This window comes from Saccostrea echinata, unplaced genomic scaffold (assembly GCF_033153115.1).
Source record: "Saccostrea echinata isolate AGI-Se365-2 ecotype Australia unplaced genomic scaffold, CSIRO_AGI_Sech_v1 ptg000002l, whole genome shotgun sequence".
Taxonomy (NCBI): Eukaryota; Metazoa; Mollusca; class Bivalvia; order Ostreida; family Ostreidae; genus Saccostrea; species Saccostrea echinata.
The window spans coordinates 32300649-32372737 of record NW_026889751.1 but is presented as its reverse complement, the minus strand read 5'-3'; the positions used below and the strand labels follow the sequence as shown (position 1 = coordinate 32372737).

The 72089-nt window shown below is 32.1% G+C and overlaps 4 protein-coding genes across 4 annotated transcripts in view; 2 read left to right on the top strand and 2 right to left on the bottom strand.

The window, feature by feature from the left end:
* The window catches only part of LOC133202773 (uncharacterized), a 7181-nt gene extending 6568 nt beyond the window's left edge, over positions 1–613 (top strand). The window contains exon 3 of the mRNA XM_061338654.1: positions 1–613. This exon is cut by the window's left edge and continues 491 nt beyond it. Within this exon, the coding sequence (XP_061194638.1) occupies positions 1–468 (468 nt within the window). The 3' untranslated portion in view covers positions 469–613.
* Positions 614–17572: 16959 nt separating this feature from the next.
* On the bottom strand, positions 17573–35943 carry LOC133202764 (calmodulin-lysine N-methyltransferase-like). The gene is made up of 11 exons (XM_061338646.1): positions 35809–35943; positions 34259–34425; positions 33548–33609; positions 33363–33423; positions 32489–32543; positions 32048–32111; positions 31744–31810; positions 27894–27968; positions 27397–27460; positions 26031–26159; positions 17573–17812 (listed from the first exon to the last, which is right to left on the bottom strand). The coding sequence occupies exons 1-11, from the start codon at positions 35884–35886 to the stop codon at positions 17735–17737; spliced, it is 900 nt and encodes a 299-aa protein (XP_061194630.1). The 5' UTR covers positions 35887–35943; the 3' UTR covers positions 17573–17734.
* Positions 35944–36160: 217 nt separating this feature from the next.
* On the top strand, positions 36161–48969 carry LOC133177755 (3-hydroxybutyryl-CoA dehydrogenase-like). Its single transcript, XM_061312660.1, has 7 exons — positions 36161–36265; positions 37007–37143; positions 38454–38559; positions 39958–40052; positions 42841–42937; positions 43492–43590; positions 44219–48969. Exons 1-7 carry the CDS (start codon positions 36217–36219, stop codon positions 44509–44511), a joined length of 876 nt encoding a protein of 291 aa, XP_061168644.1. The 5' UTR covers positions 36161–36216; the 3' UTR covers positions 44512–48969.
* A 10491-nt stretch (positions 48970–59460) lies between these two features.
* LOC133178290 (uncharacterized) lies at positions 59461–60945 on the bottom strand. The gene has a single exon (XM_061313026.1). It carries the CDS (start codon positions 60943–60945, stop codon positions 59755–59757), a length of 1191 nt encoding a protein of 396 aa, XP_061169010.1. The 3' UTR covers positions 59461–59754.
* Between the last annotated feature and the right edge of the window lie 11144 nt (positions 60946–72089).

Below are 72089 nucleotides of genomic sequence, written 5' to 3'. Positions count from 1 at the left end.
GAATCCAGAATAACGGGTGATACAAGCAGTGATAAAAGTCGTTTTGTGCCTTCCCGAGATAGTCCCATGTATGCAATTGGAGATTCTTATGTGTTTCCTGTGTTTGAAAGTAAAACAAGACATAAACAAGTAACCACAATCAGACCTATGTTGGCTGAGAACAAAGTCACAACTACTGAGGAAGTTTGTAATGTGAAATCTCCCAAATTCCATTGTGAAGGTAAAGGTCAATATAGGGACACCAAAGGAATTAAAGAGTGGTGCCTGATAAACTGCCAGAAAAACAATTGTGTTGATTTCATGTGCAACTGTGGATGTCATAAACCTGTTAAGAAACGACAATGTACTGCAAATGGTCCCTTCCAGATGCTACATAACATGAACGAATGGTGTAAAAGCATGTGTGAGGCAGGCAGGTGTCCCCCGAATCTATGCAATGTTAAAACCTGTTTGCCTACCCCAAGATAGCAGATTAATTTTGGGGGAAAATGACTAGTGTCTTGAAGTTCAGACACTTTAAAAAATCGAATAAATGGAATAATCCAATGATTATCAGCAACAGACTACAGGAAGAATATTTTTAGTTCAAAATACCGTGTCTTTTTTATGATGTTATGAGAATAGTTACGTCTTTCTATGTACAAATCGACATAATATCTTGAATGGAACCGGTTTGCAATGTAGTCTCAGTATTTGAAGTCTAATTTTATTATGTAAATATAAAAGTACGGTGATGATGGATGTTTTATCCATTAATAGTGGAATCTTCTAAAGGTTCCAATGAAGTTTTTGTCTGATTTTGTAAACATATTTATTGTCAGTAAGTACCAATTCCACATTCAATTTCATATTCAATTTAAACTCGTGGGATATATTTTTATGTAAAAAAAGCATGAACAATAATTTTCATATTATGCATCTAAGTCGTATGAGAAAGGAATTTCGATTCATTTACTTCAACCAGACTCAAGTAAAAATCGAAATATACATAACGAGTCACGGTGATTTACGCGAAGATACTAGAGTGAAGAAATTAAACGTGACACTGTAACTAATAGAGGTCTTTCTTAATGTCTTTTAATGAGAGGATGCTTCATTATTGTGCAATTAATTTTTGTTCCAAAAATATCACCATAAAAAGATATTAAATATACACTTATTTATTTTATTAATGTATATAATGAGGATATTTGTTAACATGAAGATATGGTAATTATTTTAATTATAAAGAGGTGTAGAAGTTCTTGTCATGCCTTTTGAGTTGCATCATAAGTAAAATTCATTTTGAAATCTCTTGGAGTAGGATGTATTTATAAATGCGTCGTGGTCCAATGCATGAAAGTTTAAACTATCATCATTTTTAATTACACAAGGCTTTGATTGGAAAAGTTTACAGTATAATTCTATGCTTACTAGATTTCCATTTTTATTTATTATTTATTCAAAGTGAAAATGTAGTGTGAATAGTTTGAATTAAGGTTAGTATGTGCAAGAGATATTTCATTAACATTTCCTTGGTTTTACTTTTGTTGCTTTGTTTAAATGTTTACCAACACGTGTCTCTAGAGGAGAGAACTTTATAGATAATACTCGTCAGACATTTGTAGTTCTTTTAATAAGGCTTTACTTAGTAATTACACCTGCCAATTGTTTTTTATTATTGTTATAATTTGATGAATAAATATTTCTTTATTTCTTTTAGTGTGATATCTTTTATCTTTACTGTTTTATCTAGTATATGATAATTTTTTTTTCAAAGTAAACCATGGAAAAGAAAAAAAGAAGGAAAAAATCTGTTATATTTAGAAATGAGTTTTGTGAAAATAGCAAACAGAAATAGCGCTCAAAAGGCTAATTAAAAAGTCCAAATTTAGCGTAGAGGAAACACAGACCCCTGAAACCATCAGAGGTGGGACCAGATGCCAAGGAGGACTAAGAATTCGCTGTCGACCGGCCATACCCCCCATTCCCCTTGTGCTGATAGGGTTAATCCGTTGACAATTTAATATAAAGCTAATGGCCCTACAATTTGTATGACAAACATCAGTCAACATTAAATCTAACAACAGATGGTTAGATCTTTGTAACGACCAGAGAATTTGTCAAATGGGGCAAGAATGGAATTATACCTTTAATTTGATAAAGAACTTGATAAAAGATAATTTAACCATTTTTGACAAACATTTCCAGTAATCCTTAAGCATTCTAATGGATTGCACTGTGTGTGACCGGCTGACAGAAATTTCTTATTCCTCTGGGCTTTGGTTGTTTGTGACCGGTCGACAGGGGATTGATACTTCTCCTTGGCTACTATTGTTTGTGATTATTCTCACCCCTCTGGGATCAGCTTGTTTGTAACCGGTCCGCAGATTATTTTCACCCCTCTGGGATCTGACTGTTTGTGACCGGTTGACAAGGCATTCTGACTTCTCCTTGGCTCTGGTATTTTAAGAGATCTGTGTTTTTGCCATGTTCATGATTTGTATTGTTTTATGAATTTTCGAGACTGATCATTGTTAGTCATAATCTTCGCCTTTTTTTTTTTTATTTTTTGACATAAGGATAAACTCACTCAGGGTTCAAGCTTCAGAGGGGAAAGTGTTTCTTTCTAAAATGTATTAATCTTACATGGAATCCAAAAAATAAAAATACATAGAATACCAGAGAATGAAAGTTCACTCTTTCATTTCTCAGATTTCTTTTATAGAAAAGCTAATTGAGTTCGAAAAATCATCTGTTGTCGCATTGTGAAATAAGCCTGATTTAGGTATAGGAGATATACCATTGATGGTTCTTATAGTCTTATTATAGCAACAGGTTTATTTCATTTATTTTTACCTAGGCTAGAAGATAGAATGAAGGATTCACCTTAGCTGACTTGATACAAACTTTCCCTTAAGAAAGCAATCACATTTTTGGAACAAATAGTCCATTTACTCTTCTGTGGTAGCAGTGACAAAAAATTCGAATTCTGTTAGATTTGATGTCAGAAATAATCCATTTTTTTCAATGTCTGGACAGTTCGTGGGAAAACGAAGTTCTAATTATTCATGTTTCTTCTGTTTCAAAGGCAATGGTAGCTATTTAAAAAAAAAATGAATCTTGAAGTCCCGGCCAAATTTAGTGTTATCATTTTTCTATACTGTTCGCCAAGCTATTTCGAAAACTCCTGCGGATAAAATTGGGTGGAATAAGAAAAAAAGGTACAGAATAGACATGAAGAAATAATAATAATATGTCATCTATGTTTGGTATGACATGATTTTATAGAGCTCTTTTGAGTGTTTACATTTTCAAATTTTTATTGCTTTTCAAATTTTCTTTTGTTGTTCACTTTGTGTAAAACTCATCCGGTTAATAAAACACTTTGTTACTTGAATTGGATATAAACTTTTAAGAGTTTTTTTTTTAAATTCCTTTTAAAAATGATCAATTTACTTCATATGAGTTTCAATTAACAACGGAACGAATTTTATTTTTATTTTTTATGCAATAATATTCCACAATCATCTGTATATGATGTTTATGTCTCTAGACTGATTCGAAACTCAAGCTATGTTCATGTTCTATTAAATTCCCACAATCACCTGCTTATATAAGGTGTTAATGTTTCCCAACTGATTTGATAATGTCTTTCTTATTTTATGAATTCTTAAACAGAGGCAGGCTACTGATAAGTTGATGTTTCAGAATATTGAAGTATCTTATTTAAAGTAAGCATTTTGGAAATTCCATGGTCGTTATAATGGCCCTGTTTACAAGTACAACCGGTCGTTATGTAGCATTTCAACTGACATGTTTCCCACCAGTCGTTAGGCTCTTGTGTTTATATCATTTTGCTATGGATTACTCCGGTAACCTGACCAATACAGAGGGCACACGGCGGTAGTGACCGGTCGATAGGGATGCTTACTTCTCTTAGGCACCTGATCCCATCTCTGGTGTTTCAAGACGTCCGACTTTTTGCCCTGTTCATGATTCATATTGTTTACTGGATTTATGAGATTGATCACTGTTCGTTATCTTCACTTTTTTACTTAAAGATTTTTTTAATAGGTTTTCCTATGACGCATTTTTCCTCGGAGTCATTCCCCTTGGCTGCCATCTTGTAGGTCAAAGTAGTGAATTTTCCTCTTTGAGCAACCAATTTTAAAAACGCATGCCAAAAATATATGGTAAAAAATATTTACAATATTGAATTAATGAATTAAAAGAAGCTTTAACAAACGTATATTCATAAGAAAAATAGTGTTATCTTCACCTCAGTGCCCAGTATAACAAATTGAACTTGGTTGAATAATGAAGGGATCTGGGGATGTTGACCTACAATATGGCGGCCATGGGAAATAACTCTTGCCTAAATCACATTGATGGAAAACCATCTATTGAAAAATAGTATATCAATTGCATGAAATTCATCTTTACACTTAGAATACAGTGGTATTGCTCTGCGTCCGTATGGATAAAGAAACACCTTTGTTTCTGGCTTTCTATAAATTTATGTTTTTTTCTTTGGTATATGTAACCGATAATAAGTGTTTCCATAAAAAATAACTTCCTGGGGAGAATTAAAATAATTTAGTCAACATCGGTATTTTTCTTCTGTAAATAGATACTTCTCGGAAGTTTATATACATTTAATATTTCATTACCTATTGTTATCACGAATTTACACCAATAGTAAGTATTGCCAGGCGCATGAAAAATTTTGAATATTAAACAGTTGTAGGAAAACCTGTAGGTTGGAAAGGTTAACGAGTCATTTGGTTAATTGATAAACCACAAAAATTTTATCTTTATATGTAGTGTTAAAGAAGTTCCAAGTCACGTGATGTCTTTTTTAATCACATTATTTTGGCTAAGGACTGCAAAATTGGACTTTCATACAGAAAAATGCCCCTCAGATGTAGCAGAGCTGAACCACCTATATTTCTTTGAAATAAGAAAGGAAAACCAAAACACTCAACAAACTGGAAGGAAAATCAAAAGCATGGAAAATTGGGAATGTTATTAAAAATAAGTTAATTTAAGCATTTAGTATCGAAAATGATAAATCAGAGTTAAATTTCTAAGCGTTAATTGTATGATAATTATTGACAATTTAGCAGGATTTCCATGGGCCTTTTAACGTGGCGGCCCCAACACAGTTAAATTCTTTAGGGCCACAATTTAAAAATCAGCGCCATCTAAGTTCCGCCACAGTAAAATAAAAGCACAACAGTAAGATCGTTGTCGATCATGAGGATAAATGTTTAAATTTATAAACTTCAAAATGAACCTCCAAATTCTGTACTTTTTTGTTGTGCTGAACCGTTATTTTTAAACTAATTTGGATCCATTGTTTGGCTTGCAAAATCAATTTTCATCTAGGCCTCGTTGGACTTTACACATGAATGATAAAAGATAATCCAATTTTTCACACATCCCGGTAATTGCAAAAGAGTTTTTTTAATATTTATTTTAAAATTACTTAGTATATCTAAAGATATCTAGTCTGTAAAATTGCATATTGGCACTGTAAAGCACCGTGTATCTTAATCATGTATTGATGTAATGTTCAGAAGTTAACAATAGATCCATCAAATAGTATTTCATGACTCAAAACAGCTAATATGTTCAACATTTTATAAGTTTTAAGGAATTTTAGTCAGCCGAGACCATTAATTGCAAATATATAAATAAAAGCTTGATTTTTTGAACAACCAGAAATTGGAAAACCTATATCCCGAGATACAATACTGATCCTCAGATCAAATGATCCTAATTGAGCATATATATGGAATGTGGAGATAACGAACAGTAATCAAGCTCAAAAGCCGATTGAAAGAAAACAAACCGAGAACAGACAAGCACCTCTAAAATCATCAGAGGTGGGATCAGGTGCCATGGGAGAGAAAGCATCCCCTGTCGATCGGTCACACTCGCCGTGTGTTCCTTGTCAAGTTCTTTTTGGTATCTGTTCAGATTTTGATCGGTTTGGTATCCATTTATATTTTCATTCTTTTTCTCTTATTTTCACCTATTCATTCTTTTTCTCTTATTTTCACCTATTTATTCTTTTTCTCTTATTTTCACCTATTCAGTTTTCTAGCAATATCAACTAAATTGAATTTTTCAGTTATATTCATTTGTGTAGTTTCACATTAAAGGATGAACTCTTATCTTTTTCTGCGTGAGCAGGGACAATAGTCATCAATCAAACAAACATTCAATTTCAGTGATTGGATAGAAAACTATAAAATGTACATTTAAATCTTATGAAAGATGAAAAGGTGTCTACAAAAATCTATTTATAACTGATAACCATCTAAAAACACTAAAGAATCACTGTTAAGAATACAGAAGTATTTTAATAAAGAATTCTAAGAATTTTGTGGGAAAATTATACATGAAGATACACAATGACTGTGCCTTTTACAATTGATTATAATTAGCCTATTTTGATGATGTTTTATGGCTAATAAACGTTTTTATGATTGAAAGGTATGAAAATGGCATAGTTTCCTACACAAAACCACGTCCTATTTTTAATCTTTTTTTCAACAAATAAGATCAAATCCGTTAAAACAAAACCATTGAATATAATTCAATTGTTTCGACTCTAAAAGTAATGTCAGTAACATACTATGCCTAACATTTATTGACTTTGAGCTTGAATACTGTTCGTTATCTCCATATTTCATTTTTAAAATTTAAAAACCTAAAGATGGATATTTTGGCACTGAATCGTTTAAGGATTTTTCCGTTTGCCTGATCATGACAAGGCACACGGCAGGTGTGACCGATCGACAAGGAATGCTTACTTCTCCATGGCACCTTATCCCACCTCTGACATTGTAGAGGTCCGCGTTTGCTCTGCTCCCAATTTGTATTGTTTCAATGGACTTTTGAGCTTGGTTACTGTTCGTTATTTTCTTATTTCATGTATGGAAATACCGTAAACATCGATATCTGTAAAATGAAAGATGGAAACTGTTAAATTTTCTTTCGTCTTTCGTTTGTGCTTTTTGAACTGTGTAATGCAACTTTTCACTACTTTTTGAATAATACGAACGTTTTTCTTATACATGGCGTATTTTATTATTGTGTATTAAATTGATAATTCGCCGTATTTAGTTCTTGAAGGATAGAATTTTAACATATCATAAAATTAACACGTCTTTTATGTAACTTTTGAAAATTAATTCCCTAAGAAAATTATAGGCCTTCAAAAAGTGCATCGTATAGTTATAAACGTCTTTAGTTAATTGATACACGGAAGTCAAAATCATGAATGTGACTGTCGAAGTTTTCAAAGTTAACGCCAACTGCTATTTCAGATTTTACAAGGGAAAAAGAGGGCGGTGTGGAATAATAAGGCAAGGTTTTTATACACACGTTTTACATAATAATTATCCTCGCCCTGTGGCCCCTACAGATGGCGCTTGTCTATTTCTGGAGCTGTACTTTTGTGACCTTGTTTTCCAGGACCAGACATAATGTTCTGCACCTGTCAAAGTATTACCTTGTCAAAATAAAACAATGATATTGATTCAGACGGAAACTCTGTTTTAACTTTTATAAATGTCAAAGTTTTAAACGTTTTCTTGTATTTCAGTGTTTAATGAGAAGTAAGAAGGAAACGGAATTACATATACAGAACCTTGCTGAGTAATTCTGAGAAATAAATTACATAACGGTATTTCCTATTTCAATACATGACCTTGTCGAATCATCTGAGACTCAGATAAAACCTATCAGGTATCGCTGTATAATATCTCAAACACTCCAAAGTCGTTAAAGACATTTTTTACTGCTTTGTGTTTAATTCTACAAAATACTTGTCTTCAAATGAAGAAAATAGAGCACTAAAATGTACATGGATATGATGCATTATGTCTGTAGGATGAAATATTTCCATATATTCATTTATCTCTAAAAGTGTATGCTTGTTGTTATAATCTAAACACCTTTGGATTTGAATACGTGGAAAAAAGAAGAGATTATAATTATATTTATGTTTGCAGGTATCATTTTTCTATTTAAGGCAATAAGGCTTGTAAACAATGATTTTTAATGCATACTAAAATTTGCATGTGTGTGCACATTTATTTCACTATCTTAAGCCGATTTCATACCTAAGTTATAAACAGCAATTATTCAACTACTTTATACAGGTTACGAGGCAACATATTTGTATGGAATATCTTGATAAACTTTCTTAATAATATATACATGGAATTTCTTCAAGCTTATGTACAATGGAATTTTTAAATAGGATAATTGACAGTAAAGAGGACTGACATTGGTAATTATAGAAACAATTCAATCAAAGGCTCTGTTCCGTGAGAAGTTTCGGCAATGTGATTAACTCAAAAGTATGATTAGAAAACGTACAGCTGTTTTCTATCACATGTGTATAGATTAGCAATTTTGAACCAGAATGACCATTAAGCTATAGAAAGAAGATAGAAATATTTGACTGTTTTATACATAAAAAGTGAGTGCTTGTGTAAAGCTTCATCAGCATAATAGTAAAGCAATATGGGCGACATGTGTTAAAATGAACAGTATAAAACAGGCTCATCATTTGTTGGTTCTGTAAGGGAGTAATCAATGGCTCATATTCATCCAGTAATCAAAACATAATAATTATTGATGCTTAAAACAAATGATTATTTGATTTAATTTGTGAGTCATATAGCATAAAAACAGAATTATTTAAAAAAACAAAACAAATATGCATCAAATTTAATATCGATAATCAGGGTAGAGACAGAGGGAACACAACTGTCATCAACTCATTTCACTTCTTGTATTAATTTTACCCAAATATAAACGTGTATCTACCAAAAAAATAGCGATTTTTATGTCTGTACAACTCTGTTTCTGTCGCCTGGCATCTAAATCGAAGATTTTTTGTTTACAAAAGCCTTTGGGTACTTTTTTAATAAATAATTAACAAAGAAATCATTAGAAGTATTTGTAATTAACAAGCTCCAAAATCTTTAAAAGCCAAGTTAAGAACGTTGGAAAAATACTAAGAACTGAACTATATATGACAGAAGGGATGACCCGAACTCTTCCATTGTCAATTTTCTTTATTCATGTACACGTAGCACTATTCCACTAATACCTGCATATTGTGTTTATGACTCCGAATTACATGTTACGGTGGGTGTGACCTGCCGACAGGGGATGCTTACTCCTCCTATGAACCTGATCCAATTTCTGGTGTTTCCAGGGGTCCATGCTTTTGCCCATTTCACAATTCCGATGTCTTTATTTTATTTATGAATTGATCACAGTTCGTAGATGAGAATATCGAACACTGATCGATCTAAAAAAAATCTACAAACAAGAAAAATCTATGAACAAGGCATAAAACACGGACTAGAAATTCGTGAGTTGGGATCAGGTGTCTAATAGGAGTAAGCTTCCCCCGTTAACCGGTCACACCCGCCGTAAGCCCGATGTATTGATCAGGTAGACAGGTATTCCGTAGTGAAATTTCGTATAAAAAAAGCCTAAAAATTGTATTGAAATATGTCAGTCAAAATACGACCTAATGGTAGGTTATATTTGTTTAGAAGTTCATTATAACAACCATAGATTACACGAAATGCTGACTTTAAACAAGGTTGAACGAATTCGTGTAACATCAACTTATTTGCAGTAGCCTGCCTCAGTTTTACAAATTGATAATATTCAGAGCATGCTCCTGAGTACAGAGTAAGTTGCAAGACTTAAACATCATATGCAGTTGATATTGGAATATTACTACATAAAAAGAAAGTTGACGATGGAAAAGCTTAAGTCATCTTCTTTTCCATACAGTTTAGTTGTTATAGTTGGACCGTAGTGTCTACAGTCAGTAAAACATCTAAAAATGAAACAGGTGTAGAAGACCCTGTGAATTTTTTAAAATCATTTTCACATACAGCGGGCGTAGCCGATCTGCCGGGAATGCTTACTCCTCCATGGCACATGATCCCACCTCTATTTAATAGGCCCGTGTTTGTTCTCCTCTATGTATGTATTATTTCAGTGGAGTTTTGATCATGATTACTGTTCGTTGTATCTTCAAGGTTCACATACGTGTAACAGGTATCACAACCAATATCAGACGTTTAAAAAACTTTAAAAAAAATCTTTCTCGGTACTGTTCATTCCTAGTTGGTTTCTTTTATTTTTCGTGTTGTCAAGATCATTAGTGGGTATAGAGAGGAGGCTACGAGCTTTGATAAAGAGACAAGGTTAAATAACATGTAAGTAGCTGTCAGAAATCACATCGTTTTTGGTAAAGTGGTTAGAACATATAAACTGTCAGCTGTGTTACTTCTCCTTCAAGCAGGAAGATATTTTTTTTTACAAACCACAGACAGATGGTTCAGTCTGCTTAACGAGGGTCTTCTAATGGGATTAATGAAATATTTCTATCTACAAAACTCTTTTGTCCTTTTCAGTGTTAATTTTAATCAGAAAACCACAATACCTGCTAACTGTGAATTCATTGTCGTTTTAGATTTGTTGCGGTCACCCCAGCAGTCGAATAAGGAACCCTTTCAATTGAGAAATCGAGATTAATTCTTTGGTTACCTTGATTTATTTATAGGATTAGTTAAAGGTCTTTTATTTCCTTATGTGAACAATGACTGTACAAATACAGAAGAAGAAAAAACAACCGAAACTCAAAGGGTTATTTTAAGGGAAAAAAAGGAATACAAAAGTATGAATTCCTGTCTTCCTCATAGAGATGTAATAATTAAAAAAAAAAAAAAAAAAAAAAAAAAAAAAAACTCTTCATACAGCCCTTATTTTTCTTATATTTCTTCTACCAATAAGGCAAATTATGAAAACACATTTGGCTATGATACAGGTCAATTTAAAATGCATTTTTCCTTATAAAATGAATGTGCATATTCTTAAAAAAAACACATCAAAATATGATTCAGTTATCGAACTATATGTGATATGACATGTACATCAATTCAATAAAATTGTAAAGTTTTACCATCGATGATAAAGATATCACAGGCCTAAGAGACGTTCAGCGTAATTTTGTTCCAACTGCCATAATTTGGAGGGGAAAGTTATTTTTAGGTTTTCATAATATATTTGATTCATGCCATATGAAACTGATGCTTGAGAAAAATAAAATAATTATTGATAAATGAGTTTACTAATATATTTAAATATAAAAGTACTGTCTTTCTTTTCTGGCGTAAGTTATCTTTAATTCATTGTTATATGTTACTACATTTCACTTTCAAAAACAAAGCTCTGATCATGGGAATCTACAAATGCATATGACATAATATTAAAAATGCCCTCAAAAGTAAATCTGTCTTTAATCTTCCTGCAATTTTCATCACGATGTCTCTAAACTGATTCGGTATCCAGGAGCATGTTCTGAATACAATCAATTTTTACACTACCCAGACTTCGGTCAAATAAGTTGATAAAACAGGGCTTTTAAACAATCGTGTTCCATGCCAGCATTTGCGCAATTTTCATGGTTGTTATAATGCCCTTGTTTACAAATACGACCTGTCGTTGGGTTGCATTTTGACATGTTTATACCAGTTGTTAGGCAATTGTTTTGATATGTAATTATGAATGAAATTACTAAGTTGATATGATAAATACAGGGGGTTCACAGTTGATGTGACTGTCGAAAAGGGGTTCTTACTTCTCCTAGCCAACAGATTCCATCACTAGTGTTTCAACAATTTGCCCTCTTCACGGTTTAATATCATTAACGATCTTTGAGGTTGATCACAGTTTATAATTTGTATTGCCCAATGGTCTTTTATTACTGTTCGTACTTGTGACCTTCGTTTTTCATTTATTTTCACGCTTTTCAATTCAATAATCACAAATAGATATTTATCATAGCATTACAATAACATTTTAGACTGCTTTAACTTCACAACATTTCGATTTTGTATGTATAGATACATTGTAAAACAAAATTCCTTGTAAATTTTCTTTAAAATAAATGCTGAAAGGTCCAGTTGGCAGATAGAATTTATACCAAGAATATGAAGTAAAATGTAGATTTAAGTCGTTGAAAGTGTGTGAAAGCTGAGCAACTGAAGACAACCACCTGCTGAAATCTACGTTGCAGGTGCTCATGACAAATTCTTTCTTGAATATTTTTTCTAAACGTGATGTCTTGTAATTGTATGACTGCTTCACAAAGTGCAATATGTTTATCACAATAAAGAAAAATGTCAACACATTTAAATGTTGAAATCCATGGACAAAATGATGAATATTTCTAGGAATACAATCCATTTGTTAGGAGAGTGCTGAAAAGTAACCTATATTTTGACTGATAACACAAACAGGTGCAGTACATACATGCGACTAATTTTCTACAATAATATTGTTTTCCCAACACCAGTTTGATAAAGCAGTTCATATAAAGCAGTATTTAAGCTAGGCTTAGAAACAAGGGCCACAATGCTTTACTGTCACCACCGTCCTTATGTTCTTCAGGAGATGTTTAACAGATTTATCCCTCTATTCACCTGCACAATTTTGTCCGCTCCCCTCCTTATTGTGAATTAAACCTAGCCCAAAAGTTCAAGACTCAGCTGAACTTGACAACATTTAATTACCCTTCGTATAAAATAATTTTGAATCTCTCTAGCCAAGAATGTTTCATGCCAAGTTGGTTGAAACTGACCCAGCAGTTAGATCTAGAAAAATAGGATTGGCATACAGACGGACGCCGGACAATGGTTGATCAGAAAACCTCTCATGAGGTTAAAGCTCAGTAGGTGCTGGCACGAAAAAGATCCCTCACTGCTCAATGTCCCTAAGTGCCGAGGATAGGTCAAAATTTGCAGCTCTCCACCGGCAAGTGGTGGCGTTTCCATATGAGTGAAAAATTCTCGAGAGGGACGTTAAACATCAAACAAACATAAAGCTCGGGTGAATTTAAAAGCATTTTATCTGTTTATAAATCAGTACATGCTAAATAAATAATCTTTTTGTAATTTTAATCAAATTTTCAGTTGTTTTATTGAAGGACTATAAATGAAGTAATGTTCTCTTCCTGTCTCAATACAGATCTTACAATAAGGTCATTCCAAGTTTTTTCTCTGTTTAGCTTCCACCCATCTTTCAAAAACCTACCTACCTATACGCAAAAATCACATGACCCCCAAAAATAAAACAGAGACTTTATAGTCTTAAAAAATGACGCCATTCAAAGCATTTGATATCGTTAATCTATTTTTTTTGAAAGAAAGATCTATTCTTCAGCAAAATCAATGTATTAAATGCTTAAAATAAGCTAACATGATTTACTGTAGACAAATACTTACAGAAATTGATATAATTAAAAGAATTTAAAAGATATTGACCAGATTAAACAATTTTAGGTTAATTTTAGATTAAAACAATTTTGTTTTTTTCTGATATAGGGTGTCAAAAACCAAGGCGCACGCGGACGCTAAACATAGAAAAAACTTGGAATGGCCTAATGCTTTGACTGCGTTGAAACAAATACTACTGGAAATCATATCGAGACATTTATTTAAATATTTCAATCAATGTCCCGCAAGATATATTTATATAACTAACTGTAAGCAAAAATATATTTTATCAATCATGCAAAATGATAACCACAAGTCATATATGTCAGGTCATGTCATGTTTCGATTTCCCCTAGTCATTGATCTTCACGAGTCGTTTTGAAGTCTTCAAGAAAATTTTGTTTTAAGATTGAAACAGTGAAAATCATGCATGCAGGGCTGTTTTATCGATTTAAATTTTCCCTGCTGGGAAACTCATAATAGGCAACTCATAAAGAACGGTGATTACATTATCTCCCAGAATTTAGTTTGTGGAATACAATTGAAATCTTTTCACTTTTGTCAAATGCATCATCTCTTTTAAAAGCACTTTAGTGGAATTATTCTCAACGGCAATATATTTTCCAATGCAAATTAATTAATGTCTTTTACCAAAATAGCAATATTTATTTAATTTCTTAATGATTGAAATTCAAAATATTAAATTTGAAATTCCCACGAGAAATATCGCTATAAAAGTCCGAAATGATGAGTAATTAAACTCAATATGCCGGGGCCATTCATGGAAAATTTAAATACCACCGATAAAAATTGCACCGAGATGTAAATAAACACACAAATACATGTTACACAAAACAAAAAATGTGAAAGATTGATATTATGTATACATTTATTTGTGACCATTATAGAAAGGCGCCTCTAATTGTTTCCCACTTCAAAAAGTTCAGCAACCTTAAACGTCGGCTCGTTAAATAACATATGTTGTCATTTCGTTTCATCGTGCATATATTATTTTCTCTAATTCAAGAGGTATTTAACTGTTATAGTCATATCTAATTATAAATGAAAAAGTCTTAAAAGATCACGAAATACTGTATATGATAAACCAGCAACTCTTACAGATTATGTACAAGTGTACATTTATTGCCTTTTGAGCATTGAACAGAGGCATAATTATATGGATTCAAAAAGGACCTTCTACTAAACAGGCACTCACTGCAGTTTATTTCAAACCCACAACAAAAGACATTTTATCGTCAAAGATTTTACTGTCATAGGTATACCGCATCTCCTATAAATGTCTTCTATCTAGAAACCCTTCTCCTACACTTTTCCGTGGTTCTCCAGATAAGCTAACAACAGTCTAATTAGGCATTGCATTCCAAAGATCATATTGCTCCACAACTAAAAAGGTGTAGGCAACTAATTACAAATGAACTTCTCTAGATTAAAAATTGTAAACATACTATGTTTGTCCTTTTTTTGCGTGTATGTCTATAGATAGACATGTCTCATTTACCTAGCCAATATAATGACTTTATTTAAAAAGATGGCATAAAAAAAAATATGTTAAAGAATGAGACAAAGAGTTCAATGATTTAAATATCATCATAACAATCAAGATATGTTTATGAAACACTAATGCCCCCGTATGGCAGCTCATGAGTTAGTTTTCTTTTCAAAAAAAGGTCAAAATCCAAGGTCTAGGTCTCAAGCTCAAATACGTCGGTACCCAAAGAAAGGGTAAGGAATATACATGTGAAATATGAAAGCCCTGGAACCAACCTTCAAATGTCAAGGGTCGTCACGGTAGCTCAGTCGGTAGAGAGCTCACTCCGTGATCGGAAGGACGTGTGTTCGAATCACGGCCGCGACTGACCTAAGTCGATAAAAAATAGGCAGCAACTGTTCCTTCGCCAAGAGCTCGGCACTGTGAAGTGAAAGTTGCTGGTCTTTCGGATGAGACCTTAAAAACCGAGGCCCCGTGTCACGGTAGGCGTTGGCACGATAAAGAACCCTCACTGCTTAATGGCCCTGAGTGCCAAGTAAAGGTCTATATTTGAAGCCCTTCACCGGTATATGGTGACGTTTCTATATGAGTGAAAAATTCTCGAAATGGACGTAAAACAACATACAATCAATCAATCAAATGTCATGGTCAAGTTAAAGTTCGAGGGGGGGGGGGGACAAAAAAAGAAATATTCATTTTTTTCTTTTTCCAAAATATCTCAATGCACAGGTGTACAGTGTGTTTTCTCTTCTTTTTTTAATTAATCATAAATTTTCAGTTCTTTTAAAAAACTTTCATCTTAATTTCTTTTGCAATTGCACATCTGAATACTTTCCTTTTTGGAAGTATTGTTAAGCTATAAAATTTGGTGGCCACAGATTTGTACTAAATCATGAAGAAACGGTGGATGGATCCTGGATATACATGTAGCATAGAAATTCTAGCTTTCCAGAGAATTCTAGCTTTTCAAATGAAATACCTGGAGATAACGAACAGTTTTCGAGCTCAAAAGTCCATTAAACATTACAAAATAGGAGCAGAGCAAACAAGGATCTCCAAAACATCAGAGGTGGGATCAGGAGTCATGGAGGAGTGAGCATCCCCTGCCGACCGGTCACACCCGCCGTGTGCTCTTTGTCATGATCGGGAAATAACGGAGAAATCTGTCGACAATTCAGTGTGTAAATAATGATCTAACAACAACTATGAAAAACGTCAGTCAACTTTTGACTTAATGATAGATTGTTTTTGCTGACAAGTTCCCTGTGTCGACCATAGAACTTACGAAATGATGATTTTAAACGAGACTGCTGATATTCTTGTTTCATCAACTTGTTTGTCAATAATTTACCTCGTTTTAGAAATTGTTCATACGTAGAGCATGCTCTTGCGTATCGAATCAACTGAGAGATATAAACCCCGTATGCAGCTGATAAGGATATTTTGCTGCATAGGTAAGGGAAGTTGACGATTGCAAAATTAAAGTCATCACGTTTATCATAAAGCTTTGTTGTTAGATTACCATTAACGTCTTTTTCAAATAAAATATCCAAATATGAAACAGATATGTCAGACTCTGTGGTATCTTTTGTCTCAAGGTCACCAGGATATATCGTCTCGACATAAGAATGGAAATAACCATTGTTAATTGACAATACGTAGTCGATATATCTAAATGTCGAGTTGAAGGCCACAGCGAGTGTTTTCTTCTTTTCACGTACAAGATTTTGAACAAATTCTGCTTCATATGAATACAAAAATAGGTCTGCTAATAACGGGGCGCAATTGGTACCCATGGAAATTCCAACAGATTGTTGGAAGACCAGGTCTCCAAAAACCACATAGATATTGTCAATCAGAAACTCGAGTACTCGTGTTTACAATCAGATTGTTTGTTAACCAAGTAATTTTGCAAATGACCAATGACAATGTAAGTAAATTTACGAGTTCCATTTTCATTGAAAAAGCAGCTGTCAACGATGTCAGAAAGCCTGGACTTTAATTTACCGTGGGGAATAGTTGTATATAAGTTGAAAAGTCGTTAGATTTTATGTTGTTGATTTTAGTAAAATTTCGTGTTTTCAAATGTTCCAAAAGTTCCTTGGATTTTTTTAGTATCCGCGTCTGATTTACACCACTTCTCGAATATATTGTTGCATAGTACTTTTGAAGTTTCTCTTTCACTTCTGTTAGTATCTTATTGAGAAGTAAAGAAAGAGGCTTGGTAGAACATTACTGGAACCCGCTATGTATCTTTGTAAGAATTTTTATGAAGTTTCGGAATCCAATATAGATATGGTAACTCAAATTCATTTTGGTTGTTGGGAATAATAAAATTATTCAAAACTGACATACGATTTTGAAGAATTTCCTCCTTAGAAAGGGAGCTATGAGTACAGTGTATAAGTTGGATTACCACTTGAAAAATAAATGATTCCATCTCTGTTTTTGGAGTTCCGTGTTTGCTCTGCTCCCGATCTGTATTGTTTAAATGGACTTTGAGTTTGAATACTGTTCGTTATCTCCATATTTCATGTTAAGGAGAGTTTTCCATATTTCTCTCCAATAGCATATTATTTTTCTGCTTGCATTATAAAGTTAAAAATATTGATAAAATGGAGACTATTACGTATAAAGAATATATATAATATATAAATTCATACTTATATCTTTTAAATTCGTTTATTATATTATTTCTACCCCCTAACGATACCAAGTGTACCATTTATAAAAAGAACAAGAAGTCAGCAAAAACTTCGTTACTTAATTTTATATAAAAATTATCAAATGTAGTGATATAACTACATTGACAGATTAATGGCCTCCTGGCTTACTTCTTGATTCTTCTGGAATTCTGTTTGAAGTGAGTATCTTGAATTATCACAGACAGGAAATTCAGTTTCAATAGAGGGATGTGTCAGCTTGGCTTTTTTAAAGTCATCAAGAGTGGAAAATGGATATTCTCATCATATAAACCACTGTCAGTGGACTTCATCTGAAACAAAATATACTTATCATATAAACCACTGTCTTTGGACTTCATCTAAAACAGAATATATTCATCTTATAAACCACTATCATTGGAACTGTATGAAACATCCCCTTCCACACACCTATAATTCACTTCCTTTTGTCATGATCTAAGATTTTTAATTGTCTCTAATTGGTAATTTGTATGTATAAGGCTTATTGACATTGTTTTGTTCTAAATAACGATAAATTTCACATATCCTTATTTTATTAATGTTCTAATGACTTTTATCTTTGACTGAACACATAATGTAGGTGTTCTTACCACTCATGAGATATTCAGTTATAGCGTTTAATCATCTCCACTAGGTAACCAAAATTGCTGCCTACCATTTTACCATTTTTAGCCAAAAAAAAAAAAACATACTAAAAGTTCAAATTTGACATGAAAGTTAACCTGATGATAGAATCCTTTCCCCTCCCCAGGTGCAATAAGAAATTTTTAGAAAGATGCCTTTTAAAATCCATACATATATACATGCCTTTTTCAGAGAGAATTGTTACAAAAGGTCATATTTTGTTATAGTTTCCGTTTTAGGTAACACGTCGGACGTCAGTTCATTAGAATTAATGTGACAATAGATGTTCTAGAGTAAAAGAAGAAAATATGAAGAATCTGTGCCAAATGTGGGAGACTAACAAGTGAAGAACAAAATAGAGAAACATGTGCCAAATGTTTAAGACTAGCATGTAAAGAACTAAACAGACAAACGTATACATAATGTGTATAATGTACAAATCATGTTAGTAAAGAACAGAATAGACAAACATGTGTCAACATGTAAAGAGCATGATAGAAAACTTGTGCCAAATGTGCGACAATAAATAAACATGGCGCTCACGGCGGGTGTGACCAGTTGACAGGGGATACTTTCTCCTCCTAGGCACATGATCCCACCTGGTGTTTCCAGAGGTTCGTTTTGCCCTGTTCACGATTTTGTTAAAAACGGTTTTGTCTACTGTATTCCAGGGACTGATCACTGTTCATTATCTTCATCTTTTACTTGTAAAGAACAAAAGAGACAACCACAAAAACACCCTGACCTGAAGAATTCATCACGATAATTAGAATGGAATCAACGTGAGAAGATAAAGTTGAGATATTATGGCTATGGAAATTTGATCTCTCTAATACTTTAATTTTTACAAGGATGGGGTTCAAAATATTGTGGTTGTTAAATTTTGAAACCTGCAAGACTGAAGGGTATAGGGAGAGATTAAAAATTATTAACGACCTAAAAAGTTAATGCTGGTATTGAGAGGAGGGTGTCATGATGTAATGACTTCAAAGTTTTGGTTTTTTTTAGGTATACTGCTAAAAGAACATTTTAACCTATCAAGCTTTTTGGAACTAATTAAATGCATATTTTGGAAGTAAAGATATTGCTACTAAACAAAGACACAAACAAAAAATATGAAGAATTTTGCCATTTTAATGAAGGTTTTATATTCATGATTCATAATTTTCTTTGAAGTACAAAATTGCTACCCTTTTTTGCACGATTAAAAACCTTATGCAATTATGCATGTTATGAACTAAGTTTTCAAAGAACCTTTTTGGAATTCAGCACCGTTCCTGCTAGAGTTCTTTCCACAAATCTTTCAATTTATAAGTTGTAAGCATGTTTAAGTAAGATCCAATTTTCGTTATTTGCCCCCAAATATTATTTGGTTTGAATCAGGTCTGTTCCAGCACAAAAAAGGGTAGAAATTAAATTTCATTTAGAAACTCTCTTGTGCTTTTTGAGTATTTGAAAAGCTCAGGAGTGTTTCTTAAAATCACTGCATTTTCCATATCAACGCAACCAGGAAACAATCCCTATTGAAACTCAATCAAAAGGTATTCAGGGGAATTATAGGGTGGAATATGAGGAATTTGGTAAAAACGTGCCAACGGTTAAAAATGACACATGGAAGATACTTCGGTAAGGATGGATCGCAATTCAAAAATGTTCTGTGAAAACATATTTCAGAAAATGCCTAATTGTATTTATACATTTATTCGTGCAAAAAGGGGGAGCAAAAAAGTACTAAAAAGTACTTATCAATCATGGATATCAAAATTTTACAGAAATTTCAAAGCTCATCATATTTTTTTCTTTGCAGCAAATTTTTTATTTCCAAAATGTGCATTTATTTACCGGTAGTTCATAAAAGCATGTTAGGTTCAAAAGTTTTATGAGCTGTGATTAAATATGGTGGTTACAAAATACTTATCTACAGCAGTCTTTTAGCATTTACTCTTTTGTCATGAAGATGCAGGAAACAAATCATTTCCTCCATAATATACTATGTACATAATTAAAATTCAATAATGTTTAATTTTATTTTGAAATTCCTGTCTGTCTTTCACTTGCTCCTTGATGCATGATTTCTAACAACAGTTCTTTTAAATGGTTGTTTCAGACATTGCTTTGTGGCAATTTGCATTCCAAAAATAAAATTTAAAGGTTAAAATTGAAACAGACACAACACAGGAAAAAGACATGCAAAAGTTAAATTGAACTGCTTCCTGGTAGCAGGTACAAGAGGGAACCAGTCAAACAATAAGACATTCTCATCTTAACAACCACATCAATACAGTATGACTAACTCAAGAGGATAATGTAAATATATGCTGATAAATTCATTCATTTATTCCAGAAATGTTCTAAATATACTTTGAGTATTTAAATAAGAATCACTGACATTTTTGATTTTTTGCCATTAAAATTGTGAAGACATTATCAAAATGTAGAGAATGGGTAATTTCAGTGCACTCTTGTAGAAGGCATCAGATCTGTGAATGCTTGTGGTGAACTATTGAAATAAAAGTATGCATGTATTATTCGAAGTGCTGAGAAGAGTCCAATCTGCTGGCTAATGTATTTGACAGACTTTGTACTACTTTTATTTCAAAAGATTAGGCTCCATATGTAAATGGTTTATTCACCAAAAGATATATGTTATAATGAATAGAAAGTAGACGCATGATTATCAAGATTGTCAAGATTAATATTTCCATAGAATGATGTCAATAATTAAAGAAGAATAATTCATAGTTCCTTTAATCCAACCATTAGAAAAATAACTAATTATTTCATACATTTAGTTATTCATTAAATGCGGTCAATTTAACATTTTTTCACCTTTGAAAATGTGATTAAAAATGTTTAAAATTTCAATTTTATGGAATGGCATTTATGTTGGAATTTCACTGAATTTTAACATACTTCTAAAAATGAGAATCACTAAATTTAAATATATTTGATCTGCAATTTTTTTTCTAATTTAAATGCATACAATGCACATCAAAATAGTAAAATAAGTGCTATATTCATGACAAATTGCAGAAATAGGACATCAGGAATCTGTGGATAGTAAGTGCATTGCAGTATGTTTTACATGGCATGTTTCAATTAACCATAGAAGACAAAATGACATTTATATTTTTCTGAGAAAGAATGTATCAAGACCCAGAAAAAGCCTAGAATTACATAACAAAATCTTTTATCAGTTTGTGAAGCACTCAGCTAGTGCACTTTGCCTTTTTATTATATGGTTGTAAGAATAAGATACCAATGATTTGAGAAATTAGCTAATGTTTTAAAGCAAACTCTGGAGATTCACCAAACTACCTAAATTTATATATAATTACTGTAGAAAAAATGATAATTTTTAAACTATATACAAGAACTTCCTGTCCATTTGTGTGAAAATGTGATTTCACTTACAGATAGTTAAATAGATTGTTAAAGTCATTAAATATTTTATCTATGACATTGTGTTGCCTACACTAGTACATGTATACAACTACATGTATGACAATGTTTGATCTACATGTCACTAAATGGTATCAATTTATAAGCCCATAACAATACACAATTTATACATGTACACTTGTTTCACTAAATGTGTCAATTTGTTGACTAAGAACCAGTGTATATATGTAAAAATATATTGGGTTTAACAAGTACATGAGTATCAGTTTATCATCTATACTACTTAATGTGTAAAAATGCATTGGTTATGCACACTACATGTATCTAGGCACCTGATCTCATCTTTGGAATTTCTGGGAGTCTGTGTTTTATGTCCTGTTCACATATTTGTATTGTTCCTAGTTTTCTTAAAATTCACCACTGTACATTACATGTTTCTTCCCCATATTCCTAAGTCAGATACCAGTACATGCCACAGTATGTGAATCAGTTTGTGATTTATATTCCACTTAACATGTGTCAGTTTGTTGCCAGACTACTTATCTCTATGAAACATGTACTTTTCTCTTTGACACATGTACATGTACTTATCTCTATGATACATGACCTTATCTCTATGACACATGTACTTATCTCTATGATACATGTACTTTTCTCTATGATACATGTACTTATCACTATGATACATGTACTTTTCTCTATGACACTTGTACTTATCTCTATGATGCATCATACATGTACTAATCTCTTTGATACATGTACTTATCTCTATGATATATGTACTTATCTCTATGATACATGTACTTTTCTCTTTGATACATGTACTTATCTCTATGATACATGTACTTATTTCTATGACATATGTACTTTTCTCTATGATACATGTACTTATCTCTATGATACATATACTTATCTCTATGATATGTGTACTTATCTCTATGATATGTGTACTTATCTCTATGATATATGTACTTATCTCTATGATACATGTACCTTTCTCTATGTTATGTGTACTTATCTCTATGATACATGTACTTTTCTCTATGCTATATGTACTTGTCTCTATGATACATGTACTTATCTCTATGATACATGTACCTTTCTCTATGTTATGTGTACTTATCTCTATGATACATGTACTTTTCTCTATGACATATGCACTTATCTCTATGATACATCATACATGTACTAATCTCTATGATATATGTACTTATCTCTATGATAGATGTACTTATCTCTATGATACATGTACTTATCTCTATGATACATATAGTTATCTCTATGATATGTGTACTTATCTCTATGATTTGTGTACTTATCTCTATGATATGTGTACTTATCTCTATGATACATGTACTTATCTCTATGATATGTGTACTTATCTCTATGATATATGTACTTATCTCTATGAAACATGTACTTATCTCTATGATACATGTACTTTTCCCTATGATATGTGTACTTATCTCTATGGTACATGTACTTATCTCTATGTCACATGTACTTATCTCTATGATACATGTACTTATCTCTATGATACACATACATGTACTTATCTATGTCAGTGTCTGCTACATCAACTACATGTAATTCAATGTGACTGCTTCATGCTACTGTTTGTGTGTTTCAAATACATGTACGTATCTGATATTTGCATGTCAATACGTTTTTTAAGTATTACTATTCATGTGTTAAGGTGACCATATAACATTTATATTATGCTCTTGTTCAATTTTTGTGGAAATCCACAAAAATATTAATTGCAAAGTACCGTGTAAGTGGAATTGTTAGCAAGAGGCAAATATAGCAATTTATCCCCCAAAAATGGTATATATTTTTTGCGAAAAGTAATTTTAGCGATTTTATAATGTCAAGAAAGATACCTATAACAACCTATAGGGAATAAATTGTTAGCGATATTCAATTTTAGCGATCTCAAAACCCTCACTAATAATGCCAAAATTGAATCCTCGCTAAAAATTCTGCTTATACGGTATTCTTAAAATATTAACTTAATAGATAATGTTATACCCCAGTATCATCTGCATATATCTGGTGTTTATGCCTCCCAACTTATTTGAAACTCAAGAGCATGCTCTGAGTACAATCAATTTTTAAACAGAGGCAGGCTATTGGTAAATAAGTTGATGTTACCGGGATTTCAACAACCTTATTTAAAGTCAGCATTTAGTAAATTCAATGATTATTATAATGACTTAGTTAGCAAATGCAACCTATCATTGGGTCATATTTTGACTGAAATATTTCATACCAATTTCTCAGCCTTTGTTTTTATACTAAATCAGACTATGGGGTTCTTTGCCTATCTGATCAATACGTAGGGCTTACGGCATGTGTGGCCAGTTGACAGGGGACCCTTGCTCCTCCTTGGAACCTGATCCCACCTCTGCAATTTCCAGGGGTCTGAGTTTTATGCCCTGTTCACAGATTTGTATTTGTAGGTTTTCTGATATATTTTCTGTTTGATGCAACCATAGAAATAAAAAATACAGAAATTAATTTACTACCTTTCAGAGGTCAAATAGCAATAATTTCCAATCACAAAAAATGCCCTGGTACTTTCTTCTATCATTACGTCAGAATGTCTATTATGTAGTGCAGGCATAAAAATAAAAGTTATGTAACTGAAGAGTTCAAAAAATGAGCTTATGTTTCATAATACCTTATATAAATGATACATAACTTTTAGGAAAAATTTGCTGGTCTGCACAATTGCTCATTATTAACAATGAACTTTTGTGCAATATGGAGGTTCTGTCTGAGAGTCTACATGCCATCAACAGTAGGCTGAATAAATGACATTCTACAGGTCAGAAGTTTTCGTCACATTTTGGTTTTATATTTTTTTCGAAAATTATGAAAACATGTTCCCGATGTAGGCTCAGAACTAACTCATCATTCATCGGCAAGAAAAAACTATTTCAGCTTTAATTTTTTTTAAGTTTATGGAATGGTGTACGTGTTATGATTTGGCAGCCAAAAAACATGTGAAAAATAGCAAAAGAAATGTTCCATTATGTAAGAGGTAAAGGACATCAGACCTTTCCCTGAATTCTCACACAAAACAGACAATTGCTTTTCTTGTTTTTCTCCCTTGCTTTTGTTTTTCTGAAAGTCTTCATAACACTCCTGACACCTTTCCCCTTTTTGTTTTACTAATTCATTTGATCTAAATCTCCATATCACAAAAAAAAAAGCTTTACCGTGTTAACTCAACGTTACCAAGTCGTTCCTTTAAATATATATCAGTTACACAAACTTCTCATTCTGTTATGAATTTACCAACCAGAATACATGAGAACATACTTTCTTAATTATTAACAAAGAGTGTCTGTTGTAATTAAAACATTTTGCTGTAAAATGTTGTCTCTTCATACAAGCATGTGAAGTGTGGAAAAACATTTATAAAAATATAATTTTGAATTTGAAAATTGAATATATACTCGCCTGTAATTCAGTCCGCCTATAAGTTGTTGTATTTTTTGTGGTTATTTTGGAGAGATTTGCCATTGACCCGCTTATAAGTTGGTACAACTTTTTGCCAGAATCATTTGACAATTTCAAATCAATGCTCTAATGTTTTAACCTGGTATTGATTAATATTTTTAGAAATGACACCAATATTTAATTTCAAATCATTAAGAAAAATACATAATGCACACTTAAGATAAAAAAAAAGATATTAAAATAATTATGTAAATACTTGTACTCTGTGTATAATATTCTTAGAAAACATATATGATACAATATATCTTGACTTTGTTCAACGATTATCATGGGAAATGTTTAAAAAATACTACATTTCGCTGTCCAGAAAAATATTTATCTTTTTTGACTCACCAATAAGTCGGACTTAGAGTTTTGGACCAAAATTTAACTCCCCCAAAAAAATGACTCGTAGGCGAGTATATATGGTAAACATCTTGAGATTACAATTTTTCAAAAATATGCAATTTCCATATCAATCTCATTTCTATGCCTTTCTGTGTAATCAGTTCATAATTTATTTAAGGTATTGAGATTGGCAATGTGTTGTTAAATAAACATTTTGCTACACTGAAAGTACACTTTTTGAAAAAAAAAATTATAGTGAAAATTTTTCAGACAGACAATTAGACAATCTACCAATGAATTATCTTTTTCTGGTCTTCCAACAGCAAAGTTGAATAATATATAGTTATTCATGTTCTAATTTATAATATCATAAAATTCTTTATTTTTTTGAATAGTGCATTAACTTCTATAAAATAACAGTGTACACTGTTATTCTACAAAAGGAAACCACAGTCACAAATAACTGTTTTTTTTTTAATTTCCAACATACCTTACATTCTAGAAAAAGAGAGAGAATGGTCACAAACCATTTTATTTGTTTTTATTTCGGAATCCTTACAACCAAGAAAAACATTGTCTAAAACAAAGAATGTGCTTACTAACCATTTTAAAATAGTTTAAACTTACCTTACAATGGAGATCCCAGACCTCCAAGCTGTACATTTCTTTGACGTCTATTTGGAACTGTTTCTGGGCTATGTCTCTGAAAGCCTGGAAAGTAGAGCCTCGACGAGGGGCAAATAAAATGGCTGTACCCTGTAATAATTCCATAACAACATCACATGCTACATGTATGAGTTAAATCAAATATGTCATTGTTATCAAGGGAAATACATGGGTATTGTTATATACAGGAAAATTTCTAATATCATAAAACATAGGTAATCAGAGATTACAAAGCTCTCCTCCACAAAGATTATTTGCTAGAAAAGCAAAGTCTCACACTAAAAAAGTAGGTCAGATCAGAATCCGAAGCATGTCAAGTTAGTGTGCAAAGATGCATCAGGGAAGCAAGTTTTGTCACTGTAGGGCTCAAAATTTTATGGGAATGAACAACTCCAAAAATTTTATCTGGTCATTCATCTGAAAAATGTAGGTCAAATCCAGCATCCAAAGCAAGTCTGGAAGTGTGTATCGATGGATGTATCAGTCATGTAAGTTTGGAAGCCACACACTAATAGTTACTTAGGAATGGACCTGCTCCTAAAACTTTAAACTGGTGATTCATTTGCAAAATGTAGGTCAGATCCAGTATCCCAAGCAATGCTGGGAATGTGCATTCTTAGATGCATTAACCTTGAACATTTGATTACCATAAGGTAATAATTACTTTGGAATAGACCTGTTCCCAAAATGTAAACCAGGTCATTCATCCAGAAAATGTGGGTCAGATCCAGTATCCAAGGCAAGTATGGTAGTGTACAACCAGTGTCAACCATGGATGTAACAACCCTGCAATTTTGGTCACCATAGGGCTAATAGTTACTTAGGAATGGACCTGCTCTAAAACTTTAATGGGGACGCCATCTCCAGCATCATTGCTGGGGGTATAGCATGAACTCAGTTTCACTTCCTCAAGGTAAGCTAGCTAAAAATCACTTTGTCCGTCCAATCAGGCATACTCCTGATACATTATTGCTTTTATGTAAGTCTGTCTTTTTACAAGCCTGTCTGTAATATTGCTGATAGATGCAAACTGATGGTCTCAAATGACTTTTTTCTCTTGAATATATTTTTTGTTTACTAAATTCAATTAAATCAGGCCTTGTGATCATGAAACATCTTATGCTTGAGGCAAAATCTGTATTTTGTGCTGAAATGATGTAGACTGAAGTCTAAAAGTTCAAAATAAAAATACTATTCCATATTGTATTGCCAAAGTGCAGTTATCTGCAGTCTTAGGTTTTAGTTGAAAATTGATTAACATCTTACAGATGATAAAAATTTTGACTTAAGTCTGAGCTTTTTTCATGATCCATGGGCCAGAACTTACACCAGGTTTCAGTATGTCTGAGATTAAATCTGCAAGATCATCCCTGCCTTCATCAAAGAACAGGCTAAAAAATAAACACTACAGAAATGAGGTGTAAGCAATCATCAATACCCCTACCCCCTTCCAAATTACTGTAAACCAACTTTTATTCATGTGCGAGAAATATTTGCGAGTTTCGCAACCTACTTAAACTCGCAAATATTTATCGCCGCTAACCATTTATTTTGCTTTGTATTTGTAGAGAATGTTTCCTCAGTCGTGAAAATTAATCGTAGCGGACTAATTTCAAAGCGACGAATCGCGAATAAAAGTTGACGCGAATAAAAGTTGGTTTACAGTATACAAAACTGTCAGCTATGATAACTTTATCTTAAACAAACATTAAAGGACATATATGTTGAACCTTATAAACCTATCTGATGTATAATGCAGTAGTTTAAAACTTATCATCTCAAAGATTAAGGGAAGTAACTCCTGGATTCCATTTCATCACTCACCAGTCAGCACATAAAACAAAATCAAATTTAACCTCTAAGTCTTCATGTTTTGTGTCACTTCCCCAGCGAATAAGTCTACAATAAAAGCAAAAGCTAATCAAACAGGCATCAGGCAGCTAGAAAGACACAAGGGTGTCACTGCCCCAGGGAATAAGTCTATAATAAGATTTTACTAGTCAGGCACAGAGGAAAGCTAGTTACAGAAAATTATTTAAAAGCAAACAAAAAAATATCTAGGAGTCAGAAGAGATAGAGGATATTCAATGTTTTTTTTAGTTGGATATGGACTTTATTTCATGAGTGGGACATGATTTTTTGATATTTTCACAAGTACAAAGCTAACTAATACAAACTAAAAAATATAAAATTCTGATTTCTGTTTATTACATTTTCTTTGATTTTTCCCTTTGCCTCAGTCTGTTTTTTTTCTTGACACAGTGTCATAGGTTGTAGCATCATAGTTGAGCGGTTGAGACATCACAGATTTGGTAACGATAGAGAATTTGGATTTCAATGATATATTTGGAGAAACTATGGCAGTTTTATTCTCTGTTATGATGGTTTATTTACTCTCTCTTTCTTATAAGAGGCCCCTGGAGTATTTTTTACATGAAGGGAAAGAAAATCTCAAGTTTTGCTGCACTTTTGATATTCTTTCACAATGTGAGTATCACTTTGGTATTCTTTTAAACTATGACAAAATATCACTTTTATTCAATAAATAAATTACAGTATTTCACTATTGAAATTGTAATAAATGCCATTGTTTGCTTACTGATATCATGACATCTACTCATTTTAATTTAAAGTGTCTAGCATTTATTACCAGCCTATAAGAGATACCTCCAATGGTATTAAGTTATCAAGTGACCAGATGTGTTGAATAATTTCAAACCTACCAGCAAGACATTTGCAGATCTAGTAAAGGGAAGGACACCCCCCACATTTGAATTTTCAGAAATATTAAATCTACATACTAACATAACCAGAAAATGAACTGGATCCCCCTCCCCCACCCCCCAAAAAACAAGAGGCCCATGGGCCACAATGCTCACCTGAGTAACTATGGCCCTTCTGTTCTTTATCAGCGGATTTTTCCCCAATATATTCCTACGTAGAATTTAGATAATAAATTGCGGCCCCCGCCCTATCCCCATGTGTCATGATTTGATCTGAGGAAGCTTCCATACATATATGACTAATCATGGCTTTGCTGTTTTGAGGAAGATGACCTTACAAGATTTTTCCTATAAATTATATTCTTATGTAAAATTTTGATTGGCCATTGTGGCCCAATCCTACCCCATGGGGTCATGATTTGTATGATTTAGAATCTACACTACCTGAAGATGATTTAGTATAAATATAACTAACGATCACTTTGCTGTTCTTTAGAAGAAGAATTTTAAAGATTTTTCCTATGCATTCTATGAAAAACTTTGATTGCCATAGTGGCCCCACCCTACCCCCAGGGGTCATGATTTGAACAAACTTGAATCTACATTATGTAATGAAGGCTTCACATACAGTACCAACCAGACCCAACCTGACACCAAAGCAGTCCCAGAAAGCAGTCCCCGGGACTGCTTTGGGACCGCTGTGGGACTGCTCTGGGACCGCTGAGGGACTGCTCTGGGACCGCTATGGGACTGCTGTGGGACTGCTCTAGAAAGCAGACCCAGCAGTCCCTGGGACTGCTTTGTTCACTCATGCGTGAAAAAGGTTCTGAGTGACATGATAGCTCTGCCCCTTGTGTATTCTGAATTTGCAGCTCCCTGTTGTTGTTTTGTTTACTTTCTGCAGAGAGGTGGTTAAGATAAAAACAAATTAAAAAAAAACAAGTATTAATTTCTTACAAAAATTAAATGAATAGAGATAGTTATACATGTAATTACTAAATGTCTTCAGAGGGCTGTAAATTTACACAACTGTAGTCTAGAATTAATTTTAAGAAAATAAAAGTGGTTGAAAAGGGAAGTCAGGGGATAATTTTTATCCCTTAAATTAAACTTCAATACAGGTGTTTGAAAAAAAATTTATCTAGGCCTAGTTAATAAATTAATGCTGTCAAATTACATATGTACTCAAAGTTTGCATTAGCACTATTTAAAAAAAACAAACAAAAAACAAACTTGTCAAATCAGTAAGATGCATGTTTTCAGAGGAACGTACTGTACTGGATTTTTTTCTTAATTGAAAAAGCTAATACCATGTTTAAAAAAGAGCACTCCATGCTATTTTTTACCACCCTCAAATAAAACCTAATAATTTATTTAATGACCGTGAAATAAAATTATTTTACCATTCTTTTGTCACAAAAACAATGTGAACAATTATTCGGGGATTTATTTATGAATTAGTTTTTAATTTATAAACAAGTCATTAAAAGAGTACATTTATTGAAAAAATAAACATTTGAAAATATCGGGAATTGTGACTTGTTTCTTATTTCTTTTGTTTGTGTTTACCTGGCCGGTTAATACAATGGGATTGTATAAAATGGTGTCAACACCCGAGGTTTCAATCGCCTTTGGGCATAATTAGCATAAAGTCAATGCATGTTATTTGGGTATCAGTGTTACACATCACTGAACACGCTGGTCAACTTTGACACTAATTTCAATCTATGTCCCTCAAAAAATCTTAGTTTCAATAATTGTGTATAAATTTATTTCGGGATTAATTAATTTTGAACATAATCTGAGGGTTCCATTTGCGTGATTTACAGATGTACACTCGAACATTTATATAATAAAACACTTAAAACTGAGAATCTAAAGATAATTAAATTGGGAAGTAATTGAAAATAATCATGACTGAAATATAATACTCGGCAATGTTTAACAAAGAATTTTTCAAAAGCTCCAATACTTAAGAAAAATGCATTCAGAGTATAGTATGGGAATCAGCCTTGCTCTATAATTATTTTTATCTATTTAAAGCTAATTCTGGTATAAAATAAACAATTCAAGTTTAATTTTCTATATAAAAAAAAAAAATATGAAAACCAATATCAATCACAAAAAATAAAGAAATTGGTTTATTTTGGTTAAAAATTAATATACCAAATAATTGTGTTTAAATATGTTATTAATAGGTGTGAACGTCTTCTTCATTCAATAATTATAATTTGTTTCTATACGCGTACTGTAATTTTCTTAACAGTTCAGAAATGACTGTCACGTAAGAATTGTAAATATTTGTTGATACTACTCAGAAAGAATTGCTCATCAATTTCAACTGCCTTTTATATAGTTACATTGTTTATTGGTAATCTCATTCTGAGTAAGCTCCGCCCATTAAATTAATTAACCCCGCCCACTGGGACTGCTGGGACTGCTTTCTGGGACCGCTGGGACTGCTGGGACCACTGTGGGACTGCTGTGGGACCGCTCTGGGACTGCTTTAGCAGTCCCAGAAAGCAGTCCCCGGGACTGCTCTGGGACTGCTTTGTGTCAGGTTGGGTCTGGTTGGTACTGTAAGTTTCAACTTTTCTGGCCCAGTGGTTCTTGAGAAGAAGATTTTTAAAAGATGACACCAAATTTTCACCAATTTTTATTTATCCCCCCTTGGAAGAGGGCGTGGCCCTTCATTTGAACAAACTTGAACCCACTTCACCCAAGGATGCTTTGCCCCAAGTTTGGTTGAAATTGGCCCAGTGGTTCTGGAGAAGAAGTCGAAAATGTGAATAGTTTACAGACAGACAGATGGATGGACAGACAGACTACAGACAAAATGTGTTCAGAAAACCTCACTTGAGCTTTCAGCTCAGGTGAGCTAAAAAGTTCTTGAATGATCTGCACATGCAAGATACTATAACTGATGAAGTTCCCTATCTTTTATAACGTACCTTGATGAGACATCTGTGTTGCCAAACTTTGACTGGTTCTCTTCATAGTCAAGGATGACATTAAGATCTGTCAAAGTAAACTGGTTGTCTAGAACACTACAATACCTAGTCAATTCTACTTATTTTATAACAGGTTTTTTTACCAAAGTTAACAGTCAACAGTGAACTGCAAATTTAGAAAAACTTCACCGAAATACAGTAAATCAAATTCAATTAAAAAACCATCAACAATGATTTTTTTTTTTCAAATCTATTAATTCAACTTCCTTTTTTTCATTATAGTTTTGCTTTTTCTAAAACTTACTTTGAACAGATTCTTCATTTCCATCACTTAGCAGTATACTAGTTGCCTTGGAAACAATGGCCAACTAAAAGGACAAAATTTTCTACACGACTATACAGAATACATAAAGCACATGCTTATAATGAATTTTTGCTTATAACAGCCAAATGATTTTAATTCCCTGTGGTTTAGAAATATATTATGAACTTATCAGGTATAATAAATTACATTAATTTTATAACAAATGAAAATTGTTCAACCTTGGCATTTTGTGTAAGTGTCCTAACGTTTTAATGTAAATACATGTATAAAAGAAAGATTGAATGATGAATACACTGTGCTCAGTCCTGTAGATCCTCTGATCTACTGTATGTTAATTTCAAAAAAATATATTTCAATTTTTATGCAAAGTTTCAGGTATAAATTATCAAAATTAATTGCCCTCATTGATTACAAACTTACAGCTAATCCAGCCAAGCAGGTCATACCCCCTCCTAGCTCACAAACTGAGCAGTCCCTACAAAATAAAAATCATAGTATGTCATAACCCCTCACAGCTCAAACACTTAGCAGTACTCGTATTTGCACCGTGTCAGTTCTCGTATTTGCACCGTGTCAGTACTTGTATTTGCACCGTGTCAGTACTCGTATTTGCACCGTGTCAGTACTCATATTTGCCCTGTGTCAGTACTTGTATTTGCACAGCTGTGTCAGTACTCATATTTGCACTGTGTCAGTACTCGTATTTGCCCTGTGTCAGTACTCCTAGCTTTACTGGGTTCTGATTTAGATTTCTAATTTTCTACTTATGTCCAGTGGACCTTTTCAAAAAAATATTTTAATATGAATAAAACAAAAATGTTCCAATTCTCTGAATAAGTAGATCACTAAATTTCTGTGACACTTTATTTTCACAAGAAAGTTATTTGGTAGTACATGTACAACATTTTCACAAATTCTGTTTATTGTTCTATAGAATCTATACTAATTAAATAAGAATATATGCAAGAATGAAATTTTTGTGAGCAAACTATCTTGCATGATTACACGAAAATAAAGTTCTTGCAAATAAAAAGTGATTTACAGTATGCAGGCAATAGAAAATCACAAAAATGAATATCTTTTACACAAAAATCATTAAGTAACTTTATGAAACAGAGAAATTGCAGAGTTGTCAATTTTTTTATTTTTGTCATAAGACTTTTTGTGAAAAGGGTTAGACAGTTTTAATTGATATTGGTTGTTTCACTAGAAAAGGTCAGAAAGTCAAAAATCTTACATTAAATTTATAAATAGGAAATAAAATGTCAATTGACCAGATAACATGGAATTTTACCTGAATTGTTCAGAGTTTTTCATGCAGTAATCAGTCATCACTTCTTCTGCTGGCCACACACCTGTAAAGAGAATTACAACAGTGTTTTAAGTGACACTTTGTACTACATATGTAGCTAAGAAATCAGGAGTTACTTCCCTTCCACATAATTAACCACTTTGGCTGATCTCTATATGTTTACTTACAAACATTGCCTGTGTTGTTAAAGCCCAGCAGTGTACTAGCATCAATAGTGCCTGGCAAATGCCTGAAATAATTGAAACAAATTAAATTCATGATTATGTTTATTTTTTTTAAACATTTAAATTTGTAAAATTCTTTCTAATTATTTCAATATACTCAGACAGCTTTTACTGTCTTTGTTGACTTTAATACATCAATTGATTAAACTTTAAATTTAGTAATATATTGAAAAAATAATAATTTTTTAAGAGGTCTCTATTATCTGACTATCGATCTGCATAACTAAAGTGTAAATAAGTTGGAACAATTCATGTATATTCACTCCCACATTATGCATTTTAAAAATATTGAACCTACATGTAATAATATGTCACGTCGCAGTAAACTGTCGGTTCCTGTCTGCATGACGAACAAAAACTTAAATGCAGTAATGAATTCCTTGACTATATACATGTAATTCCAGATGATCAACTTGAAAATTGCCAATGAAAAAATAAAGTATCTGGAATGACAGAACCCTATTTGGACTGATAATGAAAAAAAACATTTGTCTGTGGGTCAGTCCTCATGAAATTTTGACAATTTTGAAATATTCTGTTCTAAAAATATGATGTTAGTATTAATAAATTTGAATTGAATTGTGCCATATTGAGTCTGCAGACAGACTTTCCTTCATCATGTTCAGGTACAAATTATGCACAGAGATGCCACACCTGACTGACATGCTAAATCCCGGATGGTTTGGGGCTGAGTATTTATACCACACACTACCCTCAGGTGTTATAGACAACTTCTCTGTCTTCAATAATCCATAACCAGCAAATCGTCGAACCGAGACATCACTTGTACATGTCTCTGATGAACTGCTGCCTTTCAATGCCTATCAAAAAGTAAATTGACACATGCAGTTACATTATTTTAGAATTAATAATTAAAAAATCATGGCCGTAGGAACCGAGCCGGGGGGGGGGGGGGGGGGGGGTGTGCCCCCCCCCCAATAATTTTGCCAATAGATGTATATAGAATACTATAGAAAACTTAGCTACTATATGCTTGTGCCCTCTCAATAAAGACGGCTGATGCCCTTTTCTTTCTTTTTTCTTTTTTTTTTTTTTTTTTTGCTTGTCAAGGAATTTTGGTAGTTGATAGTGCCCCCCCCCAACTGAAAATGTTTGGTTGTGCCCCCCAAACTGAAATTGCTTCCTACGGGCCTGAAATTGTCATTTACTTTTCACTAATAATCATTCAGTTACAAAAACATTATTTTCAATTGGTTAACATGGTTAAATCTCAATTTTACTAAAACGGAAAAGATTCTTGACAGCAGGCTTGCTCCGGATGTGTAATACTTTTGCTGTCAAGATGCGATTTTTTAATATTGACATTTCATATTCTTAAAAAACCTAGAACAAGCCTATCTGAGTGTGGTCATGCTCCCATTTATAGTCAATGAGTCTAGTGTAGTAACAACTAACCTACATCTAAACATGTTAAATAGGCTAATGTTACATACAGGTCCAGTACAATCAGTACATTTAGCTACGTAGCTAAAATTACCTACCGTAGCTTTATTTACCTACCTCAGGTAGCTTTATTTAGCTATTTCAAGGCAACTTTTCACAATTTTTCCTTTTATTTTAAAAAAACAAAAAATCGCAAATAAATGACTACTAATATTTATACTAGGGATTATTCAAAAAGCAATCTAATGCAGAGATAGTTTTAACATTGCTGCGTTTGAACACTAATTTAAGGAAAAGATGTATTTCCATTGTTTGCGTAACTGTACACCACCTTGTGTGCGACGAGGCATGGATAAGTATGATTGCTTCTCATTGTGCTCATGTTAACCAGAACTGGTTTTCTTTGTTATTTCATTCAAGAAGTAACTGTTGTTTATAGCCCCAAAAGTTGTAGAACTTTGATTGAAATTGTGCAGAAAAAGACATATCTCCAAGAGTGATTTTTTCATGAATTGTTTTCAGATGAGCTTAAAGTTGAAAATTATCACTGCATCAAAGTGCAATTTTCTGCACTTCCTGAGAAAAATGCTAATTTAAGAAAAAAGTTTGATTCAGTAGCTAAATAAAGCTACTTCAGGTAGGTAAATGAAGCTATGTAGGTAGTTCAAGCTACGTAGCTAAATCTAGTGATTGTACCAGACCTGACATATGTGCAAATTTGATTGATTCTTTCTTATCGTATAGTTTAAAGGTTAACTACTAAAAAATGCTTATATATAATAAAACAAAGAAAGGGGCACCTGTCGCAAGATTCTCCACCGTTGTAATGCTATAGCTTTTCTGTTATTCCCTGGAACTGGAGACTCCGATTTACTCATCTTGTGAATCTAGTCGCAGTTACCGTCCTTGGGGGAGAAGTAATTGTAAAGTACATTAAGGGGTTTTTAAATTCCACCTTTAAGAATTATCAATAATACCTAAGAGCTTCCCTTTTTAACTTTATACTTTTTAAGATACAGTTAAAAGAATTATTTTTTTGTGTTATTAAATTTCACAAAGCGTGAAAAAAAAATGAAATTTGAATTAATAGTTGCTCCCTCGAAAGCCTTGCGAAAATCAAGATGGAGGAAGGCAACATAAACAAACAATTGTGCAGATGAAAATATAGATTTTGTTTCTTTATTGTTGCCAACTAAAAACATTTGATTATGAAAATCGCTGTTTTAGGTTGCGGCTTGCTTGGTACCAAAATAGCAGGTAAGTTTTCAAATGTCACATGTAATTAACGTTACATAGTATGATGGTCATGCTTATTGATATGTTATCCGAAATTCCTCTGACAACTATTTCAGATCTGAAGTCTAATTTATATAAAACAGATTTCAGATCTGAAATAGTTATCGTATTACACAAAGAAAAATGTACTTTGACATATTGGTTGTACAAATGTTAACATTAGAGGTTTTAGATATAGTCTATTTAGTAATGACAGTAAGGAAGAACAGCTAGATGTTATAGATTTGAAAATACTTACATTATAAATTTATAGATTTTTTCTTCATATTAACACATATGGGATGTCAAATGAAACTTTGGTACATTACATGCACGGATCTATGGCGTGCGGTTCTGGATTCTCCCCATTGAATTTTCAGCGTTTTTTAAATTTATATAGTAATGTAACTAAAAAATGACCTTCTAAACATCCTGGTTCTTGGTCTGCACATTCAGTGCTGTGGATACCAAGATCAATTACTGAAGATTCCTTATTTTACGCAAGTACTTTATATCGTGAAATGGCCCTTAGATGTCAAATCGGGAGAACAATAATTCACGAGTAGATGTTTAATCTAGAGATTTTACATGCATTTCAGCATCATAAATTAAAATAAAAGCGAGTAATTTTATTTCGCCAGTGATGTTTCTTGTAAAATTATGCAATAATAAATTCCTCAGGTATATTTGGGAATCTACAGTAATGTCTTATTTTTCCTTTAGGAGAGCTGGCTTATCATGGTCACAGAGTGAATATCTGGGACATCAATATCCCGGCTCTAAACTCTGTGTTTAATGTCCTGGAAGATGACAAGAAGCAACTGAGAGAGGACGGCATTTTATTTCAGAAGAATTTTGTGGTAAGTGGAAGAAAAGTAAATAGACCCTCATCAATATGTAGGTGACATGTAGTAAAACCCCTCATCAAAATTTAGGTGACCACCCCTCTGTCTTGGGAGGGAGATTGTGTATAATAATATATTTTACTGAATTATTAATTTGTCAATTAACCCAAATCCAGTGGTAGACCCGCATTTGTCATTGTTTGTATGGATCTAAGTTTTACTATTAATTTCATATCAACAAGTTTACAATAATCATGATAATATTGGCAAATGAAAAAAGCAAAAACATTTTAAAAATTAAACAGGAAAAAAGACATATTTATTTTTCTTGCAAACGTGACCAAACTTGCATAGATAATGCATCTTAGAATGCAGAATGGCAGTTTTGCTTTAAATGTTTTATTCCTTGCTTACATAAATTATATAAAACACTGTGTGGTAAATCAGATATAAATGCATACATATGAATTTCACGAGATTGTGCCTGCTCTGGGAGTTACAGATGATGACATTTTTGGAGATAGAATTTTATTTTCTTTATTCTTTTTTAATTTTAAAAGGATGCTGTGGAATCTTTTTTAATATTTACATTTCCAATAAATTTCCCTATGATTCTTTACAAAATAGAAAACAGTTCATTTTCTCATGAACTACCATGAATGAGCATGAATATCTCAATTGTTATGTCATAGAACTGTACTTGACGTCAAAACTATAGTGCAAACTATTTTGCTTTAAAAATGAAGTTGAATGGCGTAATTTGTGGCAACTCAGCAGAAAAATAATGTAAATATAAGACATAAATTTAGTTTTGAAAATTTGTGAGGTGCATGTCAACTACGACGCTTCACGCCAGCATATTTATCATGAAGCGCTGGCGCGCTTCATGAAATATGCCGGCGTGAAGCGTCGTACGTAGTTCATGTCCTCATGAATCTTCAAAAATTAAATTCATTTCTTAATTATTTCATGGGGGTCAGTGTTCATGGGCAAGCAAAATTTTACTTGTTTATGGGGGACATAGTTCGTGGGTTACCAATTTAAATAGTAGATTCAGTGAATCAATATGTTTATAATGAAATAAACATTTGTGGGAATGTGAATTCTTGGGTACTGAGTGATCTACATTCTACAAACATTGGTCCCCCATGAACATTGATGATTCCACAGTAGTTGAAGTTAAGCTTTGGGACAATTTTTTTTTTTATGTAACTTCAATTCAACACATTCAATGACACTTTGATCCCTTTGATACAGGGTCAGGTGTTATGTATGAGTTTATTTTATCCAGGGTCAGGTGTTGTTTATGAGTTTATTTGATACAGGGTCAGGTGTTGTGTATGAGCCGATTGGAGGAAACTGTCAGTGATGCTGAGTTTATTTTTGAGGCTGTGAAAGAAGATTTAGAGATCAAGAAAGATTTACTGGAAAGTAAGTAAAGGAAACATGCATGCACCAGTTTTCATGTAGTTATATTGTATGCTTGATATCTTTATCATATTTATTACTAATAAATGGATTAAGGGGGTGGCATTTAGTAAAACCAATGATATGGTTCATCCCTTTCTCAATATGGACCTTCTAGTTTACAGGTATTTGACCTATTAATTTGAAATGATTTTAAACTAAATGTTCCTATGAAAAATCTGTCAGGCTATGAAAATTGTAAAAATATAAATTTAAAGGTGCTTAGACACAGATTTGAAGTTAATATTTTCTCAAATTTTCTGCATAATATCACGACTTATATATTGCAATAGCATTTCACACGAAAATATAATTAAAAACTTATTTTATCTAGAAATTATTGGAACTACGAATTCCTAGACGCGTTTGATTAGCACATCATTGCACTTTCACAAATTTTATCTTTATCCTTAATATTTAAGAAAAGAAGCGATTTTGTTGTGTATTAATGAAAAACATTACATCTATAATTCAGAAAATTCAGAGTAGAAATGTGCGAAAGCAAACCCTCTCACTAATATCGTCAGCCCGTGCTCAGTGTTGTGTACAGATCTTAACAAATTGAATACACCCGTGAGACGTAAACTGTTTTTGTAAACAGGGCACGAGCTCTGTTATTGTTAATGTTTACGATTCACCGGGTGTGTTCAATTGTTAAAGTCTGCACACACCACTGAGCACGGACTGACAATACTGTGAGTGGGTTTTGCTTTCGAACATTTCTACTCTGAATTTTCTGGATTATAGTTCTAATATTTTTCATTAATACACAACAAAATTGCCACTTTTCTTAAGTATTAAGAATAAAATTAAAATTTGTGAAAGTGCAAGGATGTGTCAATCAAACGCGTCCAGAAATTTGAAGTTTCAATAACTTCGAGATGAAATAGATTTTTATTTTATTTTAGTATGAAATGCTATAACAACATATAAGTCATGAAATTATACAGAAAATTTGAGAAAATATTAACTTCAAATCTGTGTCCAAGCACCTTTAATGTTAACAAATGAAATAAAAATTAAATTTTATTCAGGGTAGATCAAATTTAACTATTTGATTCTTTGAAAAGGTTTGTTTTAATTTATTTCTTCTTAAACGTAGTTGCTCTAAAATAAAAGCAATTATATTGAACAAATATTTTAAGCATTTGACTAAGAGACTTACATTTATCCTGTAAACATGATAAAGAATAACAATTAAATTTATTAATATATAATAAAACTGTAAGAAAATTAAGCTCAAGTTTTCAGATCAAATGATCTGTTCTTGTTACTGGAGATCAGTCATTAATTTCAATGGAAAGATTCATTTCATTTCCAGTATTGAAAATGTAATATATATTCTCTGTATATAAATTGTAGGGGTCTCTCACATTTGTAAAAGTGATGCCATTATTGGAAGTAACACGCTACGACTAAACATTGATGATGTCATGTCTGGAGTGTTGAACAAAGAGGTGAGAATGTACTGTATTCTAATCACTAAACATTGATGATGTCATGTCTGGAGTGTTGAAGAAAGAGGTGAGAATGTACTGTATTCTAATCACAAAACATTGATGATGTCATGTCTGGAGTGTTGAACAAAGAGTTGAGAATGTACTGTATTCAAATCACTAAACATTGATGATGTCATGTCTGGAGTGTTGAACAAGGAGGTGAGAATGTACTGTATTCTAATTACATGTACTAAAGTTAACATTGATGATGTCATGTCTGGAGTGTTGAACAAAGAGGTGAGAATGTACTGTATTCTAAGTACTAAACATTGATGATGTCATGTCTGGAGTGTTGAACAAAGAGGTAAAAATGTACTGTATTCTAATAACTAAACATTGATCATGATGTCATGTCTGGAGTGTTGAACAAAGAGGTGAGAATGTACTGTATTCTAATTACTAAATATTGATGATGTCATGTCTGGGGTGTTGAACAAAGAGGTGAGAATGTACTGTATTCTAATTACTAAACATTGATGATGTCATGTCTGGAGTGTTGAACAAGGAGGTGAGAATGTACTGTATTCTAATTATTAAGCATTATAATATCTGCCTATAGCCAATTATAGTCACGTCCACTACTGGAGAAATGACTGCAGAACTAGCTAGTTCATGTCATTACAGTGACATAATAAGGAAAATATTTCATAGAAAAAAATGTCATCTTAAGCAACTAGGCCAGAAAAAGCAGAAAAATTCAAATTGATATCCTTATGTAAGAAACTTTTTAAAGTATTTCAGTCAGGGTACCAATTAATTTTTAGTTAACAAATATTAAAACTTTTAGAATAAAAATATAAACAAAATATGGGGGGGGGGGGGACATGATATGTTTTTAAATTTATATTTCAAAGGAAAATATTAGAGAAAAATTTGTGAAATCTTTTTATTGAAGGCTAAAAATTCCTAGAAATTTAATACAATTACTGTATGTCACAATTTTAATTAATTTATATACATGCCAGCATCCTGCATGATATTTTTTTACAGCTGCTTTTCTAAATAGTGGCAATTTTACAATAAGGATAAAGTCTCTATATATAAAGAACCATTCATGCAATTGCACTTTATACAGTAAAACCTGATTATCTCAAACTCAGTGGGACAAAAACATTGAGATATCAAAGAGTCTGAGATATAGAAGTGAAGACCACCAATACATAATAAACTCACAGCTGTAAACTCTCCGTGACAAATGTGGTATTTATATGTACATGTAAAAGATATTAACATTCACCCTAGGTAAGTACTATATTATAACCACAACAAACCATGAGGCCATCATTAAAAATATCTTTGTTTCCCCTAACCCGACCCAAAAGTCTCAAGTTGGGTCGGTAGGTAGGTAAATTATTTTTTTTTTCTGACAGCAGGTTTTGGAATACATTCTGAAAAATTGAATAATATCTTTATAAGAAAGAACAGAAGAAACCAATTTTAAACCGAATATCATACAAATGAAGCAATATGTATGGTAAATTAATTCACAAATATTATTCATTTGAACTTGTAAAATATCTCAGGCCAGCGTAAATTTATTGAAATAGAATATTTACGAAAAACACAAGATTCGCAAATACTGAACCATCGGACATTCGAGTACATTTTTCAAACCTACTATCATCTTCGAGAACTTACACAGACAAAATGTCAAGGGCCTCGCGTGGCACAGTAATTCTAGTGTTTCGTTTTGGAGTCATGACGTAACTCGGGAGCTAATTCTAAGTCACAGGTCCCGACGTGGGACTTGCAGACTGGTCAGTCGAATAAGACCATAAAAAACGTAGGTCCAGTGTCGGAGTATAAATGTAGATGGCACGTAAAAGATCCCTTACTGATGCTTAATGATCAAAGGCCATAAGTGCCGAGTAAAAGTCTGAATTAAGAGCCCTCCACCGGCCCAACAAATTTTAAAGGTATTTTAAGCAAAGAAACAACCTGTTTTCAAGGGCCTAACTAAAGAAAATAAACTGGACGTCTCAGGAAGCCGTACCATAAGCAGATTTTAAAGATATCAACGCTATTTGGAAATAGTGTACATGTATAAACAATATATAATTCAACCAATCCATATCTAAAATGATTAAAGTTTCATATATCTAATTTTATAGTCACGGAGTCAATACCCCATAAATAAAAGGAATAAAGAAACGACATCTGAATTATATTCATCAAATGAAATAATCATACAAAGACATATCTACAACTCCTATGGTCCTTTGTAGTAAAAATAGGATCATACATGAACTGTTTATTAGATCGAAACAAATCAAATGCAGTGAAATTTATTGATATGTATTCACAAGGAGCGCCCCTCATCTACTCATGAGGCAGGCTTTGCTATGCTTACTACGTACGTTAATTTTAGAAGACACATTTTTAAATACCATCTTAACACTTCTTAGTCATGGTACATTAATTCACGAGATGTCTCAAGAGTGTAGGATTCTAATAAGTTAAAGATATAATAAGATTGATACGTCACCATTGTTTTACAACACGAACTAACCCTCTGTGGCCACATGTTGTCGGCACCAAATGAGAGTAAAACAAAAGCCGCCATTCTGATAAAAAACGGATTTTGATGAAATTGTATTTTATAAATTTGATAAACAATGAAAAAAAATATTTAAATAATCTTATTAAAAAACTTTTCAGTCGGCACGATTTAAGTGGGTCGGTCGCGTTAGGGGAAACAAAGGTATTTTTTATTTTGGCCTGATAATATTTTGGTTTTACACTATAGAGATCTCTAGGACTACGTTTCCTTTTTCCTGTGTACTACATTCCAGAGGTAGAAATCAACCCTGCCAGTTTTACAGCACAAAAGTCAATTCAGAAAGGTAACACAATAAATTATGTGAACTAACTTTTAATAGTTTATTTGTATGTAAGAAATACCCGTGAGGTTCGTATCCTTTTTTTTTTTACATATGAATATTTATGCCGCAAACCATTCCTTGTATGTTAATGAAAAAAAGTTTCATCATGAAATTTAATAGTCGTAGGTGAGTTCAAACTCATGAAATTTAATAGTCGAGGATGGGTTTCAAACTCACGAGTCACTAATAAAAATTGTCACTAATGATAGCTGGTTTACACCACTTGGTTTACTGTACAAACTTATTATTGTCAAAAATAATTAAAACTGTGACCTTGAGAAATGGAGCATGCACATTTGGCCTCCTTTGATTTTCTTAGGAAGAGTAACATATTTTTGTTTTATTAAGTGGAATATAAAAATTAAAACCTTGGCTTTCTTTGGAAAAATAAAACAAGACAAAAATTTATCAGAATGTACAGTAGGTAGGGAAAACAATACACAAGAAATGATTTATTGATGATAATGATTTATTTATAGCTACCTGGTAATTAATTTTTTGGATGTATCTTGCAGTACGTTTGATGCTGGAGAGGATGGGGAAGACATTATTTTTTAGATCTGGAAATCATCCTCTGATTTTATCTGAAGAACAGAGAGAAGAAAGAAAAGCATGTAAGTTATAACAGAGAGAGAGAGAGAGAGAGAGGGAGGGAGAGAGAGAAGAATGAAAAGCATGTAAGTTATAACAGAGAGAGAGATAAGAATGAGTTATTACAGAGAGAGAGAAGAAAGAAAAGCATGTAAGTTATTACAGAGAGAGAGGGAGGGAGGGAGGGAGAGAAGAAAGAAAAGCATGTAAGTTATAACACAGAGAGAGATAAAAAATGAGTTATTACAGAGAGAGAGAAGAAAGAAAAGCATGTAAGTTATTACAGAGAGAGAGATAAGAATGAGTTATTACAGAGAGAGAGAGAGAAGAAAGAAAAGCATGTAAGTTAATTATTAAAGAGAGAGAGAGAGAAAGAAGCATGTAAATTATGTTAGAGAGAGAGAGAAGTTATGTCAGAGAGAGAGAGAGAGAGAGAGAAGAATATATATATTATGTCAGAAAGATAAAAAAGCCATATAATTCCAAACTGAGGCCACTTTGACCTACATCTTATACTTTAAAATCACAATGGGCAGACAACCAAAGGTTTGAATGAGAAACCCTTTTCCATTAACTTGCCCCATTATATACACAGCCTATAAAATCCAGGATTATTTTAAAGTAATATAGGATTTTTAAATTTATTTTCAGTGAGAGTGGAACAATTACTGAACTCCTCAGGAATCCCCTGTATGTTTGAGAAGAAGATCCCCGTTCTGTCACATGATGGTAATGTAGCCCCTGTGAAGGAGAGTCGCCGAGAGTCGACCACTGTAGACACGGAGTGTGGGATTTGTATGAACAAAGCACGTGACTGTCTCTTGTGTCCCTGTCATCACATGATCACATGTTACGAGTGCTCCAAAATGTTACACAACCGTCGTGACGGATGTCCGATCTGTAGAAAGGACATCACAGAGGTTATCCGAGTCTATCATTCCTAGGAATGAGATAGATGTACCAAGTCTATCATTCCTAGGAATGAGATAGATGTACCGAGTCAATCATTCCTAGGGATGAGATAGACGTATACATGTATAATCTGAGTCTATCATTCCTAGGGATGAGATAGATGTATACATGTTTAACCTGAGTCTATCATTCCTAGAGATGAGATAGATGTATACATGTATAACCTGAGTCTATCATTCCTAGAGATGAGATAGATGTATACATGTATAACCTGAGTCTATCATTCCTAGGGATGATATAGATGTATACATGTATAATCTGAGTCTATCATTCCTAGGGATGAGATAGATGTATACATGTATAACCTGAGTCTATCATTCCTAGGGATGAGATAGATGTATACATGTATAATCTGAGTCTATCATTCCTGAGAATGAGATTGATGTATACATGTATAACCTGAGTCTATCGTTCCTAGGAATGAGATAGATGTGTGCATGTAGAATCTGAGTCTATCAGTCCTAGGGATGAGAAAGATGTATACATGTATAATCTGAGTCTATCATTCCTAGGGATGAGAAAGATGTGTGCATATAGAATCTGAGTCTATCATTCCTAGGGATGAGATAGATGTATACAATCATGTAGAATCTGAGTCTATCATTCCTAGGGATGAGATAGATGTATACATGTATAACCTGAGTCTATCATTCCTAGGGATGAGATAGATGTATACATGTATAATCTGAGTCTATCATTCCTGAGAATGAGATTGATGTATACATGTATAACCCGAGTCTATCATTCCTAGGAATGAGATAGATGTGTGTATGTAGAATCTGAGTCTATCATTCCTAGGGATGAGATAGATGTATACATGTAGAATCTGAGTCTATCATTCCTAGGGATGAGATAGATGTGTGCATGTAGAATCTGAGTCTATCATTCCTAGGGATGAGAAAGATGTGTGCATGTAGAATCTGAGTCTATCATTCCTAGGGATGAGAAAGATGTTTGCATGTATCTTCCAAGTCTATCATTCCTGAGAATGAGATAGATGTGTACATGTATAATCTGAGTCTATAATTCCTAGGGATCAGATAGATTTATACTGATTTTTGTTAAGTTTATTCATTTTTGTTACTCAGTTTACATGTATTAATTGTTTAAAAGTCGTAAAGTCTTTCACAAATATTTTATTTATAAGTTAGCACTGTTGTTTAATCTAGAGATCTTTATTGTTTATCCATGTTGTAGAATATGGTTCTCTTTGAATATGACAATTGATATTCTTGCTTCTCATTATTACCGCTGAAAGAGACCAGCTTTAACAAGCCTTCTATACTGCAGTGAGTGACTCTCTGAGTCTCTCTGAACATATAAGTAAAACACCATGAATAAAACAAACCCAGAATAGTGAAGAAAACAAATTACTAGTCTGGGATATCATTGAATGTTGTATTATCCTTTAATTACAAGCATTTGAAAAGACAGGTTGGGAATAAGATTTGTGATTATTTTGTAGCATAATAAGTATGGAATGCTTATCATAGATTTACACTCAGCAAAGATCTTTCTCTCTCTCTTTTTTTTTTTTTTTTTTTGGTTTATAATGGATATAATTAGATAAAGAGTTGAGTTTAAAGATTAAGTAAAGTTTCAGTGCCTGTTTAGTTCTCTCTTTCCTATCAAATGGATTGGTGCATTAAATATAAAGTGAATATTACATGTATTAACAACACAATTACCTATTTAGCATTCTGCATAGATTGATTTTGCTAATACAAAGGCCAGTGAGATTTTGATTCTCACTTTATAAGGAAATTAATACATGTATGTTACAATGTAAGATACGTACAATGTATGTTTATTTGTATCATGCGCTTTTAGACTATTGTTAAGATTTAAAAAAAATATATTGCCACAAAATATTTGATAATTAGAACACATAGACTTTTGTTTAGATGATTATAATAATGATGATGATGATGATAATGATAGTACTTTATTTAAAGAAATTAACTCGATTAGTGCAAGCACTATTCTTCCTTGGGGCCCTTTATGCATGTGTTATACAATTATGAATACAAAACAACAGTAACCAGATTAACAAGTACATGACATAGGAGAAATACATTTGAAAAAAAGTACACATATTAAATTATAAATATAAGTTACAAATCAAGAAATGTTGCAGCAATTAATAATATATTTTTCTATATTTTTACAAAAAGAATTGTGCAGTTGGTGAAAAACGTACATGTAAAGGTAATTTGTTCCAGAATTGAACACCTGAATATCTCAGATATTCAAGTGCCATACCATGAAGTGTTTTGTAAAGTAATACATGTATATAATGGATTAATGTTATGTTGTGCATTTTTTGTATTTATTGGTAGGACTCCTTAAAAATTTATGTAACATTCTGCATTAGTATTTTTAGCTCTTCTGAGCCAAAGGCTCAAAGAACTAATGCTATGGCCATTTGTGCGGCGTGCGGTGTGTGTAAACTTTTTAGAATATGGGCCATAACTCAAGAACCCCTTGGCCAATTATTGTCAAATTTGTCACAGGGTATCCTTGGCCCAAGGGCTCCCGTTTTTACTAAAACTAGGGTTGTGACCCTTAAACAAGGGGAGATAAATAGGAAAATAAAAACAAAAGTATTGGTTGCTAAAAAATCTTCTTCTCAAGAACCACGTGGCAGATTATCACCAAACTTACACAAAAGGATGAGGATATGTTGTAGATTAAAATTTGCATGGGGATTTACCCTGGGGCAAAGGGCGTGGTCTCAAGGTCACTTCAAAGTTGACCAAAAATTACATTTTATTAAAATGTTGACATTTTGCTTACTATAAGGACTAGGATCATCAAATCTTGTCAGTTGATGCATCTAAGGACCTCATATCATGTTGACTCAAAAGTAGGTCATGATGACCTACTTTTTAAATTTTGCGGCCATTCTTTTTCAAAATGATTTAGAGGCATATTTTGAACAATTTAAGGCCTATGATCATTAAACTTTGTCAGTTGATGTATCTTGGGTCCTCGAAGTACGTCAACTAAAAAATAGGTCACCTTGACCTACTTTTTGAATTTTATGGCTAATCTTTTTCAAAACAATTAAGGCCATTAATTTGAATACCGAGAGGTTTAGAATCATTAAATCTTGTAAGATGATGCATCTTGGGGCCATAAAACATATTTATTAAATAGTAGGTCACAATGACCTGCTTTTTGAACTTTGCAGGCATTCGATTTCAAAGCATTTTAGAGGCATAATTTGGACATTTTAAGGCCTATGATCATAAAACTTTGTAAGTTGATGCATCTTGGATCCTCAGAAAACGTCAACTGAAAAGTAGGTCACTGTGACCTGTGTCAATTTATATGACTATAATTAAATATTTCAGGTACTAATTGACTTGGAATCATCAAACTTTTTCAGTTGATGCATCTTGGGTCTTCGGAGTAGGTCGAGTGAAAAGTAGGTCACCGTGACCTACTTTTGAAAATTTAGGGCTTAAATTAAATATTTTAGTACTTATTGGCTTAGAATCATCAAACCTTGTCAGTTGATGCATCTTGGGTCTTCGAAGTAGGTTGACTGAAAAGTAGGTCACCGTGACCTACTTTTGAAAATTTATGGCATTATTTAAATATTACTGGTACTTATTGGCTTAGAATCATCAGACTTTGTCAGTTGATGCATCTTTGGTCCTCAGAGTACAACAACTGAAAAGTAGGTCACCATGACCTACTTTTTGAAAATTTATGGCTTTAATTAAATATTTCAGGTACTTATTGGCTTAGAATCATCAAACATTGTCAGTTGATGCATCTTGGGTCCTTGGAGTATGACAACTGAAAAATAGGTCACCATGACCTACTTTTGAAATTTTTTGGCTGTATTTAATATTTTTGGGTACCATTTGGCTTAGAATCATCAAAATTTGTCAGTTTATGCATCTAGGGTCCTCGGAGTAGGTTGACTGAAAAGTAGGTCACTGTGACCTACTTTTGAAAATTTATGACTTTAATTAAATATTTTGGGTACTAATTGGCTTAAAATCATCTTGGGTTCTCAGAGTGTGAATTGGAATTTCAAGGGTTTATCTAAATGTACAGGATACTTAGAGGCTTCAAATAGAAGTGATAGGTTGTACAGTTTATCAGAAGAGCGATTCAAGGCCCCCTGGGCCTCTTGTCTGCATTTTGTATTTTTTTTTAATGTTTAATTTAAATTTTAATCTGTAATGTATGTCTCATTATATTAATGGTTTACAGATAAAGTATAAGTTTTATGTGGAGTGTCCAAATTTTACGATCCTAGTTATTGCTGCATCCAATGAATTTCTTATAATTATGAAAGCCAGTCTGTATGAATAAATCAGAATAACTCAAAGACGTAAATTTCTGCAATGTTGCAATCCTACACCCCCGTGTACATTAATAAAAACAGTTTATTGTTTAATAAATTCATGCCTCAGAACATTATATTGTTGTGTACTTATTTATGAATACTGTTCAAATTTCATTGGTATTTATCTGAAGTGTGTTAAAACTACGTATAATGTTTTTACACTTCTGTTTATGAGGCCTTAAATTTAACAGAAAATCTTCAAAATAAAATATTGTATGCACAGTTTAAAGCTGATACATATTTAACTTAATGCATACAACTCTAAACTTTAACACAAATGACGAAATAATAGGAACAACGTACAACCCTTTTCCTTGAATAATGTTTGCAAAATCAAAGAAAATCATTTTCTGAAACATTTCTTAGAGCACTTAATTGAAAATGACCCACCTCCGCATTCTCATTGATTGCCTAATTACTAATGCTGATTTTAAGCACTCTGTATAACCAAAAGAAAGTTTATGATATTCGTCTCTTTTTTAAAAATGTCTTTGATATCGCTTGTTAATGAGGCAGGGTTATCAACAAATTATTGAGGAGATCCACGGAAATGTAGATGCATAAATACACGTATATGTATATTAAAGACTTTCTGTAAAGACCTTCCAACCCTCATAGAGGTACTAGTCTCATATTTAATATTTATCAAAAATAATTGTTGATCAATCTAGAGAATTTCTGATCAAATTTCATCTCAGTGTTTCTTTCTGTTTAATTCATTGCTTTTCAGTGCAATTAATCTGTATAAAGTTTAATTTATTACAATCAGACTGGGAACAGATACAGAATAATACTTTAATTTCCGTATAGTGCATCGACTTACGGTTTCAGTTAAGTACTTAAAATTATAATTAAAGAATCTCTTATATACATGTATATGTGTTTTGAAGGGTTAACCGTCAAATGTCTTTTGTATGAACGATTCTCCCATAATTTGATTATTTAACCGATTAATTAATAGGTAAAATAATAAAGTTCAGTGCTTTTGATTTCTTAAAAATTCTTAAATATATAATTCAAACAATTGCATCTCTTTTTAAGGATACACCAAAGGTTTCCAAATGCCAGAATTTAATTTACATGTAATTCTTTCATTATCAAAGATAACATAATAAAAGTATATATCATTTGAAAGCTTGTTAAATTTACTATTTAATTATCTTAATTTAAACTTTAATTAATAACTTATTTAAAAATTATTTAAATGTTAATGTAAATTTTAGTGCATAAATATTTTATAAATCAACTTTTTTGTATTTAACCCCTCAAAGTGCTCAATTTGCCTCAAGGTAGATTAAAGATTGAACTTAAAAACTGTATCTCAGATTTTTGATAAATCTTCTAATTCAAAAGTTACAGCCATTTGCTCTTCAATATTATCAATTAATTAGCCTAATTTAACATTTCCCTCAATAATTCCAAAACTAAGCTAGATATCAAAAATCTGAGATACGGTTTTGTGAACACACATTTGGGAAGTATCCCATCCAATTTTCAGAGAAATTGGTCAATAAATAAGGGAGCTGAATCCTTTGAAATAATACCACAAACTGTCTGATCTTACTTTACAGTAGAGGGCAAAAACCCATTACACAACAAAATCTGCCAAAGCTAGAAATATATGACACCTTGGAGATTCAGCTTTGGATACCTGTCACTTAGCCATATTTCCTATGCATATGTACAAGAATGGGAGGTTCTTTTCTGTATTTAGATGCTTTTAATTAAGTAAAATAGGTTCAATTCTGAATCAGAAAGATTTCCCGGCAAAATGGCAAGAGCTAAGCTCCACCTCCTATTTTATGGTCATCAGTGATCTGTTAGATCTCCTTCTCTAATTCTAGAGTCCCTGTAGTTCAATTACTGATAACCTCTGTGTGGCTAGTGTAGAATTCCCCAAGTGGTCACAGTGATTTATTGCATCTTTCATGAGCAGGCAGTCACAGATCAAATCAGAAGCTTCAATAACGGAAAATTCACATGTGGTAGTGTTTATGTTTCATTATTGTTAAATAATTAGAAAACCATTTAATTATCCAGAATTTTGCATGCATTATAAAGCAGTGATTAACTTCTTTTTCTTAGCCAAAAATCTCAAAATTGTTGAAAATTTAAAAAAAACCTTTGGTGTATCCTTAAGAATTGTCAAACACATATCAAATATGAAGTATGACATATAATCAAATTAGTAACACACTTTCCTAAGTAAAACTGTAATTTCGACATTGTAGAATTCTTAATTAATTAGTCATCTTATTTTTTATAAATCTGAGAAAAGCATGAGAATAAATCGGTTTCTAAATTCATATCTTCAGCTTTTCAATCAATGGCCATAAAAATAACGTTATTTGACACATTAAAGCACTTTTATTTTCAATAAAATAAAACACCCGGTTTGCCTATAAATTCTAAGAATTAACTGCTGCACATTAAAAATAACGCACTTAACCGTATCTGTGAAGCATTCATTAAATGTTAATTCCCTTACGAATTAAAATTCAGATAAAAAATCCGGGTATATTTTTATTATTCTTAAAAGCGTTGATGCCATTTGTATAATTTTTTGTTTGTTTGTTTGTTTTTGTTTTTTTTTTTTTTTTTTTTGTTTTTTGTTGTTTTTTTTTTGTTTTTGTTTTTTGTTTTTGTTTTGTTATTTGTTTTGTTTTGTTTTGTTTTTTTTGTTTTTTTTAATTTTGACATAACTTAAAATGCACTATCATAATCTAAAAGAAAAAGAAATTCATGAATAAAACAAAAATGAACGAGTATATATAGCTCATGACTTTCAAAAGATGAGCAAACAGGAACTTTTTTTTTCACTATAGTTTTAAAGCCCTTATATTAATTGTTTAAGTTGATACTGGGCACAAAAAGAATGTTACATAATTCATGTACATTTTTTTCTCAACAAGTATACTGTACAATATACATATCAAATGACTTAAGAAAACTACCTTCATCTTGTTTCATCGTGAAAAAAAAAACAAAAAAAAAAAACAAGGGCTTGTGAAGACATTCCTCTGGCTTGCAATGCATCTATAATGTTATATTCTGTCATTTGATACTTTGTCACGGAGTCAAATTTTAAGATCTTCTATTTATATTTGAAACCTGTTATCTTTTCTACAGAGTTTTGTTTTTCATTATGAAATCAGATTTGGACATTAATTTCCTGATGTTAACCAACTTTAATTTTATGATCGTAGACAATGACAAATTTTTAGGTCAAAGTCAAGGATTTTTTTAAAATACATTACGTAGAAAAATAAAGATACGCATGGAGATACATGTAACACAGTGTACCCGTATGTTTGAAGGCCGTTGTAGGGGAGGATTTCCCCAATAGTCATCTTTTCCCCCGCGGAAACTGTACTCTAGAGTATGATTTCCCCCGAGGGGAAATCTCACGGGGAGAGCCAATTTTCCCCTTCTTTCTTTCTTTTAAGTTTGTTTATTTCTCTCAGACCATACAATGGTATATGAGGTACATGAACATATTTACATATATACAAAATACAAAGTCAAATAAGGAAGAGTAGTATCAAATGAAATAGTATTACTGAAAATAGGCCAATATCTTTTTAACAAACAAAGACAGCTTTACCAGTGAGTCACCATTTGTGGTGGACATAAGATTCTCAAACTTATAAGTATTTACATGAAAACAGTACTTCATATCAATAAGTTTCATACGTAATGAGGAAAAGTATGGACATTCCATTACGTAATGGAATTCATCACCTAAAGTATTTTTATTACATAAATTACATATTCTTAAAGATCTGTCAGTATTAGTCCATCTACTAGCTTCGATTGGAAGTTTGTGGTTACAAAGTCTAAATTTTGTCAATATAATTCTCAAATCTTTTGGGAGTTTACTTAGGTACATTTCTCGTCAGAAATTGTTTTTTTAAAATCCTGTAATTTAAACATTTAGATGAATTTTCTATGCTCATATGCCAGTCTTGTAAAAATTGACTTAACAATGTCTCTTTCACAATAGATTTTAACCAAGAAATACTAAAAAAAATTTGATTCATCCACACATAAGACAGACCACATGAATTCAAACTATCTCTTATACATTTCAACCATGAATGCATAAATAAACCCTCAGAAAAGCATTTATGGAGAAAGCAATACCTTATATATGTAAACTTACGTTCATGTGACATCAAAAGTTTATAGCCCAATAAGTAATCATTCGTACCTTTATACGTATTATTAAAGGGTATCGCCCAGTTTCCCTTATACCATACAATTTGGAGTGCTGGATTTAGCATGTAAAACAAATTTCAGAAATTTTAAGTGTACCTTTTCTAAAATATCTGTATTTTCGTAGCCCCATACTTCACACCCGTACATCAAAATTGGGTTATAACTCTGTCAAAGAGATCTATTTGACAATTTACTGGCAAATTAAAATACCTTATTTTTCTAAGTACTCCATACATGGCTTTTGATGCTTGTTTAGTTAAATGTGTTTTGGCACTTCTGAAAAAAAAAACACTACGAGACATAATAACACCTAAATATTTAAATTCATTCACAATTTCAATTGGTGCACCTCTATACAAAAATATTTTCTTTGGTATTCTTCCTCTAGCAAAAATTACTATTTTAGTCTTGTCTGTATTTACTTGAAGCTTCCAATGGTCACAATAATCAGAAAAAATGTTCAAAGATCTTTGTAAATCCTCTGGATTATCAGATAATAAAACTGTGTCATCAGCATAAAAACGTATAAATAGTTTAAACATAATCTGCATTTCAATTTCTAATTTTTCACTAAAGCTCGTAACCCCTTCAATATTATTCTGCAATAAATAGTTTTTTAAATCGTTAATGTGAAAGTAAAAAGAAATGGGGATATATTTTCCCCTTGTCTTACCCCAAGGTTACACATGAAAAATTCTAAGATATTTTGATCAATATATATCTTCGATTTAATACCACTGTACATATTTTTGATAAATCTTAGACATTTACCATCTATACCACTTTTAAACACTTTGGACCACAAACCAGATCGCCAGACAGTATCAAAGGCTTGTTTAGAATCAATAAATGTACAATAAAGTTTTTTTCTTACTAAAAGAAACAAATTTACACAAAAAATCTAATATCAGTATGTTATCTATTGTACCATATCCTTTTCTAAAGCCAGCTTGGGCTTCAGTAATCAATTCTAACTCATCAGCAAAAATATTCAAACTTTCACATAAATGGTAAATGCTTTTCCTAAACAGCTTAATAATTTCTCAGAGTAGGATTTCCCTTCTTTAAGCAAATGAATGCTGAAATCATACGGCAATATTTGGTTTAAAGTTTATATGAAAGTCAACTAATTCGTTTATGGAAAATTATGAGTGTTTTCGACTTAAGGATTGTCGAAGTTAGTATGAAATATAAAAATATATTGTTCATATTATTGAGTCTCAACCCGAAACTTTACCTCTTGGGAAATTGTAAAATTAATCACTCAAAAAATCGTCAAGACTCGATGTCTCAATACCTCTATCGGTGCAGCAGTACATGTATGTTTACTCACGAATTTAAAAATTATATCAGGTTACTTTAAGTGACTTGAATGATAATTTGTTTGCCCTCTAAAGGCCCGGTATTTCATATATGGATCCATCTGTTTTACAAACAGTGTGTGAGAAAAGTCTAAAAAAATTATGTTATTGATAGGTTCCACGTGCCATTAGTGAGTATTTGAATCGAGTAGTTCTTCAAAGGGGAAAAGCCTAAACCATAAACACAAAACAATACAAGTAACACTGAGTTAGCAAGCCTAAGCATCAGTATGTCCCCAGGATCCCAATGATATTGGTTTATATATATATTGGATTTGAAAGTTCTCCAAAAGTTTTACAAATCAATATTATGTACATCCAGTTTGAAATACCATTGGAGAAAAAGTGCATTTAATATAAAATTCCTTTTTTGTTTCTATGAATACAGTTAAAATTTGTCCAACTGATTACACTGTACATTTTTTAGAAACAAGGTTTGACCAGATCTATAATTGGGAAAGAATAAGATTTTAATGCTTAAAAAATGGTTGGACGGTTAATGAGAAAAATAAGATTAAGATTAAAATTTTTCATTTTTCTTACATCGTATGTTTCAACTGAAAAGTACTTTATCAGAGACAATTCAATAATCATTCAGTCCCCATTCAGCCAGCACTCAATCGACAGAATGGTGAGATTTTATTATCTTCCAAATCAAATGACATCAGATAATACATGTAATATTCATCTTAATATTTACGGAAAAGAAAAAAAAACTAGAGGAAACATTCATTATATTGCTTGGATTAATATGGCTTTCAATTAAAAATCATCTTCTATCATTTTATATTTTGTTCCATTTAAATTTTAAATAAATCGTTTAACTTCATACCGTTTTATTTTTTCGACGTCAAATGAATTTTAAAATTAATTTGTAAAATCAATATATAATCTTAACCAGCTCATTTTTTTACAATTGTACAAATTCTTAGTTCAAAGATAGCAATATTCTGTTGGTTTAAGGTATGATTTCTGTCTTCTTTCTAACTAATTAAGATTTTTTAAATTATATTTTCTTAAATGTCTTTATATTCAGATGTTAAAATTTAAAAGGTCGCATTTTTCTTTCTCTCTCACAAATGTACAATATGACATAGAAATGAGAAACTGGTTTTAGAAAACATTTAATAAATATTTATTTCCAAACAATCTACAATCTTGTTAGCAGATTTGAGTGAAAAAATCGGTAAAAATTGTTCTTTTCTCTAATTTAAAGATCAACATCTTTTTAAACATATATTTAAAAAGAAGTAGGCATCACATGATTTTTTTCGGCAATGTAATGTTAAAAAATATATAATGACCTTAAACTGACCTTGCTGCTAAAATACGACTGTCAAATTTAATTTGATTCATACCATCACTTAATAACATTGTCGTTTCGAATCGAAGAAAATTTTATTTAATTTTAAATACAATAAATATATCTCTATACGTACTTAGAAAAACATCTTTGCATATAAATTACTCAAGATATACAAGGAATTTATCACAAAGAACAGGCCTCTTTTTCATCTGCATGTATGTACTAAAACTAAGTCGTGTTTGTAGGAATTGTCATACCTTTTTTCCACGGATTTATATGAATTACTCATATTTAACATTATGCATCTAAAATTACATGTACATGCAGTGAAGAAATTTTATTTATTTATTGACCATTATTTCTATTAAGCTCCTATAAAAAGGGGGCGGTATATCAACTACGAAAATTTGTGATGACAATAATTGTTTGAAAATATAAATGAATGACAGTAAATCCCGATACATTACCGATTGTATGATAATGTACAGATGAATTTATCTGAGAAGTTAATATAAGTTTCAGTGTTCGTATTTTGATATATTTTTGTATTTGTGTGTCCTTCCTAAATTGACGAAAAAGGTTAAATTAACGAACAAAGAAATTCGAAGCAATACAAATCGAGACCAGGGGAAAACACATGCAGGCCACCGAAAACATGAGAATACAATGGCTTATCATTTACTATAAAGCATGTTAGTCTAAATTCGACCTAATGATTGTTGTATCTGTATATTATGACCATAGAATTTGTGAGATATTGACTTTAGGGAGAATATTAAGAACCTCGTTATATCAACTTATTTGCCAGAAGCCTGCATCGGTTTAAAATTTATTGGGCACAGAGATCATTCTCTTGCTTTTCAAATAAGTAAAGAGACATGACAGCATATGCAAGTGGTATTGAAATTTATTAAATTTTGAATTAAAGCAATATAACCTCTTGGAGCATTCGAAATCAAATAAAAATATTAATGTTTTAGTTATTCACTTCAAAGATCCTTGCAACTGTTTGAATACAAAAAATAGTAAAAATAATAATTGGAAAAAAAAAACTTGCAAAATTATATATGAATCAAATGACTTCAGGACGAAAATAGTTCTGTCCGTTGATATTTAAGTTCTATGGTAAGATTATTAGAAATGAAACATTTCTTAGGAAGGTGGAAATTTCTACGGAAGCCGGTAGGTGCTAGGTAGAAAAATATTTTATTTGGCGACCGCCAAATAATTATCTGGCAGCCGCCACATAAATAACTGGCGGCCGCCAAATAATTTTCTGGCGGCCGCTAGAAATTTATTTGGCCGCCACCAAATATTTATCTGGCGGCCGCCAGAAAATTATTTGGCGCCGGCCGCCAGTTATTTATGTGGCGGCCGCCAGAAACCGGCTTCCGTAAATTTCAAAGACGTATATGTGCATTAAGTAAGCGTCTCAGAGAAAACCATGCAAAACAGTCCACAAGCAGGGTTTTTGTATTGATATCAGTTTTTGTGTGCAATATAGTATTGATATACCATTAAATTTGCCACATACTTTTTTGTCATTGTTGTCTTAGTTCATGAGTCAAACTAGGAGCTTAAAATCATGGAATCTAGACATATTTGAGGAAGTCTCAACAAATCATGACATTTCATGCATTGAAATTAATTGATAGAAATAAAAGTATGTTGCCTAGAGTATCAGTCAGGATAGTAAAATTTTTATTCAGTACTTATCCAGTTTAAGAACAAAAAGGTCACAAATCTTCCAAAGTTCACATTTCCAAAAAATTCAAATATTTGTGAACTTTCAAAGTATTTTTAAAGAGTCTGTAAACACTGTAATTTGTTTTATTGTAATTACACCTTCAAGTACAGACCATAATTAGGAAAATATAAAAAAATCTATCTTTGGACTCTTTCAAATAGGGCAGATATGAGGTCACGAACAATGCTATGTTTTGACGTATTGCAAATCATAATAAAATTGTTAAAATAGCTCATATCTACTATATCATAATTTAACTGGAAATGTTTCAGCATGTCACTTTATAATATTTCAAAACAAACAGGACAACTATAACACAATTCTACATAAAAGGAACTTAAAAACATTTTAATGCAGAACATATATGTTGTCATGGGTAACGATATTATCTTGGTATTTTTTTTTCTTTAAAAACATCAAATGGCTGTTATTTTGAACTTATTTTTACAGGAAAAAGTTTTAGTTTGTCGTAGTAATAAATATTCTATATAAAAAGGCAAAGTGTTTAAAAATATTAAGAAATTTATTTTTGTAATTTAAATATAAAGAACATGTTGCCATGAAAATACCATATTCTTGGAGTTTTATCATTTTCTTTGAAAAGGATGAAAATTGCTTTAATCAATTCATTACTCTTCGATCGGAAAATCATGAAGACAAGTCCATTATTTACAAAGATTTAAAATAAAACATTGGTGTACAAATACAGAAAAAATATGTAAATGTTGCCATGGAAATATCATACATTTTACTTTTCTTTTCAGTTTTTCTGAAATAACCCCCCTGATACTGCTTTTATTCAGCCAAGCTAGGTTTTCAATACTCTGAGAATACTTCAAATCTTTACTTTTGCTAATACATATATAATCTAACTTTAAAGGACTATTATTTGTGTTATGAAATAGAAATAAAAGAACATGTTATACTAACATAGCATGTAAGCTACCATAAAAATGTTTACCATGGTTACCAAACAAAGCAAAATATCCAGTGTTTAAATTAGAAATACATATTTGCTAATATATTCACATGCTAAGTGCATTTCATGAAATGCTGGAATTGTTACTTGTATCTTTAGAAATATCTCTAACTATTAGAATCAAATTGCAGAAAATAAACTTTTCACACCTACATGTTTATCAAATAGGTTACCATGGATACACAAAATTACGTATTTACAACATTTAACACATTTTCATACATAGCTGATACAGTCTGGTGATGTTCTTCTGCCTTGAGATTCATGACAATATCTTGGAGATGTTCATCATTCACAATGCTTTCTGTATCTGCTAATTCAACTGAAAGACTTGTACCCTCTCTGCCTTAGCACTTTTTCTTGTTGTTATTAAAATAAGTAGCAAACAAGTTTCTCAGAGACGCTCACTTAAGTGGAAATTAACAATCCAGTAATTTTGAAGAGAGAATAATAAAACTGTTCAAAATTAAATAATGTAGGAAAAATAAATCAAAATTAAAAAGGCATGTAAACACTCCATTCTTCGACCTGCATCCATGAAAGTAATTGCAGAATTTTTAAGGATACAATTTTTTTTTCAATTATGATTTTTATTTTTATTTTTTTTTAATTGATGATTGTATATTTTCCTCTGGTAACGTGTTTATTTTTTATTCACTGTATCGCAAAAAGTATAACTGAACAAAGCAATCATTGCTTAACAGCTTTCATTAAATAAGGAAACAAACGTACTGTAACAATTTTTACATATATATGAATATACTTAGGAATCTACACCATAAATATATACTTAACCTTCAACAAGCTTATTCTTTTTGTAGCATTTTTCGAGTAGGCTTTATTTTTTTTCATTTTTTTTTTTTTGTTTTTTTGACACAAAGAAATTCAATTGAAGATTCATCTCTAAGTAAAGCACGAACCAATCAAACATGAAAGAATCACACAATTTTTAAACCAAATCAAATATTTCTGAATTTAAGCTATCCAATTAAATAATTAAATTAAACAAAAATGTAGACGATGATTAGAATGACCACGGGAAACTGACGTCATTGATATAGTGATATTAACATTGAAAAATTAATGATATGATTAAGGCAGTTTGACTTCGGAAAAGGTGGACATGAGGATTTAATTTGTTTCCTCATTTGTTTTTGTAATTTATAATATCAGTGCCTTGCAAATTACAGCAAAAATGATATATATTAAGAAGTGTACATAGCATTGTCAGTACGAATTTAACAATTTTGTTTCTTCTTTTTAAAAAGTGTGATTGTGCCGTTCGATAATAAAATAGTGTTATAGTTGGCACATTTTGTGAGACCTTTGGTATAATTAATAATTTTGTTCCTATAATATTTAGAAATAAGCACTGCGTTATAATCGTTATTTCCTTTCTTACGATTTTCGAAATTTCCACTCTTAGTCGTGTGATGAACCGCCAAAATTGTTTTTGTAGCATCGATAACAATGAATCCTCGCTTTAAAGATTCTATCACCAAGAAGTTGTCATAAGCACGTCTTCCAATGACAACATCAGGCATTTCCATCCAAGGATAATTAGCACTTGTTATAAAATAATCTTCAGCCCATTCAGTAAACAATTTTCCTCTATGTTTTGAAATATTCCTTAACAAATCAAAATTCTCTGCTGCCTGCATAGATATATTTGGAAGATTGGTTCTCTGACCTATTATAAGTACCGTATTATTGAGCACATTAGTGATTTTCTCCACAGCTACAACAGTTTTCAACAGTCCTCCCGTAAAAAGAATATCCCCATTTGCAAAGGCATAGAACGACGATTTTGAAAGCTTCATAGCCGCAAGAAACATGTCCTTCAAAACTGGAATACCGATGCCAGTTTTAACCACAGGAAGAACATTCCATCCCTTATTTAGTACTCTAATAATAAGATCTGTATCATTTGTGAAAAGGATTGGGGTTATTAACGGTTTCATTGTGGACCAATTAACAACTGTTGTGTTTCTACAGAGATATTTTTCGGCATCTTCTGACCATGTGGTGAACATTGTTAACACAGGGAATGAAAGGTTTTTGTCCCTTAGAAATTCCGTGGTGATCTCCCCCTGTTTCAATTTCTCAACTTTTCTCAGAGTTCTTTTATATTCACCAACAAAGTTTCTTAAATCACTCTTTTTCTTTATTTTCTGATTGTGAAGTTTAACATTAGATTCACTTTGCACCATAAGGTTTGCTTCAGGAGGGACTACAGAGTCCGCAAAACTAGAAGGTAGTTGGTCATTCTTCATTATATAAATATGCGTATTAAGAGACTGTTTAACAGTCTCTAGTATGTTCTTGGATATATCTATATTCCTGCTTGTTTGATCATACAAGTACACGTATACTCCAATACAAAACAGGGTAAGAAATACTATTTTGATATGCTTACATTCGTTTGCCATTTTGAATCAAGCACAAAAAAATTCTTATTTTAAAGTAAATCAGTCCTTTTTTTCGGACAGAGAATTTGAGAATAGCATTTAATATCCTCACACAAAGAGTTGTCTTTTAAACGTAATCTATAAAATATTGCCACTTCTCTTGCGCAGGCTAATTTACGCAAGTGAAATATGATAGCTGTTTATGCATGCAGGGGAAGTATTTGCGAAGTATTTAAAAAACAACCTGATGATACAGGAATAAATGGTTTTTATACTTTGAGAGTAATAAAGTGATTTTTATCATTTAAAATTAGAAAAAAATATCATCCAGTAGTAAAACCTAACTTTCTCCACAGTTTTTGTAAATTTGTGATTAATTTTTCATTAATTACCTTTATTTACTTATTTATTTTTGTTTATATTCTTGATCATTTACTCATTTTTTTTTATTTGTTCATTTTATAGGATACTTACTTGTTCATTACTTCATACTTCATGATATTTATGAAGTTAAAAACTAAACTAAAATTACAATTAAAAAAATTAAGACTTTTTTTCTATTAATCTATTAATTATATATTTCGGAGTTTAAGATTATTAAATTTTTGCACATCAATATCACAAATACAAAAAGAGTAAGTAATTCATCAATAAATAAATTGAATTACTGATTTTCAATGTGCATAAGTTCATTTTCATCAAATGAATATACTTTGTGGATTTAATTTGTTATAAAAATGAACTATGTAGAAAATAAAAATTCAAATATACAAAATTATTTATAAACAATAAATGAATAAATATATTATACATAACTATAAAAATAAAATTGATTTAAAATAAATCAATAAATAAATGCTGAAATTTGTATCATTCTATTATCATTTATAAAATATTTTCGTTTATTTTCTTCTAACGACTGGATTTGGAAGGGATAAATAAATAGAGGGTAAACAGAAAGCAAATGAAGAATAGGAATTCAATGAAAGCAGAAAACAATGGAGAGTGTGGAAGGTGAATATTGACCAAAAACAGTGAGTAAAATCAAACACAAACCCGGAAGTCTCATATCATTTAATTTTTTTTATGATTTTACATTGAATTAAAAGCCCAAGTAAAGATCTGAGTTTGAGGAAATTAAAAAAAATAACACTGGTTTGATAAGAAATTTCGTAATAAATAACTATTTATTAATAATTAAGCTTGTATATAATATTTTACAGATTTCCGAATATATGTGTTGGAGTATCCTGTCCTTGAATTGAATTTAGATAACATCTAAAAGTCAAAGTCAGATGAAATGTTTATTTCAATGCTTCTTTCATATAATGAAATATATTATCTAAACTGATTATACCATAACCATGGTTGATATTTTTGTCTAGATAATTCGAACCTTAAGAGAATATTTATTGAACGCCAAATTTTTGCGAAACTTAATTTGCTCCTCTTGGCTATTTTAGCATTCCAGATTTTCAGTCAACTTATATTAAATCTAGATTTTGTTTGTTGTCAGTTTTGTTAATTTTGAATTTCCCGATCGTAGTAAATACAATAGATACGAGCTGTCATGCTGTACGTGTACACTTTGTACGATGGGTAGTAGACGTACAACATCTTAACTGAGAGAGAGAGAGAGAGAGAGAGAGAGAGAGAGAGAAGAACAAAGTACATCCCCTTTTCATAAACCTTTCATTTCATTTTTAAAATTGTAATGAAAAAAGTGAAGATAAGGAACAGTGATGGATCATGAAAAAATCTACAAACACAAATCTGTGAACAGGGCTTAAAACACGGACACGCGGATATTCCAGAGATAGGATGAGGTGCCTAGGAGGAGTAAGCATCCCCTATTGACCGATCACACCCGCCGTGGGCACTATGTATTGATCAGGTAAACGGAATTTTATGTAGTCAAATTTAGTGTAAAAACAAAAGCCTAACACTTGGTATAAAGCACATCAGCCAAAATACGATAAAACAAAGGGATGTTAAAAAAGGGTAAAAGAAGGGTGATGAACATTAAAAAAAACAAATATTCCTTTTAAGGTCAAGATCTAGTAAATGAAAGGTGCCTACATATTTCTCAAACTTGAGAAATAAATTCCTTTAATGATGCTTTATAACTTTAGCTTGGTCAAGTAAGGTGTTTCGGGGCATAATTTGTAGGTAAACAAGACAAAAGATCATATTTAAACTGTCATTTTCAATGAAAAATTAATAAAACCAGTTATGAATATGGGAGTTTTTTCCATATCAGGCAAAGGAAATGTATCCAGATTGCCTACAGTCTGTCAGAAAACGGTAATTTATATGTTCTTAGCCTCTTCTTTAAAATAATACTAAATTGAATATAGGTATCGGGATTACTTTTCACATGATTTCAAATTGAATTCCATGTAAATACTTTATTTTCTACATAATTCTATTAGAGACGTAAATTACGGGAAAAAGAAAGTTTAAATTGATTATGACGTCATAATGGATCTAGCACCAAAAAGACAGTCTAAAGTCATTTACTAGATCTTGACCTTAAGGAACGATCGGCATCAATATTAGATGCATTATAATTATTACCTCAGAACTAATGGTATTATTTTACTATTAGGTATTTAAATTAAATGTCATAATCAAAAAGCAATATCCCTTGTAATATATTTCTTTGTTGAAATAATGAACATATGATTTGTATATGTAGATACATGTAGTGTGCACTGTAAGGTTTCATGATTTGCGAAACATTGTCTTGTAGGATGCAGATTTACACTACTGCATATTGTAAACTTTTTTGCATGTTTATTATTTTATTACATTGTATATGAAAAAAGAGCACAAAAGAAAAGAACGATCGGCATGGGATCTTAAAAATAGCATTAAGAAATGTCTTGGAATAATATTGTAGACAATTCTTTTTTTTTTAAATGATTTAATTTAATATTTTTTTCAAATAGCTAATAGTCTAATAGTTCACCCTAAAGGGAAGTGCACTTCCGAATAAAATTCTTACGCATGTAGGGAAAAATGTAAGTTTATTCACCAAGTATCTGTATAAACGTTTGCATCTAAAGGTAAATGCATCAAAATAATGCTCATTAGTACCTAACATGTTATGAAAGATTTACATAAAGCTCTTAGTGTATAGTATACATAGTGGTACAGGACGTAATGTGTGCAGATAGTTAAATCTGCCAGTTACTTCATATGGAATCAATAGTGATCGGCCAAAACCGACCACAAAAATGAAACGAAATTACGCAGATCAGAGTCATTGAAATGTATAAATAAACAGAAATACACATAAAAGAGGTTGAATCTAAATAATTCAATAGATGGGGATGATATAAATCAATAAAATTATTAGTTTTAAAGCAATTTGCAATCGTAAGGGTATAATGAATGAAACAAAGCACTTTGAAATATGTTCATATATCGTCAGACACCCTTTTGATATAAGTCTAGAGTAGTGTCCCTTTTATTTTCCTTGCGTATCTAGCAAGATTGTATACTCTGCTGCACAAAACATCGTTAGAAAAATTTTATTAAAAGAAGCAATTCGCTTTTGTTACATCTTACAACTGCTGACGGTGATAAGGTCAAAACAGTTGAAAAATAAAGACATAATCAAAATTTTACCTCACTTAGCATAAATCCCCTATTATTGCATAGGTTTGACAAAAAAAGTCTAATATAATTTTTTTTCGTACGACCTGTCTCATGTGTTTTGGTGCTACTGTTCGCTTTCTTTACATCATGTCAACATAAGTTGCATATCCGGATTGGATTTTTTTGGCCTTTATGATGACATTTACGATGAGTTCACAACCCTAGGACCTGGTTTTCAAAATGGCGGAGGGTAAAAATCGGTACTTTGAACGAAATGTAAACAATCAATAATATTATTATTTTCGTTTATTTTTCTAAACGATCATTTCAATTGAAAGAAAAAAATATTCGTAACTAAGACATGATTTACTCAGTGAAACAGTATTTCATTTTTTTAAAATTTATTTACAAAACAGACACTGTCAAATAAGGGTAACCACTCCCGAACCTCAGAGGATATCAATTAAAAAAAGTTAAGATAATAAACAGTAATCGATCTAAAAAAAAAATACAAATCTGTGAACAGGGCAAAAAAGACAGACACCTAAAATTCCAGAGGTGGAATCAGGTGCCTAGGAGGAGTACGTCCCCTGTCGACCAGTAACACCCGGAGTAAGCTGTATGTATTGATCAGGTAGAGGGAATATTCGATAGTGAAATTAGTATAAAAACAAAGGCTTAACAATTGGTATGAAACAGCTAAGCTAAAATACGACCCAATGATGGGTTATTTTTGCTAAATAGGTCATTATACAACTATAGAATTTACGAAATGCTGACTTCAAACGAGGTTGTTGAAATCCATGTAACATCAACCTATCTGTCAGTAGCCTACCTCGATTTAAAATCGATTGAACTCGGAGCATGCTCTTTACTATCAAATAGGTATCGGACACCTAAGAACCATATGCAGTTGACAGGGGATTATTATTACATAAATAAGAAAAGTTGACGATGAAAAAGCTGAAGTCATCTCGTTTGTCAAACAATATGGTTGTTAGTTGGCCCTAATCGTTTGTTACAGTTCAACATCGGAATATGAAACAGATGTGGCAGACTCTCTATACGTCCCGAAGTAACTTATGTATTAAAATCTCGTCGATATTTCTGACTGTAGAGTTGAAGGCCAAGGCACTTTTTCTTTTCTTTTCATGTTGATGCTTTTGGAAAAATTCTGCTTCATAGGAACATTGAAATAGGCCGTCAAATAAAGGAGCACAGCTAGTGCCCATCGAAATTCTTGAGTTTGTCGGAAAAACCTGGTCTTTGATGACTACAGAACTGTTGTCAATGAGGAACTCAAGCATCCTTTTAGTATCTTTTTCAGAGTAATTGTGTGTAGATTCCGTGTGATTTTTAAAGGAGCTATTTTGTTGATGACCAATCACAAAATATACTTCTTCACAATTTTTTGTACAGAATTTCTATAGAACATAACCTGTCTGGTACGAATCAATTTGTTTGAAAAATTGCATTTCTATTATAGACATATGTATTCCAGTATTTATAAGAAGGTATTTAAAAAACTAAATTCCCAAGTTATTGTACTGTGCTGGAAAGTGTGTGTGTGTGTGTCGATAATGCGTGCATGAATTGTGATTTACCATTGAAAAAAGTCACACAATTACCTCATGGGCTCATATGTCATCATAATCAAGACTTTGTAAAAAAGTATCGAAGTTTGGTGCAAATAAACTTGATGATTTTATAAATCTGCCAGAATTGAATGTCTGCTGATAAACAAAACAAGGTGATTTGTAGTATCACAACTAAGACATTCTGAGATGCTTTTAACCTTCATTCCGTGAACTGCATAGTAAATCCTCCAATAGTATTAGCCTGTTGATTAAATTACGCAAAGAACAAAAATGATTTGTAGTATCACGAAGATGTTTTTTTCCGAAAAATTTATGACTTGATAGCCTTCCAATTTCTCTTTCGAGAAGGGCATATAAAGTAATCTCTTAATATCCTAACGTAACAAACGTTCCAGATTATTCCCTACTTTATTTGCTCTACTACCATTTTGCACCCTGTGCACTCTCCATTTGTGCAAGTTTCTTTCTCTACTCCCTATCTCAGCGTTAGTTACATGTACCAATCACACAGCCACTTTATATGTTATATTACATAATCTATTATTTGTAGATTTAATGAAATAGGGGAAGATAACGAACAGTGATCGATCAAAAAAAAAAAAAATACAAACAATACAAATCTGTGAATACGGCATAAAACACGGAAATTCGTTATCTTCACATATTTCAATAATTATGCCAAAAATAAATAATGAAATATCAATTATTTTTTGCTTAATGTAATTTTACGCATTGGAAAAAAAATAAATTCGGTGGTTTGAAATCGATGATGAGTCGAAAGATCTCAAGTACATGTAGTAATTTTAAATTTAAAAAAAGAATAGGAATTACAGTTTGGTTGATTACTAATTGCACAATTCTGTGCTACGAAAAAGGACATATCTGAAAATTGCATCAACCGTATTGTTTAATCTCCTTGTGGTAACGAAATTCCATTTCTTGGACTTCCTTCCCCTGTGTTATTTTTCTATATAGATGAAGTCCGTAGCTGTGGGACCAATTTTGGCCAAAGAAGAAAGAAAACGCAGTGGTGCTCAAAAACATTAACATGCCATAGATACTTTATGGATAGCTTCTTTGTCATCATTACCGAGTCTGCACCTCAGCTGTTTGGATTGTAGGTCTCCTTTAACTACAATACATCAATTCAGACATACAGTAATAAAAATATTACATGTTTTTAAAGGGTAACATGTGAAATTAATAAGAAATTCAAATGTTACCCTAAATAAACATTTAATATAGTTTTGTTATTCTGCTGAATGTAATATTTAGAATGCGTTTAAAAGAAAAAAGCCACAGTGAACCGTACGTGCAGACATTCTGCGCAGTTAGCAATTTTTATACTGTTACCCGTCGTCAGGCAGTGTACTAAGCCTTTGTTATGTAATATTACCCGCATGGCGTGATTTACGCAGGAGGTAGGGTTACAGTGCTTTTTAACGAATGTTTCAAAACCAATCAGATTGACTATTTAACATGAAAGTATAACAATAATAAATATTGCATTTTTGCTGCAATTATCAAAGCACTATAGCCATTGAGTGTTTTGAAAATATATTCCAACGTGTTTTGCTTACAAGAGTTTACCAGTAACAAAGAGGTGCCTCGTTTAATCGCCTTTTCGCAAGGACACACACTCAATATCCAGGAGAATATTCAGTTCTTCTATATGACGAAAAAATAAATCGGAGAAATAAAAGAACTTGAAGAATTATTTTACAGTTTTTATACATCAACATAAACTGACAACTCCCTCTTCACATGAGTTCTGTTTGATTTTCCTACTTGAGTATTAAAAATTACGTATCCCGATACATAAATAAGCAGACAAGAAGCAGTGCAAAGATCGCCAAAATATGATAGCTTCTGAATTATTCACAAGAATATTTCAAGAGGGACATTAATAAAAACACAGATATATTCCTTTTAATCAACTTATTGCTTTTTGAAACTACTAAAACTAGAGGAAAAAAGTCAAATCTAGATACCCCCAAGCAGTACTATCCAAATGATATGGACGAATAAGAAATTAAACTTGAAATCAGGGAATTTTATGATGGCTCTAATTCTTATCGTTACTGGAAAAGCTTGCTTTTCAAACATTTGGATTTTCTTACATGTACGTACTCTTCTCTCAGAGAGCGTTCGCTCCATTGGGAAGGCCGTGTGTTTGAATCACCGTCGCGACTGAGCTAAGTCGATAAAAATAGGTAGCAACTGTTCTTTCGCCAAGCTCTAGGGACTTTGAAGTGAAAGTTGCGGGTCCTTCGGATGAGACCTTAAAACCTAGGCCCCGTGTCACGGTACGCAGTTGCACGATAAAGAACCCTCACTGCTCACTGGCCCTGAGTGCCGAGAAAAGGTATAAATTTGAAGCCCTCACCAGTATATGGTGACGTCTCTATATGAGTGAAAAATTCTCGAATGGGACGTAAAACAACATCCAATCAATCAATCAATCTTCTCCAGGCTTGTAACAATGAATTTTTGATTTTTTTTGTTCAGTACTAAACATCTGGAGAACGAAGATTGGGGGTGAGGGGTAGGGTTATTGTTGATTATAACCTTTTAATTGTAAAAGATTAGTTCTTTATATTGTAAGTCTCCTTTTATTTGCAAGCATTTTAACTATTTTTCTATGCACAACAATTTTATTCTCATGTATTTTTTTCTATGAGAGATTTCTTATATCTATATAAAAAAAAATATTTTTTCGATGTCCATGAGGGTTTTGATCATTCATCAGTCTAGTAAAATGTTTGATCCAATAGTAGTAAGAGTTTTCTCCTCTGTTGATGACAAGGGGATAAACATGTTTTAATCCTCTCTCTCTGGTAGATGTAGGGGATAGAATTCTCTATTTTCATAACCAAACACATTGATAGAAGGGCCGTTCTTTTTTTTCAAACTTAGAAATGTCACCAATTCGGACAGAGAACGGGATGCCCCTGAAGTCGAGTTTGTCCCCGTACTGAGTGTAATTAGTGACTCGTTGAGTATTCTTTGCTTTAGGGTAGAAGCAGGCTAATACTGACCACATGAAGCACTTATGATTAGCATTCTGTTCACTACTAATGGCTCTTTTGCTGTGTAGTTGCACTGGTAAGGGTAAGTAACTGCAGCCCTTGATTAGATTATACTGAAGGAAATTAATATGAACTCCCAGGAATATATCCAGCGTCCAATTACTGCCTTCTCTTTAAATTTGGCAATCTAAGAAAGAATTGATGATTTTCATGATGCTTTCCCTTAGTTCAGACTTGATTGATTGATTGATTGTATGTTGTTTTCGTCCCATTCGAGACTTTTTCACTTATATAGAGACGTCACCATATACCGGTGAACTCTTTAATTTTATACCATATGTATCTTACATTGACTTCAGTATACATGCCAAGTTTAGTGAAAATCTACCGTCTGGTTATTTTTAAGGGACCATCTCAAAATACAGGTACATTTACTATAGGATTATATAGGAAAATACTATTTTTTCGCACTTCGGAGCAAATTATACAAATGCTAGTGTAGACTTTTTGCTCAAATTATGGTATTTGATGATTAATACTATATTGTACATTTTATGCAAGAAACACTAAATTCTACCGTCTGGTTTCCAGAGGGGGCATCTCAAAATGTCAAAATTCATGATATTTTCCTGTTTTTATGGAGTGCTACAAAACATGACAGATACCATAGATTTATATAAAAAATAAGAAAAATGATTGCGAGATTCTCAATTTTCTATGTTTAAAATTTCAAGAGCATCTATTTTATTCTTTTTATTTTATGACATAATTAATGACCCCTCTTTAAGAACTTCGGTTGTTCATAACGTCAAAAACACACTATTACGACGTCTATCTACCCATCATTTGAAAAATCGTTTAAAAAATCAGTTATTTACAAACGTGATTAGGCTTTTTAACCTGAGATTTTCTAATTTTGTTAATTTTTATAAATTATGTAAAAATATTTGCTTTAAAAGAGTAAGTATGATTTATTTTACTATGCTGCGCAAAGTATTGCGCAATGAAAACCCCAGTCGGCCCCCTTAATTCTTTTTCTTTTAACACGTTCCTCTTCCAAAAAATATCTAATCATTTCCTCTTCGGACTTTAAAATGGTCATGGGATCATAATTGCTTTTGTCGTTAGCCTCGAGGAATATTTTTTTTTCAAATCTTCCAAGTGGCCTCTCCTTCATGTAGTTAAAGATATCACATTGAAAATTTTCACCCCAAGAAAACGATTGTCAACCTAGGCGCAGCCGAGGTTGAAAATGGTTTTGGAGGGGGGGGGGGGGTGATAATTTGTAATATAGATAATAAAACGGGAATAAACGGGCGGATAGAGGGTGAAGATTCGAGCTAACAACCTCCTTCAATAGAACCCCGTTGGTTATATGTGCAAATATTTGTTACCCCCTCCCCATAAAAATATAGGATTGTATATCCCCTTATGTTTGGGCTTTCTACGGGAGAATTTTTTTAAGCTGATGCTAAAAGATATCAGCCGTTTCAGAGAGTATGGTGCAAACTGCGAAAAATGCAAGATATAGTGTTTGCGTCCCAAACACTGAAATAGGAATTTGAACGTTGCTGGTTGTTGAATGATCTAAAAACAAAGTATGAAAAATTCTCTTTATTATTATTAATAATTTAGATAGCATACGATTTGCAAAACATCTCCACGATGAATTCCATATTATACAGATACACTTTACTGATGGGTCATTAAAAAAATGATTGCACAGATTCAAGTTAAAATAATCTTAAGAAAATCATGCTGTACGAACAAGGTATTACGGTGGCATATTTCTGCCACTACTTTTCAGATGTTTATGTCGACTTGTCAGATAATTATGTCGACTTGTCAGATACTAATCATCAGGACCAGAAACTCGGTATCTTGATATTTCTAGTATGTTAAAGCCACTAACTGATATTTACTTGTCATCAAAATATCTGTCAGGCCATCATTAAATATATCTTTGTTTCCCCTAACCCGACCCTTAAACCTAAACTTGGGTAGGTAGGCAGGTAAATTATTTTTTTTTTTCTGACAGCAGTTATGGAAATGCATTCTGAAAAATTGAATAATATCTTTTTAAATAAGAAAAAAAGAAAGAAATCGATTTTTAAACTGAATACCATACAAATGAAATTCAAGAGCAACAAGTATGGTAAATTAATTCACAAATATTATTCATTTGAACTTGTGAAAATCTCAGGCCAGTGTAAATTTATTGAAATCGAATATTTACAAAAGGACAAGATTCGCAAATACTCAACCATCGGACATCCGAGTATATTTTTCAAACCTACCAGTCTATCATCTTCAAGTGCTTACACAGGCAAAATGTCAAGGGCTTCGCGTGGCGCAGTGATTATAGAGTGTTTCGTTTTAATTGATTGATTGATTGAATGTTGTTTAACGTCCCTCTCGAGAATTTTTCACTCATATGGAGACGCCACCACTTGCCGGTGGATGTTTCGTTTTAGAGTCAGGGCGTAATTTAGGAGCTTATTCTAAGTCACAGGTCCCGATGTGCGATGTGGAGACTGGTCAGTCGGATGAAACCGTAAAAAAGTCCAGTGTCGCAGTATAGATGTTGCCATCAAAAAGATCCCTTACTGATACTTGATGATCAATGGCCATAGGTGCTGAGTAAAAGTCTAAATTTGGAGCCCTCCACCAGGTAAATATTCATATGTTGTCGGAAAAACAATTTTAAAGGGATTTTAAAGCAAAGAAACAACCTATTTTCAAGGGCCTGACTAAAGAAAAATGCGTTGGACCTCTCAGGAGGCTGTACCATAAGCCAATTTTAAAGATTTCTACACTATCTGAAAAGAGTGTACATGTATAAACAACATTTAATTCAACCAAACCATATCTAAAAAAATAATTAAAATGCCATATATCTAACGTTAAAAGTCGCGAAGTTTAACCCAAAAATAAA

Excerpts from the sequence above, each read along its gene's own strand:
- LOC133178290 (XM_061313026.1), bottom strand. The coding sequence starts at position 60,945 with ATGGCAAACGAATGTAAGCATATCAAAATAGTATTTCTTACCCTGTTT.
- LOC133202764 (XM_061338646.1), bottom strand. The coding sequence starts at position 35,886 with ATGAGTAAATCGGAGTCTCCAGTTCCAGGGAATAACAGAAAAGCTATA. Across the intron at positions 32,112-32,488 it reads CCTGCTTGGCTGGATTAGCT|TTGGCCATTGTTTCCAAGGC; the intron begins GTAAGTTTGTAA and ends TTGTCCTTTTAG. Across the intron at positions 17,813-26,030 it reads TCTGGGATCTCCATTGTAAG|ATGAAGTCCACTGACAGTGG; the intron begins GTAAGTTTAAAC and ends ATTTTGTTTCAG.
- LOC133177755 (XM_061312660.1), top strand. The coding sequence starts at position 36,217 with ATGAAAATCGCTGTTTTAGGTTGCGGCTTGCTTGGTACCAAAATAGCA. Across the intron at positions 36,266-37,006 it reads GCTTGGTACCAAAATAGCAG|GAGAGCTGGCTTATCATGGT; the intron begins GTAAGTTTTCAA and ends TTTTTCCTTTAG. Across the intron at positions 37,144-38,453 it reads TATTTCAGAAGAATTTTGTG|GGTCAGGTGTTGTGTATGAG; the intron begins GTAAGTGGAAGA and ends TATTTGATACAG.